At 42.0% G+C, this 72089-nt stretch overlaps 2 protein-coding genes across 5 annotated transcripts; both read left to right on the top strand.

Moving 5' to 3' along the window:
• The first annotated feature begins 17440 nt into the window (after positions 1–17440).
• Positions 17441–32520, top strand: topaz1 (testis and ovary specific TOPAZ 1). 4 transcript variants are annotated; one of them, XM_073462877.1, is made up of 21 exons: positions 17441–17819; positions 19173–19307; positions 19806–22008; positions 22101–22150; positions 22576–22676; positions 23108–23154; positions 23234–23301; positions 23489–23547; positions 24737–24823; positions 25104–25161; positions 25324–25475; positions 25619–25711; positions 26506–26612; positions 26783–26846; positions 26953–27124; positions 27202–27302; positions 27750–27915; positions 30253–30405; positions 30818–31021; positions 31142–31325; positions 31679–32520. In XM_073462877.1, the coding sequence occupies exons 1-21, from the start codon at positions 17537–17539 to the stop codon at positions 31875–31877; spliced, it is 4686 nt and encodes a 1561-aa protein (XP_073318978.1). In that variant the 5' UTR covers positions 17441–17536; the 3' UTR covers positions 31878–32520. The 4 variants fall into 4 exon arrangements, with proteins under 4 accessions (XP_073318978.1, XP_073318980.1, XP_073318979.1 ...); XM_073462879.1 differs by lacking the exon at positions 19173–19307 and having other exon boundaries at positions 17441–17815; XM_073462878.1 differs by lacking the exon at positions 19173–19307.
• Positions 32521–36247: 3727 nt separating this feature from the next.
• trim71 (tripartite motif containing 71, E3 ubiquitin protein ligase) lies at positions 36248–71087 on the top strand. Its single transcript, XM_073463464.1, has 7 exons — positions 36248–38106; positions 53583–53750; positions 58676–58810; positions 62641–62883; positions 63043–63540; positions 65004–65144; positions 65382–71087. Exons 1-7 carry the CDS (start codon positions 37369–37371, stop codon positions 65952–65954), a joined length of 2496 nt encoding a protein of 831 aa, XP_073319565.1. The 5' UTR covers positions 36248–37368; the 3' UTR covers positions 65955–71087.
• Positions 71088–72089: the final 1002 nt, after the last annotated feature.

Below are 72089 nucleotides of genomic sequence, written 5' to 3'. Positions count from 1 at the left end.
ATTTATAGTTGACACAAGGGCTTAAAGGGAGTCCTGCTGTTGAGGTTTTGATTTATATTTCAGTGACAGATTTCCGCTGCTGATAGCAACTTTAAACAGATGTGTTGTACGTGATCAGGTCATACCATGCTTTAAATATTTTCCCCACAATAATCATATTTATATGCTTTAGTGTACAGTTTAACTACCTAACTGGAGTTACATCCTGCCAACTTCTATTTCAACATGTCTCATTACTGAATATGAAATACTGTTTTAGAATAGAATAAAATATTTGCTTTATTTAACTCGCTGTGTATACTGTAGCAGGGAGCATGGTGGGTGAGCTGAATGTTTGCAGTGAGGACGGCTTTGTTAGATGTGTGTAACTGAAAAGACTGCTGAGTCTTTCTTCAGCTTCTTTTAAGAAAAGGCTCATATTTTTAAAAGTCTATCTTTCAACAACAAGCAGAGATCCTTTTCTAAAGCAATGCCAATGAAAGAGATGGGGGGCAAAATCAACATCTTATCATTCTGTACAAAAAGGCACTTTTACTTGTTCAAAACAAGCAGCTATCTTCCAAAATCCCAGTGTTTTTAGCGCAAAATCCCTGTTTCCGATGAAAGTGCAATGACACAAACAGGGAGCATCAGTATGGATAGGAGGAACTATTACAGTGACTATTGTACATGTGGCATTAAAGCCATCTGCAGTCCATGTTGACCAATCACAGTTCTTGCTGTCTTCATGTGTTATCTCTGTAGCATACATAGTATCCTGCCGTATAGCTACGGGGGCTACATGTTTCACAGCCATGCCATAACCACTTAACAACCAACTATAAATCTAGCTTCAGTGCTAACATCACATGAGCCTCCCAGATGTTTTGTTTTGAAAGCTAAAATGTCTCCTCTGGTTAGCTGAGGCGTCATCAGTCTCCCTATCTATCAGACTTCTTAACTTATCCCCACTTATTAAATTGGATTATTTGACGAAGCAAGAAGTCTGTTTGTCTCTTAGTTCTGCATCCATAAGTGATCCAGGAAGACATTCAAACTAGAGTGTCCGTATTTCTCTTTCACTCTCAGTCTGTCCAGTGTCTTCCAGTAAATGGAGGATAATTTTAGAGCGATAAAGAGCCCAGAGGATATCGAGGGGAGGGAACACACACACACACACACACACGCACACATACACAATAAGATGGTCCCTCATTCCCTGTTGCACCTGCTGACCCCACAGGATCCACTGAGATCGGCTACTGCTGAGTGTGCGGCTTCTACACACACTCAAACACACATACACACACACACACACACATACAGGAATGCGTACGCACTTTGACTAATAGGCCTAATGCTTCCTGAAGAGGGCCCAGCACTGCATTAGCTACGGATGTGGGATTGATTTAGAAACTGAAAGCCTTCTAGTCTACGTTTGTGTGTGTGTGTGTGTGTGTGTGAATATGTTGTGCACTCACTGGTGTTTCTTTTTCCTCCATCCCCCTCCTCTAACATTATCTGTTTACTCACAAATGATGCACACACACACACACACACACACACACACACACACACACACACACACACAGAAAGAGACACGAAGATAGTTAGACCAATTTTTGAGGATTGATATTCAATATATCTTTACATTCAGCCATTTTCATTCCAAAAAAGCACACCTGTACAGAGTCTCATCCCAGAACGTGACTCTTTACAGACTTGAAAAGCCTTTGAATGAACATTCAGACCGTCATCAAACTCTCTAACTAATTTTAGAGTTAGCAGCAGGGCTAATTAAGACAGTTTGACCCATAACACCAATTAAACAGCAGTGAAACTCTGGAAAACATTAGTCCTTCTAATGCCGGATTAATTCCTGACATCAGTATTAAAAAATTGAATTAAAAATATAATGGACTAATGGAATAAAGAGCATTTTGATTTGTCTGTGGTCCATCATTGCTGCAGTGGGCGACACCGCCTGATAGTGTTTAATATCTAACACATGAAACAGCCAAGCTATTTTTTGTGTTATTGGCCGTGACTATAAACCGTCTGGGGGGTAACATATCACCATTTTGCCACACTGACTCTTTGGCTACTGTGGTGGAGCACTGTGTTGCAACACCAGAGCAACGATTATTGGCATTATGGAACACAATCTTGACCCTTACTGTTGCTACACTGGCCCGTTGGCAACTACCATAGCTCACTTATTTGATATGTTGTAGTAACATCAGTTACAGATAGAAGCTGGATGCTGCTGTGCTGATGTGCAAATGTGGTAAAAGCAAACAAGTAAATATTTGCTTAGATGATGATACAGTAGGTTCGCCTATACCAACACTGAAAAACAGTGTAAATATAAAGCTTAATATTAGCATATAGATAATGTTCACAATTGGACATTGCTGTTACATTTTGCTAACTCAGGACTTAAAAATCTTTCTCATCCCAACAGCTGTCAGTGCTGTTTTAAAGGATACATTCAGATTTTTCAATGTCCATCTTACAATACTCAGATTCCTTATGTATGTACCCAAAAGTCGTACTTAATGGAGCACTATGTAGTTTTAGAGAAGAAATTCAACCTCAGAATTTTTATATTTACAATATTAATATTAATATTAATATTAAGGTATTGATACAAACTCAGAAATATATATATATATATATTCCATTACTGAATAAACAAGCTGTTCTCAGAGCAAAATATCAAAATTGTACTTAAGCATAATACTTGATTAAATGTACTGAGCTACATTCATCACTGTTCCTTCTCTCTATACTGGCAGAGAACTGATTTGAGCTGACTGTACAAAGTGTCGCCTGATCACATCACACTTAGAAGGCGGGTTGGAAAAACTTTCGTTATAGAGAGAGTCAGTGAAATATGAGTATAATGATGCCCACTCTTAGATTAAAATAATGAAGCCTAATGAAGACATTCATAGTGTTACAATTGTTTGTATATACAAGGTGACGGGAAGAGTTATGTCAAGCATAAAAAAGAGAGCTCCAGAACCTCAGCGTCTTTCTCTGAGGAATAGTACATTCCAAAGTTTAGCTGAAGCTCATTGGAGGCTTCACTAGGCTGAGTTAGTAAATCAAAATTATCTTCAACCATCTTTTTGTACATAAATTCCTCTTTTTGTGTTTGCTACCCTGACTAAACATCAATAATCCTACGTGGGGCTGCCATGATAAAGATACCCTCTCGGTTTACTAACCACTGACGCCTCATATTCATTTTGGCTAAACTATTACTGCAGATGTTGTCCTCCCCCACCCTTTATATTATAACCTCACTCATTAACGTATCGCTTCTCTGTCAATATGGACAGGGAGAAAAGATAAAAGCTTCCCCTAACTCTTTCAACTTGAAAGATCTGAACCTATGCTTTAACATGTCTTTTGCATGTCAGCCACCCCCCACATGTTACTGTCAAATGCCTGCTGGGAAACGTTGGCAAACCGAGATATAACCTTAGCATGAAGTCATGTGGAGCTAAACGGAGAAACAAAGAGGCCGCGGTGCGTGGGGGAGAACATTGGTAGAGAAGCAGGTGACTGGCAGAGGATGCTGGTAGAAAGAACGAGAACGAGGGCAGAAAAGGAACGGGTTAAAGCGTGTTGAGAGCAGAGGAGAGGGTGAGGTGGCCTGGGGGGAGGAGAAGAGAAAGAGCAGAGAAACAGAAAAGCAGACGTGGAGGAGGTGGGGAATTGATGAAGCAGAAAGCTGGGTTATTCCTGCTGTGAATCTATGTGTCTTTGCTGCGTATCTGTGTGTGTGCGTGTGTGTGAACGTGCACATGCCAGAGAGTGTGTGAGTGTGAGTATGAATGGTGGGCTATGGCAGTAAATGAAACTGTTTATCAGATCAATATGGCCATCATCTCCCAGATGACTGTGGCCTCTACTGAAGAGCAATCATAAATCACAACCAAATATGGAGGACACCGATCCATACCAGCTATGTGTGTCGCTTTGTGTGTGTGTGTGTGCACGCGCGCATGCACGGGCATGCTGTGCACAAGCATACGTGCACCTATGTGATGTGGTAACCTGTTTGTATCCTTAAATGTGGGTGTTTGTGTGAAATGTTCTTCTTCTCTCTCCCGATGCTCCGAGCTGAGATTTGAGACGGCGCAGTCGGAAAATGGAGACACAAGACAGACGGACCACACCTTACACTAGTCCATTAACAGTCCTTTCCACACTTTGTGCAAAATCACAGCGTCACAGTGTATAAAACAAGATGGTTAGAACTCACACACACACACATACGATCAGCCATGTTGTAAGTGTGACACATCCTCCGTCCTTCTCCATAGGGTTAACAACAGCGCTCTTGTTCTGTGTGACGGCCCCCAGTGCTCTCACTCTGAATAATGTAGCCTCCCGATATCAGTGACAAGAGTCTCGAAACCAAAATAGCATCTTGAGCTCCGATAAATATAGAAGGTAATTAAATCGGCAGCAGGAGAGAGACAGAGAAAAGCCAGGAAAAAGGGAAGGTCTGTTTTATGTGCGGGGATAAAACTGCAGCGAACTGCAGGGGATCGATTGGAAGGGAACGAAACGCTGTTCGTTGTGTGATCTTTTTTACTCACCCCTACACTGATACTATCAGTAATCAATTTTTTTGTTTTGAATAGTCTTCAGTGAATCTACTGGATGTAGAGGTTAATCTGTGTGTGTTTTAGGGCCTGCCAGAGTACAGTGAGTCAGCAGTATTTCACCGGTTAGTTCTCAGGAGACTCGGCCGTGTATGAGCGCTCGCTGCCATCTGCCTCTTGCCACTTTCTCGCCCTTTTTACTGCCTTTCTGTGTGTTACTGTGTTACTCCTCTCCTACGTCGTCTTATTCTACCTTTTGTCAAATGCTCAGTGAAACCGACAAATAGGAGATTGAACCTGCGCCTGACACCGTTGCAGGGGAGTCAGAAGAGTGGGGTGAAAGGTTGAAGGGGGGAGTTGGATCAGCTTGTCAGAGTAAACCGGCCCCCATCTTGACATGATATCCTCTGGGAAAGTGTGTGTGTGTGTGTGTGTGTCCGTTCAGTGTGACATGTTGTGACAGAAACTGACTGACAAGCCCCTTTGCAGCCCAACACCAGCCGCTGCAGAGACTAATGATGACAGCTCTCAGGCCATACACACTGCTCTCTTTTTCTTTTTCCGTCTCACAGACACACACACATGCACAGACACACACTCACCATGTCTTCCTATCTCTCGCTCTCTTTGTCTTGTGTCTCTCCCTCGACTACCTCTTCCTCCATCACACGCCCACACAGACAATGGCATCCTGTATATCGTCTCCCTGACACAAAGGCGCAAACACACACATTTACATGAACACTCAGGCAAACACACATTCGCTCACACATGCACACATTTATTCATGCGTACAGTCATACTGGTCTGCATGACAAATATTTCTCGAATACACATAGAAGGTACACATTTTTTCTCTTGCATTGTCTGTCTTCCTCTCAGACACACACTCTCTCTTTTTCTCACACACACACACACACAAACGCTGCACTACTCTCTCTGTCTTGGAATTTTACATTTTGATGAAGGAGGAAGCACGCCGTCCAATCAAAGCAGCAGGAGCAGGGAGAGACCATCTCAGCGCAGACAGCAGGGTGGTTCGGAGGCAGCTCGACGGAGCGTTATCAGGTCCATCCCTACCAGCTCTGCCCTCCGGCGTCCCCTCGTCTGCGGGCAGCTGGTGGTATGATCCGCCAGGCTGGATAAGAACCCCTCCTCTCTGTCTCCCCCTCTTCTGTCAGTGCTAGGGTGTAGCTACTGATCCTATACTACAGCAGAGAGAGTGAGAGTGAGGAGGGAGGAGGGACATCAGGTGTCACAGCTCTGCAACCCCAGTTGAGGCTGCATTACCACGACAACCAGCTCCAGGGGTGCTGCCAGGTGAGTCTGAGGACACGCACACACATTCTCACACACATACATTTTGACACACATCCTGTGCATGCGCCCATTTAAGTGATTCCACATTGTCTCCTCATAAGGATATGTCAAACTGAACAGATGAACATATACAGGTGTGCGGCCGCTGATGTGCTCCAGGATGTGGGTATTGTCACTTTTGCATCCTGTGATTTAACACTGTACTAATAGTGTAGCAGTGTAGTGTGTGAGCATGTGCGTGGTTGCTGTCAGTGTGTGTGTGTATGTGTGTGCGTGTGTACGTATGTAGCCATGCCAGAATGTACAGTATATGTGTGTGTGTGTACATACGCCATCCCTCCCAGTGTGGTGGTGGGAGACAAAGGGTCCCCTCTGTCTGGCGCTGTAGCACCGCTCACACTGCTGCTGATGGGTGGGAAAGTTCTCTCTGTCAGCAATCACGTCTGATCGGAAAAAGAAAAGAAGTCAAATAGGGTGCCCCCCCCACCCCACCCCACCCCCCCCCCTCCCCAACTCCCACCCACCCATCGCTGTCGAACACTCCTGACTCACGGTGATAGGAGGACACGGTCACAGCAGATGATCACCCGGTGGGTGGGGGTTGGGGTTGTGGTGGGGGTGGGGGTGTGTTCTGAGGACACGGAGGCTGAGAGGAGGGGGGGGGGGTTTGGTTGGCGGTCATGACACTACTGTAATGTGTGACAGACATACCATAGAGAATGAGCTTAACACACATGTGTCTGAGGAGGGGTCATCTGCCATGCACATGACTGCCGGTGTGCATGTGTGTGTGTGTGTGTGTGTGTGTGTGTGTGTGTGTGTGTGTGTGAGAGAGAGACTGTGTGTGTGCGCATGCGAGAGGAAAAGAATGGGAGCAGGAGCATAATGTGCCGAACTGCCGGCCATTGCTGACCGATAAACCCAGACAAAGGGTGGCAGATCATATGTGCAGTCTCATGTCATACTCTGAGTGAGCATGCATGTGGGTGGGTGGGGGGGGGAGGGTTCGTATGTTGAATGGTCACGTATATGCAGGGCACCTCCGCATGTGTGTCTGATCATCATGTCTGAGCTTGTCCGGTGAGGTGGCCTTCGTCCCCAGAAGATCACATGTGCGCATTGCGCTGCCGTGTTCTCCGTCTTCTCTCCCTTTCGGTGCCCGACGCCCTCATTCAACCTGTCCTGTTTGACAGCCGCTCGTCATCCCACTCCGACTCTCCACCGTCATGCAGCACCAGCGGAGCCACAATCAGCGTCCGTCTCGCAAGGCTGTAGACTGGTTGAACCCTGTCTGTATGACACTAGATTATCAATCCTTTCTTTGTGTCAGCTACAGTACTAGATGTGCTCTTATCCTTATGTGGCCTTTGTTAAATCCTGCCCATGTGATTGCAGATCTTCGTGAGGGGAGGGGGGGTGTAGTCGAGTGTAGTTTGGAGTACTGTATGTCGGCGTTTTAGGACTAGTCAGAGCTTTTTTGGTTTAACAGATGCTGTATTGGATAGGTGAACTCTTAAATGACATTATTCTGTATTCAAAGAAGACAATATCCTACATTCAGAAAGACCCATTTTCTTCGGACAAAAATATCTCTTATGTAAGAAGTGACGACTTCATCTTTTTCAGATCATTTTTGTGGCGCTTATTGGTTAGTACCGTGTGGGCAAGACAGAAAAGTTAGGCTAGAGAGGGTCTGCATGGGTGGAGAGCTGGGCTCGAACTCTCGACATGCAAGTGCACAGGTCATGCATTCACCTACAGTGACACTGAGCCATTCGGTGAGCGATAACCTGGAAAAGCAGAATTAAGTATCTGACAAAGACAGCATTCCTCGTTCTTTATATTAAGACAGAGTATGGTGTGTGACAGGTGTGGGCTGTCATTGTCCTCTATTGTCTGAGCGTTATATATGTTACAAGAGTGGAGTAATCTACATCTTTAGTCCGCGGCTTCTCCGAAAACCGAATTAACACTGACCAAATTGCATAGTGTGTGTGTAAAAATGGTGGCGACGAGAACAAGCTGTACATTTCTCTTTCAGTGCCCTTCTCTCTGCTCTCCCTCTGTCTCCCTCCTCTTCCATTTTATTCCATTTCTCACTCTTCCTATTTCCTCTCTCTTTTCTCTGAGCTGGCATGCACACACTCATCCCCCTCCTCCATATGTGAGCACTGACAATCAGTAGGGCGTGCCCCCCCACCACAACCACCACCACCGCCACTCCTCGCCACATACATTACAGCGAGCCGTGCAGCGTACATATATTCACGCCATGTGCAGTTCACACATGGCTGCACAATAACTGACATGCCGGCCCGTCATGTATGTCCTGGTTTACACTAAGGGGCCTCTGCGCTGACAAAAGACATCGGAGACACAGAATCAGGATTCTTTTTCTATAATTTGGATACTGTGAGGTGAGTGTAGCCCGTACGGTGACTGAACTGGTACTTTGTTACATATATGACGTCTGTACTGCTGAGAAATGATGGCGTAAGCAACAATTACCCTAATTGAACATTCCAGAGCAGCCCTGCAAAATGGCTGCCGAGCCAGCACGCTGTCTGTGATGGCCGACAAGCGTGTGTAGGTCTAAGGTGTGTGCGTGTATAGCTGCGCATGTGTCTGTGTGAATGCCTGTTTGTCTATACGTGTTTTTGTTCTGTGTGTTTGTGCTAACTCTGTGAGAGTAATCCTGCTTTTTGCTTTTTACTGACTGCTTTGTGTCAGGGGAAGTCTCTGCTCACTGGAGATCTCTGCTAATCCATAATTACCAAGCTCAATATACCTAGACTGTAGGAGCCATTATGTCAAACCTCCTCACTGTAACAGTTGATGATTGTGTTTCCTGGCACCTATAAAAAGAGCCTACGTTTAGCTTTGAAAATAAAGCTTGCCTCTTCGCTTTAGATAGCGATGGTGCTGGGAGATGCCGGAGTCCCTTCAGCGCCACGTCCACCATCTTCAGAATGTCGGCATTTTCACACACCAGCATGAAGGTGCTGAATGTGTTCCGCCAAACAGCTGACCTTGTTGTTTCTTTACAGCTCTCTGCCTCGCCAGCCCAGCACCCAGCCGGCCATCCAGCCCGCTATCCAGCTATCCGCCCAGCCAGGCCGGCCCAGCCCTGCCCAGCCCAGAACTGGCAACCTGCAGGAGTCATCAGGGTTAGTGCGCCTTTGGCACGCCTCTGTGCCAAAATCATCTGTAAGCATCAGGCAGGAACTTGTAAATTTATAGATCTGCACTTAAACCAAAGGCCAGACAATCAAATAATATACTTACACAAGAGAAAGAGGGGGCGATCCCGAGCCATCCATAAAACACTGCTGCTGTTCCTGATTTATAACAGTCAATAGGACAAGTCAAGAGACATGCAGTGGTTTTATTGTAGCACAAAGACCAATGTTTCATTGTAGTCTTAGAGGAGATATTGAGCGATGGCAATTTTGTTTGTTTGATTTATGCTGGTGTTTCTTTATACTTTGACACAAAAAGAGCAATGACTCCTCTTAAGTCAATTTTTTCCCACATCAATTCTCTTATTACACTCGTCCAATATGATATCTCGGAGAAGGAGCAGCTTTCAGAGGTGGGTACCTTCTTAAACACACACACACATGCAGCCACGCACACTTCTGTACTGAGATAAGCAGCATTCTCTCATTTACATACCCACTTTTTCTTCCTTTCATATTAGGCTACACACACACACACACACACACAGAGCACAGATTATAAGCATCACTGGATTATGTTAACGCTGTGCCGTTTTGCTAATAATTCAAATACTGCATGTGTTAGCATTTTCTGCAGTTCATCAGGGAAATGCTGTAAAAAAGACAAAGCTGAACTAAATGACTACCAGCGCTCAGGCCTTATCGCAACTGTGTGGGTGTGCGGCTTGTGTGCTCGTTTCAGAGAGAGAGAGAGAGAAAGAGTGTGTGTGTGAATGTGCCGAGTCTTGAATGTGACAGCCGAGGGTCGGGGCTTACACATTAAAATCTCTGCTGCTGTTTCTAATGCATTTGTCGAGCAATGCTGCGGTCACACCTTTCAGTCGTATGGAGGAGAAGCGGCGGAGAGGAGGGACGATGAATGCACTGCTGTATGTTCACACGCAAGACACCGTGAACGATTTGTCTGTAGATGTGTGTGAGAATGCGAGAAACCTCTGCTATTTACTATTGATTGGAGTGAATAATGCTTCTCTCAGCTACTCCTATATGGTTATAATGGAACCATTTGTTTAACGTCCGTAAATACAGTAGACTGGGGCTTAAAGCGCAGCTAAAGGGCAGACATTTTTTTGTAAAAAAAAAAACTGTAAAAGATAATGATATGAAGATAATAACTATCTTAAAAAATACAGAATTAAGGATTGAGAAAGGACAAAATGTGATCTTATTAGTGTTATTTTATATGATGACAATTATTCTGGGTTATCTCAAAGACCTTTGTTTTCTAAATGAGAGAAATATGCACGTTTAAAACTATTTTGTTAGTTATATCATCTGATAATTACTGTATGAGCTACTGGAAAGCTACAATAAGCAGTGCGACCAGAGGCCCATTTAATATTATTGCCTCCCATTTAAAAGAGCTTCTGGTACTCACTGCTATGCTAACAACGATTTTGAAATAAGACCATAAAAGAGATCAAGTTAGAAAGGCTGGGGTAAAGCCATAATCTTGTTGTGTTAACCTATTTAATTGGAAAGATATTGATGTTCACCTTTGAGTAAAGGCAACATGAGGACAGCAGTCTGTGTGTGTGTGTGTGTACCTGTGTTTGGCAAAAGGCCTTTTATACTCGAGTAAAGAGGAAATGGATGCTTGGCAAATGCTCAGCCAGCATCCTTATCGCTGCTGCTCTCAGAGCTGACCACCACAGCTCCTTTATAATGGACACAAAACACAGAGTCATTTCTATTATGCACTCACTAACACCTCTCAGCCTTCCAGTGTATTACAGCAGATAACATTAATGCACAAAATAATGTATCGTAATGCAGGAGACCGTTCATTTCTATTATTGCAGTCATTTATTGTCTGATTTAAAGATAGAGAGAGAGAGGAAAGATGACGTAGGGGGAAAAAAAAGGTAAAGCTTCCAGTGTAGTGTATAGAAAACTTAAGAAATATAGTGGTTGTGACAAGTGGAGGTCTGCTGGTTAATAGTGTGGGTCTAAAATGCAGAGATGGGGGGAGATGTTCTGCTCAGCAAAGCTTTCTGCCTCCCTGGCTTCCATCCCAAGTGCAGACAACAGACGTCGTCATTTTCCAACTCAATTTACAGACGCATTAGGAGATGCTGAGGCGCGCCCAACTCTCTCAAATGCAATCAGCCTGCCTGTGTGTTTTAAGAGGAAATTGAGGGTGCCATCTCTATCGACTTCGCTTTGACTTCTCCTCTCTTGTAGACCCATTTCCCTCACTCAAATGATTTGAAAAACGCAAACAGCTGCATATGGATTTGTCTCATGACCACCTTTTACTGATTTGTCTCCCTTTTAGGCTACGTGGACAAAGGCAAAGCGGATGTTTGTGAGGACTGTTTAAACTCATCTCAGACAGATTTAAATTGATTCTGATATGGTAAGTTCAACATATATCTGGCTACGTACTGTTGAGTTTGTCTTTAGACCTAAAAATCTTACCTTTCAAAATGAGTAGGTTCTCTTGATTCTTTTTTACCATTTTGGCTGCAAAATACAATGAAAATGTATGTCTTATATGAAATGACTGTCTCCAAGTCTGTGTGTGCAATTTATTAAAATGTTTTAATCAATTACATTTATTTCTTTATCTTGTACCATATTAAATGATGACATAATTGAAATGAATAAATTACATAATTTGACATGAATTAAAATACAGTGAAATAATGCAAATGCAACTATGAGTTTAATGCAGTCTTTATCCATATAATATACATTTAATAACTTGCATTTGATCATTCTTTTTCAGTCAGAAATAACCCAGCTTTGACAGGTTTTTGTTCCAAATTTTAGTGGTTAAATTGATCTTTAATTCCCTTCCAGGTAGCATTAAAAAGCTCTTTAAATTTGGCTTTGTAAAAACCTGCTGATACCCTGAAAGTCTGCCTCTCCCTCCCGCTCCCTGTAATTGATTTCACACCTTTGAGCCTCACAATAGTTTTCTGAGTGCACTTAGGGGAGAGATTCAGGACAAAGTCAGCTTGAGAGGTGCATCCATGTAGATGTCCTCGCTCACACACCGGCTGCCCACAATCCTACACTATAAATGTCCTGTTTGACCCTCAGCTAAACATACGACTAATTGAGAGCCTGGGTAAAAGCTGAGGAGAGAGGAGCAGGAGGCGAGACAAAGGATGGGGGCTGGGAATGGCAGAAATGAGAAGAGGAGGTGGTTAAAAAGCAGATAGGAGAAAAGAAGGAGTTATTAAGAAAAGAAAGAGATCTGCTATCGTACTCTCCTAGCTATATCGTTCAATTCCTTCGTTCTCTCCAAAATGTCACAGAGCATTCATTCTTTCTTTCACCCTTCATTTCTCTCTCCATCACCTCATTTCTTGTACCAGCTGTTCACTCATCTGTTTCACTTTTGATCTTGTTTCCCTCCAACATCGGATTTTTCCCATCGTATTCCTTACCTGCTTAACATTTTTTTTCTCCCTCCCTTCCTCATTTCCTTCAAACACTTGTCTTTTCTGAACCACCAAGCTACGACGGCAGCAGATTGATCTCACCCACAAATGCACAGCTCAAATATTGATTATTTCCTCACGCCGTCGACATGTAGACACACTGAGCAATATTCACATGTGCCGTTAAGTGGCTGCTCGGCACATCTCTTTTCCACAGAGCAGCGGCGCGGATCTATAGCGTTCAGGTGGAGGAGGTCTCTCGAAGCATGTGGACGATATCTTGAAACGAGGGGCTGGCTGCCATAGCAACCATATGATGAGGCAGGCAGGGCTATTTAAAGGAATTCAGCTGCTGCTCGTGTTCCCGTCAGCTTCACACCGGTCCAGTGAAAGACAAAGAAATAGATGTGAGTGCAGGAGAATATAGATCGTATAGTTCCACGCCTACAATCTAACGTCTGCTCTTAATGCTGGGTTACACAAAGGAATAAAAAGCAACAAATCTCTTAGTAACAGTCTAAATTAAGGGCTACTTATGTTGCACAAATAGACAATACATTTACATTTAATCTTTTATGCGCTGAACATTTGCTTTAGCTCCTCGTTTAGAATCTCTTGCCCATGAAATTCATGCGTCAGGTTTTTTGTCCACCACTCCTTAGTATTTATTCTTCAAGCACCTCTTTCTCCCCCAGTGCCAATTAAATAAATCAGATCTAATTGCTGCATTTCCACCTAACAACACAGCTAAACATGTGAATGTAACCGTGAAAACAAGCTGCACACATTTTAGACTCTTTCACATAAAATGGACGTACACGATGCACATCGGCAAAACATTTTCCTGTTAAAATAAATGCAAATATGAATTGTACATATAGCCAAACCTTGATTTCACAATGGTGTATTTTTTTTGTCACGCTGATGTGCATATGCTTGAATTATCTGCAGAAGGGGACACAGTAATGTAAGGTCTCACATTATTCATGATAAAACCATACTTTTTCTCTAGAGAGGTTTCTCTCAGTGGACAGCAACGCATGAGGAGACAAGTGTGAGAGGAACTGCTGTGCTCATACAATGCCTTGCATGCCAAACAGAGAGAGGGGGAGCAAACAAAGCAAAGCACGATTTCTTCAACACTTGATTTACGCACACGTCATTTTAGTTGGCTGTAAGAAGATTTGCACCTGAAGGAAAGTGACATTATTTCCCATCACCTGCCGAGAGGCTAGCTGTATTTTAACCTGCCCCATGTGTCTCTGTCAACATTTAACTCAACTTAATGATAGATAGGCAGTGCTTCCTGTCTATTCTGCAACTTAAACAGACATCTGAGCCTCTTTTACTTCACCTCCTCAGCTTTTCACCACACAACCACCAAAAGAAGACTATTTTGAGCACAGTGTTCAGGTTATAGAAGTTAGTTTTCCTCAGTCAACAAGGCATAGATCAAACATTTACCTGGTGTTTTTAAAAAGTTATTGTTTCTAAATTTCCTGTCTAATTAGACCTGGAGATATTTAGTCATTAGTGCTTGTCCGAGAGGCTTTTGGACTCAAAGCCTGAAGCAATTGATAAGGCTATAAATTGACAAGTTGTTTGACAGAAAATCAGTCATTAACTAATCTTTTAAAATAATCGATTAATCTTTTAAGATTTTTTTTATATTACATTAATTGATTTGTAGAGAAAAAAATCAAAAGAATAACGAATAATGACAATAATCGTTAGCTGCAGCCATACAGACTTCTACCTATTGGTCTGTCCCACAACAAGACGCTGAACTGTCATGAGCCCTAGAAATGAGCATCAGCTAAAAGCCTGAAGTCAAAAAACTAAATGATTGGTAGGAATCAACCTCAATGGTCTGAGCTTGAAGAGTTGAGGTGATTCTCCCTCTCCTATAAATAAATGCTCCCGATTTTTCTGTCCTTTTATCATGCGGATATTCTACAGCATTTTAATTTGAAGTGCACAATTATTGGTGAAACTGCCAGTGTTCTTTTATCACTTGGTTGAGCCCAGCGTGCTATTCCAGTGCCTGTGAGAGCAGTCAGGAAGATTTAAAGTGCTTCACAGAAGCAAAATTATGAGTGACCTCTCTCGTAACACTCCCTCTGCTCTTCACTCTGCTCTTTATCTCATTCTAATCCCAACTCATTTCATATGCTAAGTAAAAGCTTATATTCCTCTCCACTGTACGTACACACACATCCCTCATTGCTGTGGTGTGATTATAAAATTTGCATAGTGGATGTTATTGGAGCTGTGGAGTGCTGAAGCACTAGGGTTGAAGCAGGGGGTTGTGGGTGGTCTAATGCCTGTCAGGTGTAGAGAGGTGGGGCAGAGACTCCCAGAATCCCTCATGTCTGGATTTATGATGAGAACTCAACAAGAGGAACCCAGAGAAAGTTGCCTCATGTCTCAGTGTCTCTCTGTCCTCACCTCGAATGGTTTCCTCCGAACCTAATTTGCATGTTCTCTTTCCACAGCTGTCACAGATGTGGCAAAGATTAGGAAAGAGGGAGCGCCGACTCTGTACCCCGGGGGAGGACGCAATGAGACGGAACCACTTCTCTGCTTTCCATTGGAAAAACACTTCCACCATCAGAGCGCCGTCTGTTGGCACGGTGGGGCGGGACAGCTGGTGTTGTGAATCAGGCCGCCGCAGTCCAGGGACCGGCTACTTCCCAACACCAGGGTCTCACCCTCACCCCTCACATCATGCCTGATGAAATGCTGATGAATTTGTGTATTCCCTCTGCATCATGTCCTCTGAAATTATGAATCAGGAAAATGTATTACAGACATAAAATACATCTTCAAAACTATATCACAATATATATCACATACAGCGAGGATAATGAGATTTCCCCAAATAAATAAATAAAATATTTATCCAAAAATATGTGTGTGGCTTTATACTTTAAATAACTCAATAAACATTAAGGAATGACATGGAAAATAAAGTTCTCATTGGGTTTGAAAATTGTGTCATTTTTATTTATTGTATTTTGTACAAAATGACTGCATTTTTTCTTCCAAATAATAAAAAATATGAGAAATTTTAAGGACCAAATACTCACTATTGGCTTACAGATGGCAATTTGTTGTAGTCGGGTGACAATGGGATCCCACAGGGCGCCACTGTTGGGCCTTTATTTGTTAGATATTTTGGGTCTCCATTAAGACCATTCAAATGGTCCCACAAATACATTACCTACTGTTTGTTCATTTCAACTATTTACTTAGACGTTGTTATGCTATGTAGAAACCAAATTCCCATTACCGGACATGTTTCTTGGGTATTGGATTTAGGGCGAGAGCAGGAAACGGATATATCTGCCTGCCCCATGATGAGCGCTGTCAGCACTCTTACATTTCAGCGCAAACTGATCTCTTTTCAAATATGAGACAGAATGTGATTGCATAATCCTGTGTGGTAAAGTCGCCTGAAACACACCCAAGCACAAAGGGTGGCAGGAAACCTTTAATATGTGAGGAACATATAGGACAATATTGTTAAAAAGAAATCCAAGATGTTATTTCCCCTGTATAAATGCTTATTCTTTAATGTTCTTTATTTAATTTCTTACCCTCATGTAACTGACTCTCATGTCTAAAAATAATACAAGTCGGCTGTGATACCCATGACAGGAGAAGCTAGAGAGATCACATAAACTAACAGTTAAAGGTGATGCTCTGTCTCTGCAAGGATTGAACTTCATGTTGAATTTCCTTAGAATACAGTATATTATATAAATTATTGAGTGTTCCTTCTGTAGACCCTTGACTATAGGCTACAACTGCTCCACCAGAAAATTACCTGAATGCATAATCGCCTGTATATACCATCTTTTAGACCTCTACTTGAACAGCTGTGCATGAGTGTGTACACATGCCAATGCAGTGTGCTCACTGTGCCAATCATAGCGTATTGGACAATGATGTTTTCAGTGTTAAAGTTATCAAACTAAAACTGATCACTTGCAGTTATATCAGAATGGATATGCACTTGTCTATCAGTACTGAATCCTAATGCTTTTGGCCACTACATTTTCCCTTTCATTTCTCCCCATTTCCAGTTTGAGTAAGGCTTAGTTTTAGTGTTTGGATGTAGGATAATTACAGCAGTATTGCAATTTGTGTACATCTCTTAACAGTTGATTCCTACCCAGACCTGTGATAAACATCACTATTCATTTCAGGAATTAAATCACAAACAATGTTGCATCAGGCTGATGTAAAATACACTGTAATATAGATAAATATTTTTCAGTGAACTATGTAGGCCTGTAGTTGAAAATGTACAGGTCCCTACCTCTGTTTATCTATTTTATTTTCACCTTAGTTTTCTTTGTCCCTCTGTGGTTGTATGTGCCACTTCTTGACAAGCTTGACCAATCTGGGTTGATAGGTCAAAGGACATTTACATACTTTAAGGTGCACTATGTAGTTCTCAAAGATCTTCATTGTGAATGAACACATTTTCTTCATTTTCATGACTGAATAAACAAAGTGACCACACTCTATTACTTTGTTTATATGTGGCAGACCTTGCCACCTTTCTAGCTTCACACACAGTGCTCTGGCCTGGGACCGTATTTTCCCCTGAGAACAGCTTGTTTATTCAGTACTCGAAAAAAAAAAATTCTGAGTTTGTATTATTACCTCATTAATATTTGATTTATTAAAACTCAGTCTGAATTTCTTCTCCATAACGACATAGTGCCTCTTTAATGCAAGTGCAAAAATGAAAGGAATGTCCAGATAAGACACAATGCGCATGCGCAATGGCCAGCACACACCTTCGTTCCCATGTCAACGTGTAGAGAATAAATTAGAGCAGCAGGGAAAGATGGTCGGAGCCAGTGTTGGCGTCGTTACGGAGGTTTAATTGTAAAAAGTTCAACCCTCACTCGAAAGCGCTTTTAATAGCACTATTTAGTAACTTTTGATAGTCGTTGTTTTAACTGGCAGCATGTTCCCGTGTTCCAGCAGGGTGAAACTTAACCGAGTCGCGATAAAAGACGTAATTGGGCTGAAAACGGCCCCGCGGCGGAGACGAGTCCCGACGTCGCTGAATACCGCTACAGCTGACCCTCAAACCAAAGAGGAAAACCAGCTAGTTTCTGAACCAGTGTCAGTGAAAGACACAGTCTCTAGCAACAATGAACCCGTCCAAACTTTGTTAACAGAACAAATGGGCCCGGAAAAACTGACCGCTAACATCCCTGAGGAAGAGCCGGTGGAGAACTGCGTAGGTATGCAGAAGGCAAGGAGGAGAAATAACATTGTGTCATGCAAAGGTAATGAAAGCAGGGAGTTAAAACTAGAGGGTCCGCTCACTAGAGGCAAGTATCACCAGAGCAAACCAAACACCAGGAGCAAGAGCAGGCTGGACTACCTCAGAAAGCTCAGCTACCTCAGGCTCAGGTGTACTTTGTGCGCCTGCACTGATTCAGACCACGTTCAGACGTTGCTTAAACAGGCAGAGGTGCACCGCCGGGTGACACCGAGGGCCAAAATGTCCCAGATTAAGTTGAGTAGCGTGGTCACTAAGATCCCTAAGAGCGAAGAACCATTGGATCTAAAGTCAAATGTAGGTAAAGCATCTGGTAGAGGTAAATTCAAACAAGGGCCTATTAAACGTAAAAGTCGTGTGACCCACGTTGCTAAAAGCGGCAGGGTCAGGGCCAGAGCGGGTCAGAGCAAAGTGAAGGCCAGGTCCGCTGGGTGGGATCCTCAGTCCGCCGCTGCAAACGCAGGACAAGTGCCAACCGGCCAACCCACCACACTGTCAAGTAAGGTGCACTTTAGCTGTGTTGTTTGCTCAAGCTTGGTTAGTTAATCGGTCATCAGAAAAAGCGTTAAGTTACTGGCACTGGACTCCAGCTAACAGTTTGTAACTGAGCATTTTTTGGTAGGTAAAAACTTGCTAACTTTATGCTAACGTGCTGTTTTTTTGCTAAGCTAACAACGTGGCCACATGTTTTGTTTACTGACCTCAGTACGTGAAAGGTTTTCAGTCAGTGGCTAACTAACGTTTTAAGGGGGTTCGTTAAAATCAGTGCCACAAGTACCACTGAAATTTGCGAGGCCAGAATTTTTTTTTCCTAAACTGAATTATTAAAGATGCTAACTGGCAGCTAACACCAGTGAGGTAAACCGATCCAGGTGGACTGCCATGTTCTGAAGAGACCCCTGCACACTGCTAGCTTTGACCCTCAGGGATCTTTATTTAGATTGCTTTTGGGAAGCCACCTGGAGGACTTTTGATTTGTTGTGATTCAGACTGAGCTTGATTTATCATTTGGATTAATTTGACAATGGGATAGGACGTTTTACCCAAAAAAAGGGGGGTTAAGTTTAAACAGCTCCATTGGGGTTCTGTAATCTTCTCTGCTTACCAGTTCTCAATCAAATCTATCACATTGTGACAAAGTAGATTAAAACGTAGTGTAGTGATGTTGGGTATGCACTGCCCCTTTTGGGACAGTTTCATCCAGACAGTGGGGTTGACTCTGGTGGGAATCCATGCAGTCAACCCAACCCCCGACTTGAAATTGTTGCATTCACTTTTGCACTATTTGACAAGTTTTTGTTTCCACTTTCAGACGTTGATAGAAACACTCACCCAAGCCCCACTGGACTTGCTGGTTCAGAAGGGTCTTTGAGAAGAGCTTTCAAAGTCTTCGGCTGTGATCTCTGTGGTGACTGTAAATATGTTGCCGTTCAGCGGAAGAGGTTGGGTAAGCAAGAGCAAAAAAGCAGTAGCCCAGTGCCAGAGCAGCCTATGATTGAGGTGAATCTCAAAGAAGGAAACAAAGTTGCTGAGTCTTCTCAGAAGATTATCATATGGATAGGCCAGTACCCGAAGGTGACGCTTTGTGACATAGCCCAAAAATGTGATGCCTTGTGCCATGACTGTGGCTTTGTGTTACCGGATGTTCTCAAGACCAAAGTTGTGCATTGCTTCAAGGACATGAGAGCTGGATTTCGGTTTGGGCCCGGTTGTTTAGGGCATAACAAACATGAAAACGAGGAAGGTGCTCTGGCAAGAAAAAAAGAGTTTTGTGCCAGGGTTCAGTCTGAGAAGAGCGCCTGTCCGTCTCAGAGTCTGGCTGAACACCAGAGACGCCTGAAAGAACGTACAGATGCACAGACGTTATCCAGTCATACCACATGTCGTTTCCTCAAGAGCAGGACAAGTGAAGGTTCTGCAACCTGTTCTGCTTCTTTCTTACTAGGTAAACGTGCAAAAAAGGGAGAGTGCAGGTCTGGCATGTGGGACAGAGATGATGGGGAGGATCCTGGGCCAGGATCTCACCTCATGGGAGCTGAGATTCGCACAGACAAAAGAATAAAGCTTGGGGAGAGTGTACAAGATGGGATTTTTTCATCCACCCCGGATTTAAAAAGCATTGGTTGCAAAAACCCAGCAAAAACTGACTCCAGAGACAAAGAGAAAACTTGCTTTTGGACATCTGATGACAGTCAGTTGTGTTCAGAGCATGCAGTTGGGGGCAGCAGCACTTTTGGCTCAGCTGTGGAAGAAAACTGTGTCCACAAGAAACCTTGTGGTGAGAAAGAATCTGATGCAGCACAGATGTCATCAGAGCTGTTCTGTGAGAGGAACGAGGTGGGTAGGGATGAACAAGAGTCTCTCACCTGCCAGAGAGTGAGAGTTTATTTCAGAAAAAAACATTTTTTGTGTGCACGCACATACATGTCCTGGCCCTTCGCTAACAGTGGCCGGACCCTTAAAACAAATGCTGGTACCGCAGCATGTGAAGCACAGCTTGTAGATCCATCCGATGACAGTGACTCTCAAATAGACCAGAAACTGCCAGGTTTACCCAGCAGCCGGACCAATGAAACACCCCCAAATGAACCTACAGACTCCTCTTCAGACACCACTCATCAGGCTTCTCATCAAACTGACGAGAATCTAGAAGAGGATGGAGAAAGCATTTTAGCAGAGAGAAATCGAAAAAGACATGGTAATATGTCTTCATACTGTTCAGACAACACAAACATAGAGTTTGCGCCTCACCTAATGGAGCCTGAAGAATCACTAGCCGGTCTTCCCTCAGATACAGCTACCCTATCCAGGCCAAGTCAGCATGGAAAAGAGCCTGGCATGGAAGCAGCCTCAGCCTCATCTTTGCCAGTTAATGGACCTCAAACTGACAGCTCCACCTCTACCCCGTCCCCCTCAGCACTCGGCCTGAGTGACTGGGAAACTGCTACCAGTTTGTCTTCCATGTCATCTGCATTCACGCAGGGTGGTTTGAGCAGCCCCTCAGCCACACCATCCTCTCTCCCGCCTTCATCGTTCCTTCTGAGCAAAGTCAAAAGTGTTGGCTTGTCTCGTTCTTCTTTAACCAAAGCAGTGGAAAAGACATTGTTCTACTGTGAAGAAACCAGAATGACATGCAGTTCCTCATCCTCTCCTTCTCCGCACAACTCTGACTTTTTTCATTCATGTGAATCCTCCCTCCTCCTGCCTCAAGATGAGCAAGAGAGCAATGAAGAAATTCTCAGAGGCAGGTGCCCACCAAAGCTGGAGCCATATTACAAAACAAGCCCCATTAACCATCATCTTCTGCAAGAGAGCTCGTTGCACAGTGTTCTCACAGGAAAGTGTGTAGAAACCGAGTTTATGTTTCCAACAATGCTCTCTCCTGTCACTTCACCACAAGGGCACTCATGGACAAGCTTCCTGCCCCAAAGCCCAGGCTGTCCGGATGAAGAGGAGGAGGAAATAAAAAAAGGCACCTGCAAATGCAAAATGTCACCTGGATGTCACATGCCACAAATTGTTAACACCAATAATGAAAACGCCAAGGATTTTCTCGAACATGATACTGAAGAATTGGAAGGATCCTCAACGAATTTCAAACCTCAGACTCCTCTAAGCGAACCCCAGTCTTCTCCTAGCACCAATGAAGAAGATGATTGTAATGGAGAGGAAAGCCAGGATCAGACTGACTGCGAAGATGATGTGGAACAGGGTAACAAACAATCTGACCAACTTCCCTCGGACCCTCAACTAAGGGCAACCGTTGCCTCAGGTATTCTGACAGAACCTTGCTCTGCTCCCAGCAGTGATGAAGAGGATTGTGTAACCTTCAGTCATGATGAAGAGCTATGTTCTGCTCGAGACAAGGATTCAAGTCCATCTGAAATAGCCTGCAATGAAAGGGATCAAATCAAAACAGAAGCAGCTGGTGATACTCAGCAGTGCATTTTGGATGAGTTCACAGCTTACGAGCATGATATCCTGCTTGTCGATGTGATTCAGGAAGACCCAGAGCTGTTTGAAAACCTCACCCAGGAAAGTGTACTGAAACTGGGCCCTGCCAGGGTTACTCAGGCCCCTAGAAACAGACCTGTTGCAGTGGTGAAAAAGCTGCTGCCAAGGACGGACGGAGCACAGTTTGAACAAAGGTAAGGTCTCATGTTTGATAGCATCTCCTGACAGTCACAGATGAATTGTGTTGTTCATTACAAATGAAATTACTGTGTTATTTGTGTTTCAGATTGACCCCAGTTAGTATTGATTTTCACTGCGACAGCCCTGATATCACAGGTATGGACAGTGCACCAGTCAGAATCCATTATATGATATATATTTCAGATTGTATCACATGCTCATTGCTAACTGGTAATGGCATTGATGCATAGGCACTAGCTGAGGCTACAGATCCTCATACTGGGTATTTTCTAGCCTACTAGTCACTTGTAAGACACAAATTAAAATTAACCAGAACAGAACACACTAGTCATAAACATCTCTATCAAATAAATCATGTTTGTGCAGATTTTCTATGCTAAATTCTCTTTGCAGACTGAGCTAATGTCAATGCAACAATTTCCCAACTGATGCGTAACTCTTAACTCCTTACATAAAAAATCTAATCTGTCCTTTTTGGAAAAATTAAGTTTATTAAATGTGTAGTATTTTATTCAAAAACCATCCTGTGATTTAAATTTTTGTTTGTTTGTATTTTTCAGAGGAGAACAACACCAGGCCCTGGAGACCCAAGTGTAGCAACTCACCTTCCAAAACCCAAAGCAGCACATGGTCTGCCACAGAAAAGCAAACCGAAAAAACGGTAATGTAGTGCGTCTAACGCTGTGTCATATAGTGGACAAGGACAACACTTCCTGGGACTGTCTGCAAAAGCACCAGTATAACTTCCAAGCAGTTGTGGAGAAACAAAACATTTACAATGACTCCCCCAACTAGAATGAAAAGAGACAAGGAGCAGAATGCAATATTACAAAAAAATCTGTGTTGGGTACCTTTTTGAAATAATAGTTTCAGCTAAATCCACCTAGGATTTTGCAGGAATTAATAAACCTGTTCATAATTTCACGTAACGACATGCACACTACTAGCAGAGCATTGTGTCTGCTGCATTAAGATAAGATGTCATGGATGAATTATGGAAGATGTGATGGCACATAATTGTTACCCAACAGTCTTAGTTACTACAAACAGTTACTACTTACTATGTTAAATGTGTTTGGTGTTTTTGAACAGGGTCAGCCTGATGCCAACAACAATCATGAAAGCAAAGGCCAGGAAAGGTAGCTGTTTGTCACACATTGAAACATGTCTTTGATATATATATATTTTGATAATCACTGTGTTTATGTCCTGTAATAGGAGCCATCCCATCCAGACTGTGAACTCCCTGCACAATCACATCCCTCCACTTATGAGTGTCAAAAATGGTGAGTGGAATTAAAACAGCATAGACGGTGACACATTTTTAAATTGGTGTCACTTTTTGCATCTTGTTTGCAGGATAACTTTTAATTCTGTTGACGACATAACTGTTCAGTCTGGTGTGTCTTACCTAGAGTAAAATCTTGAATTTCTGTATATGACTGTTCTTTTGCTCCTTTGCCCTCTACACAGGGCCATGGATCACAAACCCAGTAAACATGGCTGACTTTAGGCGCCAGAAATCTGTAAATGTAAGTAGGAAAATAAACAACAGTCACTGTCTTAACACTAAAAATACCACTTTTTTTGAGCATGTTTATTGACTTTAGAATACATTGTATTTTCTAAAGAATCTGGCAAAAATGAATCAGTGCTAGACAAGTTTCTCTAGGTTGTAAGATATGACCGATATACCGAAGACTGTAGAATGTTTAAATACGAACAAATGTGAATATAAAAACGAGATAGCTGTGGGATCTCTGTAACTCAATGCCTGGGGTAATGGATAATTGTAAAAAGCAAAAATTTCTTTTCAATTTCTTGTGCTTCATTTGTAGTGGTGTGTCAGTTCTAAAAAGAATAGCATAGTATGATTATTTCTGAAAAGCTGCACCACATGTGATTTCTAAAGAACATAAAAAGATGAAGTGTAACTAAATCATGTTGTGTTCAAGTCCTTTAAAATATCTAAAATTCTAGTTTTTAAATATGAAGGCCTTAAAAGTCATTACATTTGAATTTGTAAGGTCTTAATAGCCAATAATTTTATCTAATTTAATTTACTTCTGCACTGGACCACATATAGTTCATTCTTCATAAGGTCATACTTTTTATACTTGAATTAAAAAAAGATGTGTCCAAAATCAGTCTTAAATTTGGTTAAAAATAATCTTTCAGAGGTCTTAAAAAAATTGAATATGTGTCTGATAGCTGTAAACAACCCTGGAATGAATATACTTAGTGCCAGGTTATCTGCTCTGTGCTTTCTGATGTGAAATTAGAAACATTTTTGTCATGTGAGCCCTTTTAAGAATTATTCCAATGTAAAGGGGAAAAAAGCACCTTAACTGTATGACCAGATATGATGCAGGAGAGACATCAGAAATAAGGTTCAAAGTGTGCTGGTGCACACGGGTTTAGGCAACGAACATTATAATTTTAAAACTTAAATGCACTTTGAATTCATGTATAGGATTCATATTTTGGAAAACCGAATTGAGTTTTAATTTAGTTAAATTAAAAGATAAATTTTTCAGACATCATAGTATTGATGAATATTTGGCTACAGGCAGAAAAGTAATGCCTAGAGATGTATTTCACAGCCGCTCAGCTTGTTAATGATATTTAATAAAATTTTGTCATTGATTCTCCTGCTGCAGACATGATGTTTTTAATTTAAAAGAAGTAATGTAGTGACTCTCTCCTCCTGTCAACCCTCAGTACTGCAGGCAGTACTTCAGTGAGTCGCTGTCCTGTGGGTTCAAGATGTGTCACTTCCAGCATGTGCCTGTGGAGGGGGACGAGAAGGTACGCTCCGAATGAAATTAATATTTTTTTAACTTGTCTGCAGCAATTCAAACCATTAATAAACTGCAGGGATGGACAGATCTATACCGGACCTTTCTTTCATCAACAAAAGTAGATATATTTTTATAATTCACTTGTAGATCTGATGTTCAAAGCCATTGGCTGGAAAGTGGAGTAATGCTAAAGCTTTCTGAGGCAACATCACCCTCTGCTGTGCTGTAGCTGTAAGTCCACACTACAGAATTGTAAAGTCACTTTACCTTTTTTCCTTCTCTTTCAGTTCTGCGTTGAAACTGTTTCACGCTTCATCAAAAATCCAATGTGCCTTCAAAAAGCAGGCAAGGTTTTAGATTGTCCAATAATTTAACCCCAAATGGACACAGTTTCTACAGTGTTCATGGGTGAATTAAACAGAATGTTACTCCAAAGCAAATGTTTGTTTAAATGTCCTCATTTAAGTTTTATTTTACCTTAACTTCAACATCTGTCCTCCCTACCAGGAGCTGTGTTTACGGGCTACTACCACAACAACCCACCAGGAGTGTATTTCTCCATGCCGGTGCTTCTGAATCTCCTCTGGGCTCTGCTCAAAGCGAGCCTGGTGTCTGATGTCTTCTCAGTCCTCAGCGTCAGCTTGGCCCACAAGATAGTGGTCAGTGAAGTTTTCACCCATCTTTGAACAATTGTTATGCTGCAGTACAGCTTGTAGTCCAGTAGAGGGCAGGGCATGCTCTATTTTAATTATTATTACGGCCACAAGAATAAATGTTGAACTCTGTCTTCCTGTCTTGTTAGCCTGGCCATGAGTTCCTGTTGGCTCTCTTCAACTTAGTGAGAGAAAAAGGTCTAATGGGTTTTGTACCTGAACTCATACAGCTCACATCCAAGGTATGTTGAAAATTAAATCCAGACATTGATCTTTAAATATATGCCTTTTTCCATGGATGCACATCCAAAATTAACACCCACCAAGTGCCAAATGCCGGTAGATTTGTTTCGCACTGGCAGATAAATGTTTGAACCAAAGCAGACATGTAATTAAAATCCATCCTGAGAGTCTGTACCGTGTTTTGGTGTCGTTAACGGACGGGCTGCTTCTGCTCCTCTGTCTGTGTCTGAGAATCCCACATACAGCACCATGATTTCATGGGGCATTCAGCTGCGCCTCATAAACTCTGAAATCTACTTTGCTTTGTACATCAAAGCATGTGGGTGCTGACAGGGACTTGATGGTGCATTCAAGTCTCTATTTGAATGGCCACAAAGGTTGTTTAGGAATGTTTTCTTGGTTGAAATACTTGTTCTTTCATTACAGCATTTTCGTAATTAGAGGCTAAAATCATAACACTATTCCATTCATAGGCAGAATTTAACCACAAACGTCCCAAACATTTTATTCAATTCTTAATGTAAACATTCCTATTTTTAGTAATGCACCAGGTTAGAGGGTTCCTTCTACAATTTACAGCATGACTTCTCTTTTAATTCAAAGCAACATTAGCTCTGTAACTTAAACATTCTCAGCTGAATCGATATTGAATTTAATCAAATCAACACCTTCAATCAGTGGCAAAACCCAACTCTAACATTGATTCCCACACACTTTGAGTTAAAAAATGATATATTTCTTCATGTTTCTTATGCTTCATGTGGAAGAATTAATTGTACATATTTGCTGACAGATGGCCAGTGCTGGCCTCGTGCTGAGCTTGGACTGCCTTGACTGTGTAAAAAACACTCCTGAGGTCCAGCAGACAGTCTCTCCAAACTCGCTGTCTGGCAATCACAAGTAAGTGATACTTCTTTAGCCCCAACATATCGAACACGAACTCAGTCACAACACTCTTATACAAGTAGTTATTTGTCATCCAGCCTTATTTATAACTATTTGTGAAATGTTGTGTGCCTTATTTATTTTTAATATAAGTTGTCCAATCTCTATTTTTTTCATTATGAAAGGTTATCCACCAGTGCACCCTTTCCAGAGTACCTGAATTTGGCCCATGCCATTGTGGAAATAGAGGTTGGTTCTTCTCTTCAGTCGATTACTTCTGCCAACTTCTCCAAAAAATGTATGTTTCTGAATTCAGTCTGTCAATGTATTCATGCCTGCTTTTCTGTTTGTACAGCTTTGTACAAAGCAAGAGGACTGGAGGCGGATGGGGGAGGTCTTCAAGTCCAACTGTCCATCCAGCCACCGTCCCAACCACATGGAGCAAATCAGTGGTCGTATCGCTATAGCACTGCTGTCCGAGAGCAAAGACAAGCTGTCACTGCCGTTTGCTACCTTCGCTGAGACAGGTAGAAACCTGTTATGTAATTTGTAATGATTAATTTCCCATGTTGACTTCTGAAAATTTGATTATTCTTGTTTTTAGTGTGTCAGAATGAAGGTGAAGACAGCCTGGTCAAGAACTTTTTAGGCAGAATCGGAGTCTCTCTCATGTTAAGATACTACAAAACACATCAGTGGGCTAAGGTAAATAAACTCATGTTTACATCTGATCTCTGTCATGGCCCTCTTGAGCCATCTTGAGTGAGGACAGTCCTGGAAATGATGCATTCCTATAGCACATCATTGATGTTGCCCTTTCCTGGGCTGTCTTGACTTAAGCGAGCATAAGTATCCAGGTATAATCGGTGTTATTGAATGAAAAAAGCCTGTTAACTTACATTTTAACAAATTGATTTCCATATTGTTTAAAAAACAAACATTGAAATTAATCAAATCAGCTCTATGTTCTTCTTTTTTGTTACACACACATGTATAGTTTTTTTTTTTTTTTGTAATACTGAAACACAAAAATGCTGCCGATATACGACGTTATGACACAACATCACATTTTTCAAAAGATGATCAATCTGAGATGCTGCAATGTTAGCAAATGGATGTTACCTTGTATGTGTGTTTGGTGCGTGCGTGTAGGGTCGGAGGGTAGTGGAGGTGCTGTCCACTTCCAAAGTCAACTACGCCACCATGAAGGGTTTATTTGGGAACGAGGATGGAGCGTCATGCTGCTACCTGGTCACTGTGGCCACAGAGCTCTTCCTCCTCAGTGGCAGCGTTGAGGGAGCTCTAAACACTCTCCGAGGTAACAGTTCTGACCCTCGAGTGCAGAGGTAGCTGTGATTGGCTTAGCTGACCTCATGCACAGTTTGACAACTCACGGATGTGACGTATAGCCTGCCTTTTTGCCACAGATTAAAATATACTTGGTATCAAAGTATCAGTGGTTTGAATATAGAGGTATAGTAAGGTGAAGTATCTGATATGAATCACCTATTAAACAAAATTAATATTTATATTGTTGTTGGATAAATTAGACTGGGATGAAAACATCTTGAGTGTGTTTGGAAGCAGATAGTGTGTTTTGATCGGATCATTTTGATGGTACACTGTCAGCATGGAGTATTGTATTATTACCAATCTGAAAATGTCTAAAATGTCTGATTCCCACAAATCTAAAATGGTTGTCATGTAAAAAAAAATATTAATTCACAATCATAATCATGGTTTTATGGTCTACATAAAAATGTTAGCAATATATGACCCATAGCGCCCATGTTAACTAATCGGGCTGTTCAGACAGAGTGTGTTGTGCTCTGGTGCGTTGCTCCGTGGTCAGCTCACATTCTGCAGTGATAGTTTCATTATCTGTTCAATTTTCTCTGCATGCCACTAGCAAATGTGGCAAGAAAACACACTGATCGTTTCTTGAACATTGTGTCACTGCTGTTTGTAGTTGTGTTATGTATTTAATCCTTAGACATGAGAAGCAGACACTTGCACACAGTCATACAGGCTGCAGGCATCAAAAAAACCCTCCCTGCTGATGATTGTACAAGTCCATTGTCCCTTTAATTTCATTGTTGCCAAAGACGCACCGTTCTGCGTGTCAGGAACACATAAAAGGCAATACTTTATGAATTAGAGCTGAAACGATTACTCGAGTAACTCGAATAATTCGATTACAAAAAATGATCGAAGCAAATTCTCTGCCTCGAGGCTTCGTTTAATTCCTATCACCCGCGTTATGTGGCCTGCTTAGCTCAGGGATCATTTTTCCACACGGACTGTTATTGCGGACACACATCACTACGTTCATAATTGAGTGGGCACGATGGCGGAGAGCCAAGAAACCGTCCGTAAAAGACAGAAGGTCCAAAGTTTGGGATCATTTTACACTTAAAAAAGAAGATAACAAAGTGCAATGTGTCTACTGCAATGCAGAACTGGCGTACCACAACAGCACGTCAACAATGATTCAACATCTGAACCGAAAGCATCTGGTTGTTAACACCAGCTCACCAAGCGTCGCCGACACAAGCTAACGTAGACATTGATGTTAGCTAATTCAACGTAGCCTACCATCGCTAGTTAGAGCGTATAGTATTTGTAGAGGCTGTAGCCTGATGTCGCTATGACTAGATATCATGTTAAGATGTGGAAACTAATTCGTGTTAAATTGCAAGAGAGTAATAGCCTACACCAAATAACTCCTTTCCACACACACACACACACACACACACACATTCGGCTTGTCTGTCTCACTCTCCCTCACGCACGCGTGCACACACAAGCAAACACACACACCCTTACTCCCGGTGTTAGGAATAGTTGGAATAAATACCTGTATGTTTTTTTCAGGAATAAAAGCCAATTGCTTGGTCTATTTAACAGGCCTGTCATTTTCGTTATGCATTATTTGGTATTGTTGTTTAATAATGCAAAATTATTTTTTATTAGATTACTCGATTAATCTATGGGATAATCGGTAGAATACTCGATTCTAAAAATATTCGATAGCTGCAGCCCTATTATGAATTCATGAGGTTATTATAAAGATCAGCTCTATGAAGCAGAATTTACCAGCATGGAGAAATGTGCTTCTGAGCAGCCAGACCACCTAACCTGCACTCTTAATGTCACTTTCAATAATTTGCACTTTCAATATGTTTCTGTTTTTAATATTTATTATTGTTATTGTGGTAATTTTTTTTTAATATACTTTCATTTTTTAATTCTATGCTGAGCCTCTGAAACGAAATTTCGTTCTATGTTCACTTGTTGCTCACTGAATGACAATAAAGTCTGTCTAGTTAAGGGGAATACATAAAAAGTAAAACTGTTGTCGGTCAACAGTTACTTTGCAGTCTGTATTTATTTACATTTTACACAACCTCCCAATTTTTTTTTAAATCAGGGTAGTAAATTCTATGCATTATTAAGTGTGAGCTGACAGATGGTACTCTACATGCCCTGTTGTAGAAAAGAAAGCGAAAAAGACTACATCCATTCAATATTTTATGGGATACTTGAAATATATACCAAGATGTACCATCTGTATTTGGTCCTCGTTGTCTTGTACATCAGCTTTCACATCAGCCTTGGCATATTTTGTGTTTTGTCTCTCCATCTGTTAATTCAGAAAACAAATGGTTTCTGAGTTCGAGCTTGTGGCCGTGTGAGCCCGCTGACCTGGAGAGTAGGGCTCGTGTGTTGATGCGTCTGGCTGAGAAAACATCTCACAGAGACACGCTGGACATTCTCTGTAACCTCCCTGGACTCAAGGAGCCGAATGGTGAGAGAATTAAAAATAATTTTTGCCTCTAATGTTAAAAATCACTGTTTTTCTCTCTTGAAATTAAACATGCCATGTTTATACCTATGTATGCGGAGGTTGTTTGGCACGTCTATCAGTCAGTGCGACCCCGAATAAACTAACTTTGTTTGAAAAGTGCTGAGACGTGTAGCTTGTTTGTAAATGACAGAAGTCAATCCTGTGAGCTCACAACACTTTCCCAAACATTTTACAAAACTACAAAACCAATGATATTTATGTAAAATCCTTTGAAATTTTAATATGCTGGCTCACCTTAAAGTTTAATAGGTAAGTAGGTCTAGTTGCTTATCTGTAAAGCCTTAAAAAGATTCCACTTGCAGCCTTCAGTATGTTTTTGCATTTAATTGTTTGTGTGTTTTGTTTTCCTCAGACCTGATCAATATCTCCAGGTACTGCCCTCTGTTTAACTCTCACCTGCAAGTGTGTGTGGACAGACAGAAACTACCTGTAGCATCGGACACGGTGGACTTCATGCTCTCTAAAAACCTGGCAGTTGACCAAGCTATGCTGCAGATACTTCTACACAAACTGGCCAAGCAAAACCTCTGGCTTCGGGCACGGGAAGTCTTCAGACGTGAGTATCATAGTCTACTTCAGTTATATTAACATTGACCAGAAAGACTAGACAAATGAATGAGTTTGGCTGTTGTTGTTGGATTATTATTTTAATTTGAATTTAACTCCTATTCATCAGACTCTCTCAGCGTGGGGTACTACCTGGGTGTGTCGGCTCCCCCTGGTTTCATGGCACTGATCGTCCCCTGTGAACTGGGGGAGGTGGAGCTGGCTCTCACCTTTGAGATGTTAATCACTGTCAATGCGACAGTTCTCCATCTTTCAGAGACGACCCCTTGCTGCCTCAGCATCACTCTCAAAAGGTAATGTGTGTGATTACGTGTGTGAGAACTAGAGCTGCAATGATTAATCAATCAAAAGAAAATAAGTTGCTAAGTATTTTAAAATACTGATTTTACAAGCCGAAATGTCAAACATTTGCTGGTTGGGTTCAATTTAGGTTTTGGACTGTGGTTTGGACAAAAGAAGTGAATTGAAGATGGCGCTTTGGGGAATTGTTATGAGCATTTTCACCATTTTTTTTACCCTTCATAGATTTAATGGTTAATAGATTTATTAATCAATAATGAAAATATTCATTAATTGCAGCCCGAGCAACAACCATGGTCACGTTATATGATGTGTATTTACATTGTGTTGCTGCTTCCTCCTCCAGGACTCAAAGTTGTGAGAGTGAGTACCTCTCAGCCGGAAGCCGCCTCCTCTCTGCAGCTTGTATCCTTCAGCCTAAACTACTTATTCACTACAAAGCAGTAAACTCCTCACAGGAGCAAGTGTTCACCCTCGACATTTCCTCTGCTCGGTGCTGGCTTCGACACAATCATTTGTGGGCCAAAGAGGTGTGGGCACACTGAACCCAAACTGCAGTCCCTCAAATACTTTTTTTTCCCTTGAAACTGCTTATGATCCAGACTCTGAAAACATCCAATGAAATCAGGAAAAAAACAAACACGTTCATTTCTGTTGGCTGTATGTCTGTGACACTGATGGTCATAATTCAATTTTTTGACTAAGAAGCAGAAAATCACAACCAAAGACTGACGCCAGAACTTTCATTTTTTGCAAAGCTGACAACTTATTTTTGTTCAAATTTGTTTTAAAATATGTTGAAGGATTTTTATGTTAATTCCTTGTTGTTTGCTGAGGAGTTCTTTTAGCTGTTTTGTCTTTGCTTAATGTCACTCAGTGTTTGTGTGATTAACTGTTTGAAAAAAAAAGTCTAACAAAGTGCAGCATCATTTTGTCAGGTTAGTAAATTTGGTTTAAAACAAATATGTAAATAACATCTGAGTGTATATAGGTAAATATTTATGAAGGTGTTTAGTCTCTGACAGTATTATGTTACCAAATTGTATTACTGATTCTCAAAACCTCAATTGTTGCTGGTCTAACAGCTGTGATTAACATTTTTTTTGTATGAAGTTTTTATATAAAAAAAGCTGTTCTGCTCCAAAAAGTTTGAGTCTGTAGTGTTTCTTCACAAATGGAAAATAAATCCTGAAGCGAAAGTTTTCTGGAATTGATTTTTGGTTAAAATACATTGCCATTGTTTTGTGATATTTGTGTCTGTCTTCATTCATCGAATCTGCACGGTGGTGTGTTTAACCACTCAGTGGTGATGAGGGTAGCGGTGTGAAAACGTAGTCTCACTGCTAACCCCCTGCAGTAGAGAGCCCAGTTTCCTAGTAGTCCACAAGGTTATCAAATACTGGAACGGGTGAACCTTTTTGGCACTATGTCCTCATCATGCGTAACTGTGACGTGGCTGACGATGAAGTATGATAACACGTTTGCTCTTCAAGCAGCGAAACACTAGAGTCACAGTTGGTTAGACTAATGATGGTGCTCTAATTAAAGACAAATAGCTTTTTGTTTTCATGTCCAGCTGACACATAATTAGCCTCTGCAGCCTTCATTACTAATGATGGTAGCTGCATTTCCATGAAGCCTACACTATTTTTGATAATGTTTACAGTTCCCATGACACAGCCTATGAGGATAGTGGTTATGCAGAAGTGCTGTTGATCCACTTGCATGGTGGTATGTTTCAAAGGCTACATTAGTCAGACATCTTCTGTGCTTTAGAAGCAGTGACAAAATGTGTTTGGAGTAACTTTAATCAAACACAAGACTTGCATCCATTTTCACAGATTTAAAAAGAAATTTTGATTGTTTTTCTCATTTTTTTTGCAGTCAGATACTGGGTTCAAAGAGCTGCAGGTGGCTCCCTCTCTTAGTGCTTAAAGGTGTTACAGAGCGACTGAACCACCAGGGGGAAGTACTGATCTGTGGTCAGATGAGTAGTAATTTAAAGCATGATCAATGAGATGCCACAAAAAAATGGTGATTATTTTTCAGAAAAGTAGAAACTTAGTTAACACTCACCCAGCACCTACAGTTTGATTTCTTTGGCAACAATTACACGTCTATGATAACCAGAGTGGAGGGAGACATTACACAGTTGACCACAGGAAACACACACACACTAAAAATGCAGCTTTTCTATCTGACATCTTGCCCTTTACCATGTGATGTCCCACTCAGTGCTGCAGCAAATTAGAGACTAATGGCAGCAAAAACAGGCCCTGTAGGCCAACTCCAATAAGCACACTTTCAGTCAGCATTTAAAAGCAGTATATAAATATTTGATAAAAGGTTAATATGTAATAATAATAATGTAATGTAATGTAATAATGTATTTGTTGATAATTATAACAATTGAAAGAAAGCGGGACTGGGGTATACGTGGAGGACAAATTACCCTTACAAAAACAGTACTGACATAAACTACAGTTATACTGTGTGGACTCTTCAGCATATGGGAAGCTGTTTATTTTGTGTAAGTTTATGTTGCTGCTGTTTTTTATTCAAATTCCACATGGAGTGCCACAGTTTAAAGACGTTATCCGAAATGTAATCAAGTAATCGTTGACAATGTAACTATAATCTATTTAAACAGTTTTTAAAATGTATTCTGGGCTGATTCTAGTCACTTATTATCGTAATCTGATTACATAGTCTCTATTACATGTAATCCCCAACTACCCAACCCCAGACACCCTTAAGTGCAGGCTGCTGTATGCACAGATATTGAGTGATAATGTTGTTAAACAGTTATAACAGCTGTTATTGTAATGATATAAAATCATCATCTTCACTGGCAAAGAAATGACTGTTTTCATATACTGTACAAGAGTGAACACTGCAGGCGGACACATTCTACTGTGATTCTAACTAGGAGGGCTTAAAGTCAGATGATGTGCTGGAAATAATGGAAAAAAACCAGAGCCAAAACACTGCCGCTGAAGGGTGTGTCATCCAGGGATAGAGATAATCCTCACACAGAACTGTTTGTGTGTGTGTGCCGTCTTAAACAAGTTAAGACCACCACGTTGCCTCAAGTCTCACTGTAACCTTGACTGCCCTCCAGACCTGAGCATGTGTCATCTCAGGGCTGATGCTGCCTCGAATGAAAGAGCAAATTCTTCTTCTATCTCAAAGAAAAGAGAACTTAATGTGCTGATTCTGCAGCCAGAGTCAAAAGGACTCATGAGTTGCCTGCGGTGGCTTCATGAAGGGCCTGTGTGAAACATACTGCTTTGTGGAGTATTCCTTCAGGAGGAATGCGTCCTCACTTTGGTGTATCAACATAACCTCTGGCATGTTGTCAAAAGCGTCATCCCTTTATCTGCCCTCGCTTACTTTGATCACCTCATGGGGTTGCTGTAAATCAACTCGCCATCTCCCCCTTTTTGTCCCAGTCACTGTTGTTCTTTCCTTTAACCCCCGAGATAAATGGAGTAACATTTATGACCTGTGTCAAATTAAGGTAGTTAAGTGTCTCATATGATCTCACTTAGATAACAGCCAAAGCCCACAGTTTTGACTGGTCTGCTCCTTGTGCTGCTTTATGCTTGTGGAACCTGATTTTTTGTCGTTGACCTACAGTAGTCCCTCTCTTCATCACAGATCATTAACATCTTTCTATCCACTGTCAGTGCAGAGCAGAGCAAAGACAATGAGCAGTCAAATCGATGGTCAAATTACAGTGAAAAATAACAACTTTCTTTATTTTTTATAATCAAACAAATTGTTTTAGTCTGACATAGACATAGGCTTAGACTGTCTAAATTTCCAACAGCTGATGGTGCCAGTTTTTGGTATTAGGCCCATAATGGGATATGTTGTCAAAAAGAGTTCAGGAAATCAGATGTATAAAACAAGAGCAATCTGTTAAACATGTTTTTTAAATATATCTTATCTTATTTTTTGTTATCTTTCCTATAGAGTCTTAGGCCTATAGTGTTCCGCTTTTTTAATTACGCAACATCTTTATGAATTTTATTAGGCTATTAAATTGCTGTAGTTATAGGCTCTACTTATCAAATATTAATATTTAGATGCACTTACCTGAGAACATGTTGCAAGGAATTGTTTGTAAGGCTACACAATGGTTTAAGCACCCTCTTTTTTAAAATAGAAAATAAAATGACAGATTGGCTGATGGACCATTGACTGTGTGGTTCCCACTTCTTCACTCAAAGAAAGAAAAATGTCACTAGGTCCAACAATAAAGTGCTAATTTCAATATTAACTGTAAGATACAGATGTTTGATATGAGAGGTCAATGTTTAGTAATTATGCTGTCAGCTTCAGTGCAGATTACAAATGTAGATGTCCCGGACACTGTAACCACTACACTATAAAATGCAACTGTATTGTCTACCATGGTGGGAATCTGTCTATGTACATCCATCACAACTTCCAAGTAAAGTAAATATTCTGAAGCTTTATGGTTCCTGGAGTTGTTCAGTAGCCATCAGCCATTTCCACCAGTCTAGCAGCTTCAGGGCTGGGGTTCACTAAGCTCTTTATACATTATGAACATCAATCATAATTAGCTTTATGTGCTGAATATCCTGCGGGAACAGTAGATTTAATCAGATAAAGGCCTCTGGGTTTCATCCCATTTAATTTCCTTTACCTTTTCCCATTATGACGTTAAAACCATCAGACCCATTTTTTACTGTTTGCTCACCGTGTCACTCACAACTGACTGACGCCCGTGAGCACTGCGCGCGCACCACCACGCTCCCATCAAGTCTCGGGCACGAGCGTTTGGCGCACACCCCTCTCTCCTCCGTCGGGCGGAAGTGGGTCCATTTTTCTCTCAGTCGGATAAGAGCGGCTCGAGGAGCTGCAGCCCGAGCGACACGCGCCCACCGAGAGCGCACACCCTGTGTTTATGTCAGAGTAGATTCACCCGAGAGTAAACAACGGCAACAACGACGAAGCAAGGGACGGCATTAAGGTCCGGGCGGTCGCTGGACCGAGTTATTCGCGGTTGCAGGGCTCCGTTTTCCACGCTGCCGGAGGAGAAACCCTCCGCATTCCTCCACGCAGAGAGCCACAGAGGGCGACCAGCCGACCGACTCGACGGGGAGGGAGAGCTGGAAGCGGCCTCTCCACACGGCGGACCGCTGAATTCACCCACACAGGCTAGTGACAGACGTCCTGTCTGGTGTTTGGGCTCTATCGGAGACTCTCTGTGTTTGTTTTCGATGCCCTAACGACCCGAGGCACGCTGCGAGATCGTTGCTTTGATGAATAATTTAGGGTCTCGCTCTCCGAGGCTCGTGCTGCGAACACCAACCGACCGCTGGCTGCGCCCGACGCCGTCTGCACGGGCCCCGATGGTGGACTAGAGAGAAACGCCACAACAACAACAACTCGGGCCTAAATTTAGAGAGCAGAAAATAAAGCAGAAGTAATCATTCTTTAATGCTCGACTGGGTGTTGTTTTGTAGCGCGGAGCCCGGGAGTCATGTTGCCGAGTAAGTGGGGGAGGAGAGACGGAGCCCCCAGTATTTCGACGCCGACCCAGTGTCACTCCAGCTTCGGGTTCATTTAATGAGCCTCAGCGAAGAACCGTCGGCCCATCCTTCTGCACAGAGGCGCCGAAATCGTCCATCGACATCTTGGTCTTATTTTAAAGATCGACCCCGCAGCTTCCATCAGAAAACGCCTTACACAACTGATATGATATGATCTTAACAGCATAAGTATTTCTCTTTTTGTCACCTCAGAAACAATCTTTGAAGAACTGTTCTGATCTGGCTACCTCGTTGTTTTGCATCAGGTCAGAGTTGTATAATACAGAGACAAATCTGTAAGTCGATGAGCACCGTTTTCACTGTTGAACTGACTGTAATACCTCATGAATCTACCTCAACTACAACTTTATTTTCTACAAACCACAACGGGCCGATGTGTCCCCAAATGAATGCCTCAACCTCATTACTGTGCATGTTGTAAAACGCAGCCTGTGTTTCGGTAACACTGCAGATGGCTTCGTTTCCAGACTCGGACCTGCAGACTTGTCCGCTCTGCAAGGAGCTGTGCGGCTCCTCTGCTCCTATTTCCTCCAGCTCTTCTACCTCCTCATCTTCATCACATACCTCATCCTCCTCCAGCCAGACCACGAGGAGGCTCCACGTCCTGCCCTGCCTCCATGCCTTCTGCAGGCAGTGCCTGGAGGGCCAGCGCAGTCCCGGGGACCCGCTAAAGCTGCGGTGCCCCACCTGCGATCAGAAGGTGTCCATCTCTGAGGCCGGGGTGGACTCCCTGCCTTCCTCCAACTTCCTCTTCAGCAACCTGCTGGATGTGGTGGTGAGTTCTGAGGAGCAGATCCAGAACAAGAACGGCCACCACCATCCCCGGGGAGTCTTAGGTGGAGGCTCCAGCGGCTTCCATCACCCTCATGGAGGCCTGCTGCACTCTCACCACCTGGGAGAGCCTCAGTGCAGCTCCTGCGATGAGGAGAACCCAGCCACCTCCCACTGCCTTGACTGCCAGGAGTATCTGTGTGACAACTGTGTGCGGGCACACCAGCGGGTGCGGCTGACCAAGGACCACTTCATCGAGTGCCTGGGAGACAGCCTCCACCTGGGCCGAGTCAACGCCAACAGCAACTCGGGCCAGTCAGGGGTGTCAGTGTCCATCGCACAGTCCCTGCAGAACAACTTCGCCCTGCTGTCCCTCTTCCAGGATCGCATGAGTTTCTGCCAACACCATGACAATGAGGTGAGCAGAGCCTCAGTCTAAGAAATTAATGGGATATATATGCATGACAAATTATTGGTTGTCTTTGCAGCTCAGCCTACCCTACTGGTCCTGTGGGGTTGATAGTCTATTAAAATTCTATTTATTGTACACACACACACACAAACACATTCACACACTCCTGCAGTGTAATAGCCTTATGTGTGTAGTATAGACCCATACTGGGGGCCATATGGCCTTAGGTTCAAAGGGAGCTGAGTGGCTCTTCACCTAGTTCCCTGGAGACAAACGGGCACGTGTGCTGAGCAGGATTTATACACACACACACACACATATGCACCAAGACCCTGCGTGCACACACACATATAAGCATAGACACATGCAGAGTCTGGTTAATCTGTACCACACCATCCATTCAGGGCAGAGAGAGGCCCCTTTAGTAACTGCACACATGTTTCTATGACTGTTAGAAGTCCTGTCCATGGACATATTATGGAGATCCAGCTTTTCTCTGATAATGGGAAAGACAAGTTGGAACTCTGGGCCCAAAGTTCTTTTTTTTCCTCTTGGACTATGTGATCGGGGCGGAGTAAACTACAAAGGCCTGTAAAACAGGAAACCAGCTTTTTCTTGGTTTAGTCATATGGTCAGGAAGAATGACAAATAGCAGTAGCAGGCGGTCTTGGAATGTCAGTTTTGTACCACTCCTGGTTTCTGTTGAGGAGTTAGAGAAGCCTCCTGCTGCTGGAGAGCACACTTCTTAGTCAAAAAAGCATGAATTAGAAAAAGTAGATAAGAAAAAGGTCTGGCCAAATGAGTGTGATCAGTAGGTCAGCAAATGTTGAATGCAGTAATTGCACTGTATATCCATAATTCAATTTAGCACATTATGTAGTACTATTGAAAATGTTTGATGTGTAACCATAACAAATTAACAGATGTGGGTTGAATATTAATATTTTAAGTTAACAGCATGTGTACTACCTGTTCAACCATGAAATGATGGAGAAGACGTACAGGATGCCATTCAGTGGTAAATGCAAAACATTCTGGATGCTCACTGAGACATAAAGACCCCTTCGCCCAGTTGTGCGACGTGGGAAAGTTGAATAGGATTCCACTTAGTGACAACTAATTGTATTTGTTTTATTTTTGTTGTATAGTTGTTGTTTTACTCCACAAAATTGTTGGGGGAAAAAAATAGAGCTGATCATTCTAAAATCAACACCTTCCCAATTCTCTGATATGCACGTAAACAAGTTGCCAGTTTGGGAGCAATGCATGGAAACGCATTGCTAAGGAAATTAACTACATCGTCTTAAGCCAGTAGAGCAGAAATACGAGAAAAAAGCAGTATGTGAATTAAAGACTACCTGTGTAGGTTTCTTGTAAACAAACAAAAGTTATGTTTACTTTAAATGTCTCAACAAACTGCACAGTGTGTAGATTTGACCAACAAACATGTGTTTCCGTCCCCATGAAACCGTTGCTTAAGAGATATTTTTTGGAAGGTTTGAAGTTCTGCAGTGCTAATCCCAGTGCTTGCTTGCTTGCTTGCAATCTTCTTTCTTTCTGTCTTTGCAGGCGCATTGCTACACTTCTTGGCACATTACTTCCACCTATCGGTGAAATAGTGTGAAAAAGGGTGGTAGGAAATCTGTATTTCATTAGCCACATGCTCTCCTGTGGATCCATGTGCGTATTTACGATTCCATCTAAATGGGGGCACACCCCACAATGCTACTGCTAGTACTAGCACTGCTAAAGATGCTGACAAGCTGGAGGCCTGTCAGAGGCAAGAGAGAGGCTGCTTATTTAAATTTGTATATTTGAAAAAGGTTTTTAGTTCCAGGTTCTATTGATTGTTGATTTTATGATACGGCGTGAACTAGAGGCATTGGGCGAGGTTGAAAAGGGAACACCAGGGAGCCAGCTTTCATGTAACAAAACAACTAGATCTTGTGTTAAAATGTCCTTTAAGTAGCCAGCAATCACCAGTGAACTCACTTTTTTTGTTGTGTTGTTATAAACCTAAATCTTTATTCAATGCTGTTATCAGACAGATGTTTGTTTATTGGTAGAGTCGGGTACACAGTCTTTGTTAAAATGTGCTGAACTTGGATAAAAAATGCAGCATTATCAATAAATGAGAAATTCTGTCTGCAAAACATTAATTAAGCGCATAGTCACAAAGGCCCAGGTCAGATTTCCAATTAATTTTTTTCCCCCATGGCCCCCCACCTTCCACACAACCCCCCTGTCCATTGCCAGTAAATGGGTGGATTGAGTTTTCCAGTAACAGCTTCATTTCCCAGTAATGCCTCACTCACTCACTGTGCTTCAGCCCTGGGGGAGGGAATGACACAGGAGAAGGCAAGTCTTTCTTTACCTGTGAGCACTGAGTAAGCAGAGCCATTGTCCGTCACCCAGTTCCAGATCCTTCATATGTTCAATGGTTCCTCATACACCCAGTCTGGCCCTCTCTGGGATTTTCAGATTTGATATCCTGTTCTGTTAATCCCCAGTTTGCCTATCCAATACACATTTACTTCATGCCAAAGGTTGCCATTTCCTAGTTTGTGTAGGAGTCTTTTTTAGCCAGTAGACTACACCAGAATAGCCTGTCAGATGGTTGAATAGCTTTCGGGAACCCCCTTCCCTCACACCTTCCCAGGATTGGAGCAGGAGCTGCGTCCGACTATTTCTGTAACTTTCCCAAACTGAGCATCCAACATTCGCAGTCCTTTCACACTGTGATGGGCCAGATATGTGGAAATGAGATTCCAGATTTGATTCCAGCTTCTCAAATATGAAACATTTGTAGTTTCTTTACTCCTCTATGACAGTGAACTGAATATCTTTGGGTTGTGGGAAAAACAAGACATTTGCGGATGTAATCTTGGCCTTTGGGAAACAGTGATCCACATATTTTCACCATTTTCTGACATTTTATAGACCAAACAACTAATCAGCGAATCAAGAAAATAACCAACAGATTAAATAACAATGAAAGCAGCTCTAGTATTGTGGTCACAGTTAGAAAAGACCTTGTCACTATTTTGAATGCTGTTGTCCAGCAAATCTCCAACTAGTTTTATGGGTTGCGGGAGCTGGTTACTGATGAGGACAACAGAGACCTTTGTTGTAAGAAGATGTTTGTTGCATGAGGGAAGGGACGTCATCAAAATGATTTTCTTTCACAGTGTTGATGAAGTGAAATTTGTCATTTCTAATTGAGATCTGCTGTCCTGACACACTAGTTAATCAGATTTGCAGTAGTGCGGCAATTGGCCTGTTTGTTCAGATTGTTTTAATATATATGACTGACTATATTTCCTGTCACCCAAGCCCAGAACATACACTGCATGTCTGCAGCCAGCTGGCCGTCAGCTGTAGCCTTTGCTGCGTCATCAAATGCAATTTTTAAAAGAAGACACAAGGCATCACATCCAAGTTTCTTCTTTGAGGTTTGCATGGTGTGTCAGGGCCCTCATACCAATATAAGATGGCTGTATAGTCTGAGTTATGGAGCAGAGTTTTTTCCGGGAGCTGGGGTCTGTCCCCTCTGCAGCGTTACGTAAGCCTGCTGAGGAATTTCTTCTCTCCCTGGAGATTGGTGCCATTGATGGTTAGCTCGGTGCTGAAACAACTAAACAACAGAAAACTGTGTTTCTAGGTTATTGTTGGTTATTCCAGGTTATTGTGTCACGTGTATATTAAAAATGGGTAATGGATTAAATTTGAGTTTGGCTAATATACAGTGTTTATGTTGATAAAACTAATCACAATGTTTGTTTACAAAAACTTCAAGAGAAAAGCTCTGCGTTATGTTTTTTTTCATGACGTTATTTAAAAGTGTATACATCTTATTCATCTAAAATGCATGTTTGTGCTTTCATATGGTAACAACACCTCTACTAATGTGTAGAGCCCGACCGATAGATTTTTGTGGCGGAAATTAGAGAGTAAAATAATTTTTTTGCAGTGATTCCTCAAATGTGGTTATCAAACACTTGCGGCAGAGATATGTAATGGAGGCCTGATGTTTTACAGTTTAATAATAAACTTTATTGTCTAAGATGACATATGTGCACTGAAACTATGTACTATGTACTATGTACTGATAATATAGGTCAGCCAATATATCGTGGGGCCACAGACTAAAAGAAAAGACAGTTTACCCCAAAGTAGCAGTACTGACTGACAGTGAGATGTCTCTGTTGGGTAGATATGAAATGTACTGACAAATAGCAGATAGGTAGGCCCACTGTGTTTATCTATTTATCTTTGAACGTTAAAGTTGCAGCTAAAAAAGGCCACAGAAATACTTACCTTAATGACCACAATGCAAATCAACTGCCAGTTTCCGGCCCAGAAATAACTCTGTTAATAGCTGTGGTCTGCTGGCCACAACTAATTAAATTTGCCAACAGTTATCACTTGAACTGGTGACAGTAGCTGGCTAAAAGTAGGAAGCCTCTATACAAGTACATATACTGTGCTTTATTCAGTTTTTGGAAAGCAATCTCATCTTGAAACACCAAAAAATCTGGACATTGGGGGAAAAAAGGGGTGTGATACTGTGACAGGGAGGGGCATGAAAAGTTCTCTCTTCACGTTGAACTTCATCAACTGTAATGTAGAGAGAGGTTATGTTGTTTTTCCTTATGGAGGCTGTGAAGTGCATATCACGTTTATTTGCTTTGGCCTCGAGTGTTCTCCCAATTGTCTGCACACAGAGTTAACCCAGTAATTATGCATGCACTTCAACTGAAGATCATTTGATAATGGAGAGTATCAGAAATTGTAGAACTGGAACTGAAATAATGGATACAGAAGGATTGATGGCCAAACAAAGGGGTTTCAGTTGGAAGATAAGACTCCTTGGGTAGCAAAGGAAGTCAGCTACCCACTGATAAGAATATACTATAGGGTCTGTGCACACATGACTGAATATGTTGGCCTACTTAAACAGCATGAATGTCAGTTGTTACTCATCAGATGCACTGGCAGTCAGAGAGGGTCCCACGTTGTGTGTGTGTGTGAGGTGGAAATGGAAAATTGGATTACATCAAAGGACTGCCCTCTGCTCGCTGTGATGTCACCCTCGACATAGAAATACATACGCAGCTCCATCTGAGAGACACCTAATGATATGATAATCCCACAAAATGTCACTCTGCTTTAGATTAAATTGTCGTCACCATGACGACAAGCCTGGCTGTGCACGCGCATGGTGTCTCAGCGACACACACATAGTCTTTATGTAATAGGGGCGGGGGGTTGCTGAAGCAGGCTGAGAGTGGACAGAAAGTGGTTGCTGGGCAATGAGCACCTACAATGCATCGTGTTTATAAGGATGAGGTGAAGTTGAACTAATCAGTTTGACGGCCTAGCAATGCTCTTGTATCTCCTCTGGGGCCATTTTTGTAAAGCTTTAAAGTGAGGAAGACAGTGGGATGTTCAGTTGCAGTGGGAGGTCTTGAGATTTTATCGTAGTTTGTCACACATTTCCACAATTTCACTTTTCTTTGTTAAACTTTACTGCTCCATTATGCAGCTCCACAGAGGAAGACTATCACTTGAAACATATGCTGGGTTGGCTTTGTGATCACCAGTTGTACTCCCCCCTCTTTGGAGCTTGCTTGCAGAGAATGTTTGTAAGGAAACCTAACCCAGCACTGACGCTGATACAAGGCCAGAGGAATTCCTGTAACTTGAGTTTATACCTCCTGGGTTCTCTTTTCCCCTTCTCCCTCTCCCTCTCTCTCTCACACACACTGGGTATTTCCTCTGCCGACTCCTGCCTTTCTCATCAGCGCTCTCTTTCTGCTCTGTGTCAGAGACAATGGACATTATGGATGCAGAAAGTCTCCTCAACATGATTTAGCAGCTGTTGCTGTTGAGGGCCAAGTGATTACATTTCATCACTCCTGGAAGTATCCGTGTGAGTGTGTGGCAGCAGCGTTTTCCTTTCTAAGAGCATCTCCCATCTGTAGGTAGTTATCCTCTGAAGAGGATTTTAGTGTGTGCGAGTGTGTGTGTTTCCACACAGCCAGCAGAGTTGGATTATATGAAGTTGGACTTCCAGCGTTTTAATGTGCAACATGTGCCCAGTAATTAGAGAGCATTCCCTGTTTCCTGTGTGTTGTGAATGTGTTTCATGTTGGCTAAAGGGGAGTGTGTATGTGTGTGTGTCCTAGCTTTGATGTCCATTTGAGGACTTTGGGCCATATAAATTTAATGGATAGAAAGGAAGGCATTTATCACATTCTCTTTGACAACGGGATTTAAAACCCATTCAAAAGCTGGAAGCTGCCACTTCCTACTCAGTGGTTGGGCACAAATGGGGTTTTAATTGGCCATTATTTGACCTCACTCAACGGGATTGCGCTGTTAACACATTTAATGTTAAAGCACTCAACTCTATATGGGGGACACTGCACAGCTCCCAGCCATGATTTGTCCCCCTCTTCACTGTTTTTTTTTTTTTTTTAATATAAGGCCACAACTATGCTAGTTTGTTAGCCATTGAGATTAGAAGTTGGCATACTGGCTGTAGTTTGAAGAACCTTCAGACCAATAGACCAATGTACCATGGACCATATCAGAATGGTGCGTTGTGATCATATTGCGTATTGCGTTATGATCATATCAGAAAGTTTTGTTTCCTAACCATTTTCTACTGCACATATTTCATAGGGTCCTAGACGGCCATCTTTGTCTATTGGAAGTAATGTTGAATAGACTCCTAAAGCTAGGTATATTTGTGTAATACAATACAGTAAGGCCATGCTCTTATAGACAACAGTGCTAGGTGAAAACGAAACAAAAAGAATCACAGTATAACCAGCAAAAAAGTTGAACAAGGGGCAGTTTTTTTTTCATTGGGCAAGGTGCTGCGTCTGCCAATCAATATGTGCACAGGAAATGCGCATTCCTAGTACATAACTTCGTAACCTGAATGTCATATATCTGCTTTTTACCTCACTGGGATGCAGGATGAAAGGACTGCAGCATTGAGAACTTTCCAGAGTTGTAAAATCATCCCTAACAGTTAAAAAAAAAAAAAAAAACACTCTGTTGTGTTTTGATATCTGAAACCTTCAGACTCGTGGATCTAAGTAAGTAAGTGAGTAACTTGTCTCAGCAGGGACTTGAACACATAAAACAAAATACAAGCAGAAGTAAACAGAAAATACACAAAGGCAAGTCGAAAACAAATGGGTCTTGATCTTTTGTTTAAAGGGAGAGAGTTCAAGAGTTTATGAGCCACAACCTCCAAAGCACCGTCTCCTTTCGTTGGAAGCGGATCTGAAGACGTTAGAGACCTGCTGACATATTCGTACACAAACTGACTCCTTGGATTGTATTTCATTGTCTCACCCTCACCAACTTTATTTTTAGATTAAGTCAACAATACATTATTTTTGCCTGGCGATATGACAGCAGATTGATTAAAAATTGTTTAATAAATGTTTTCACTTCAGGAATTTCCCTTTTTGGAATATGCGACCTGGTTGTCTGTATATAATGGGTAATGCTGCATGTGTTGTGACAGGCATTTGCTCATGCTAATGTTTCGGCTGACTTGTATAACCAGGCCATTTCCTGTAAAGACCATTCTCCTTAGGCTGCCACGTTGGTATGCCAGCCATGTACGTGTGTATGTGTGCAGCAAACAGGCAGTGAATGTAAACGAGGGCTTTGGAACAGAGCGTTGTACAAAACGGTGAATGTTTGTTCTTAGCCTTGCACATTAATGTACTATTTAAGACTGTTCCGGGCATATGGTTATTTTTTGACATGTATGAGCAGGCAATATAACTATGAGAGCTTGATGTGAGTGGTAGAAGTGGGAAAAGAGCAGTCTTGTTGTCATGGATTGAGGGTCATTAAGCATGTGGGTCGTTTATTATGCTCTCTAATGCCACGGTAACCAAGAATAGCTGGTGTGTGACTGTATACAGACATGCACATTTGTTACATCTCAGCTGCTCCACATTTCATTCACACAGCGTCTCCTTTCGTCCCTTGTTTGCTTGAAGCTGCGACTCCCTCTCATGTTTCTCTCTTTCTCTTCTTTGCCTTCTCATTGTTGTTGAACTCCTTTTTCTTTTGATTTTTATCTTTCCCCACCTTTCTCACCCTTTCAGTCTCTTTTCTCCCTCTCCCCCATTTTTTTTTTTTTTTACTGCTCGACTACTAAGCACACGACAGTCAGTCACATGCTCGCTGGGTAAGGAGGCCAGCTGACTGTGGTTTGTTTTCCTTCTCCGCTATGGGGCCGTCCAATCAGATCGCCGGCTTACGGCCACCGCCCCCATGATGTATCTGGCAGAGTTTCAAAACATCGGCAGGCATGTCCGTGTGCGTGTTGTGTCGGTGGCAACAAGCCAACAGGGGTTGCCACGAGAGGGCGGGGCAGCGGTGGAGGAGGAGGAAGGAAATTAGCAATGAGGAGTGGAGAGACAGAGTGATGGGGGAACAGAGAGGGAAGGGAAAAACAAGATACTGAGGTTGTTTTGGAGGTTGAAGATGGGAGTAGGTGTCTGTGTGTTCCATTAAAGGAGCTTTGTCTGGCAGATGGTATTCCTGGGATTGCTGGGAGTGCTGGGATTGGGTGCTCCACAGATAATCCAGCCTGAACATACCAGACTGGTTTAGGTCTGGTGCTGGGTCAGTAGCTGTCGTGTTATTAAGCATGGTTAATAAAAATGCTACAGAGGGTAACAACAGACATTTTTCTGTGTAGCGCGATGTTTCACTCATGATCACTCAGTTTGGTCTTGTGCCCCAGTTTAAAGAACACATTATTGATCTGCCTGGCATCCTGGTTGTTTACTATTATGTCAATGAGGACAAAACACCACTAGTAGGAACAGTATGCTACCAGCATAACAACATAGCAGCTTCGCCTTCGGCAAACTGATCAGTGGGGGTTCCCTACACACGGACCATGGAATGAAACCCCCACACCATGGCACAAACCTTGTGTGTTCGTCAACAAATTTCTGAAATGCTTGGCTGGTAACCTGACATGACTTTGAGGCCCTGTTCTACACAGGTAATTCTTAAAGCATAGTCTGTGCATGTGTTTTGACTTTTCATACACAAGTAAACAGCATTTTAGGTCACTGAAAACAGACCTTTTGGAAAACTGTTTCCAGGAGATATTTAAAAACTGTATTTTCAGTTTTTATGTCCGGACGGGCAGAAAATGAAGTTTTTGGAAACAATGTCGCTGACACCCACATTCGCTTCCTGATTGGGTCTTATCAGTGTATGAAGCATCATTGGGAAATGTTAATGTGACGTATGTTATGTCATATGAATGCATTTGAGGTTGTACACTGATGGACTGGCTGTTAGATTGTCTATATTTAGAAAGGCACAAGTCGACACAAGTGGAAAAAGAGACACAAAATGATGGCTGATAATGTTTAAATAAAAACAGCATTATTCAGGGGGATTCTGTGATGAGCAATCATGTTACCCTGCTTCATTCATAGTTTTTTCTGTATCTAAGCAACCAACCACAGAGTAAACAATCTGCTTCCTGTTTACACCGGCACATGCATGCCAACTGTACATGAATGGCCGTGTGATATAGTGTTGGGCCAATGAACGATGCCACACACAGTTTTCTTAGCTTAGCTTCCTTGGCTAGTCGGCCAACGTTGTTTTATGCATATGAGGCTGAACAAAGCTAAGTGACAGACATGTGGTGCGGAGACGAGGACACTTTTAAACTTGGCACAGGGATGCATGTCGGTGGTAACGGGAGATAGATTCCTCTGCATGGTGAGACAGTTGGAGATTCATGTCAGAGCCACGGTGGGAAACAGCGGTGGCTACAGTGGTAAGCTAATACGCAACTGCTGCCTTAAGACGAGGGGACGCACTGCCTCAAATTTGTAAACAGCGATGTCATCATCCATCATGATGTTTCATTGTAGACATCGTCATACGCCAGTTTGGCAGACATCACCCAACCCTAGTGTGATGTGTTTTCAGGTGTGTTGGTATGGACGGAGATTAGATCGTCTAGACAGAGATTGTTTATGTTTTAGGCCTGATTAGTCTGATATACAACTTCCTTAAAGAAAACAATTTTTTTTTTTTTTAAATTACTGCTGTCATTATGTTTTTAAGTATTTATTCAAAATGAATCATGTATAAAAGAGAACTATGTGAAATACATTGTATACCGAATACTTCATTTTGTGAGCATAGTTATCTTCAAAATGCAACCCCCACTTATTTTGTCCTGGATTGGCCCGACTGCTCCAGTTGGCAACTCAGAAACCAGTAGTTGTACAGGAGAAGCTCCCAGGTGAAATTATTAGTGATTGAGTGCAAAGCAGGATGTTGTTTAAAGGTGTATTCAAATGATTCCTTCAAGCAATTTTTCTAAAAATGTGCACTTTTTGTGCAATTTTCTTGACAGATCACATCCTGCTAACCTGAGCCCCTGTACACTGCTTCTGGAAAAATAAAATCCCAGAGGAAATACAGAGTCTGATCTCATCTCTTAAAATAAGATCACATCTTTCCTACTTACCTCAGAATGGGTCACTCACAGTGTTCTCTTTCTACAGTGGCATATTTATTTAATTTCAGTTCCTTGTGCATTTAACTGTAATTAATGTGAAAATCATTATCAGTTACTTTACTGATGTTTGATTATGAAGATAAACACACTTATTATCTACTGCATGACTTCAGCCTTGTAGTGCCTTCAGTTATATTCTGAAACTGCATGTAAAATAAATTTTTCTTTCATGTGACAGTTGAGTTATAGAGTAAGATGGAAACTGTTGACAATTGGACATGACCATTGCAGATATCTGAGCATCTCGCTGTCAGCTTTGGTGAACGTGCCCTCACAGTTCCCAGAGCAGCCCTGGTTTTGCTGGCACCATAGTGTGACATTACATGGCCCTCGTCCCCTCCCCCAACTCGGCCGTGCAGGCAGGCTGTGAGTGCTTCACCAAGCGATTCTACTGGCTAGTGGAGCTCGTGCCCTCTCCCCCAGTTCCCAGTACCTGCAAGGGGAGGGAGGGAGGAAAGGGGGCGGATCCTACTGCAGCCTGCCCACAGTGTGAGCACAAGGCCAGGCTCATAGCCACAATACATTTGTTCTGACGTTATATCCCTTAAGATTTGTTTGTTTCCCTGCAGTGTGCTTTTGTCAGGCCAGAATATGGTGCGATCATACAAATTCTAGATACAACTAGCATCTTAAAAGGTGAACTTGCATTATAAAACTATAAGAAATCACTAAAACACATTGTTATGTTCCTGTCCTTTTTGGGGCTTGTGTGTTTCTTCTGTTTTACATAATTTACTAGCAATTCTGCTGTGGGAATAGCAGAGGTAAATTGCTAAAATTATTGAAATTACAGGTCCATGCCGAGACTTTTCAGTGCTTGGCTTGATGGTACATGAGCAGTATAATCCAGACTATTTTATGGATGTAACAGTTGTATTGTAGTCTTTAAAATGTCAGAAAATGGTGTAAAGGCTACCAAAAGTTCCCAGTGAGCATGATAGCATCTTTATAATATCAAATTCCTTTGGATCAGCACTCCAAAATTCAAGATATTCAATTTACAATGATCTAAAACAGATAATGGCAAATCCTCAAATGTACCATCAGGATAGTTGTTGATCGTTTCACCTTCATTTGAATGTTTTTCATGGAAATAAGGTGGTGGCAAAAACAAAACGCTTACAATAATAGTCCCTGATTTCTTTTTGAGGTTTCTCTTTATGACAAGACATTTTTTTAAATACAAACGCCCCAACATATGTGGGTGTGTCTAAGTGTAAACTCATAATGGAGGAGCGTAATGGGCAGAGAGGGTGCACGAGAAACATCCGGTGCACTAATGAAATACAATAACTCACTTCCCCCACTATGACCGAGCCCTCCTGCTCAGAGCTTTTATAGCTGGTGATGGCATGTTTGTTCCAGCCCCTTCTCCAATAGCACCTCACTACTAGCATTTCACCTTGAGTGGCTGTATATGCTATTTGTTGTGCACTTTGCTGCACACAAGTCAACTTGTGCTTCTGTATATTTTGTTAGAGCTTGCTGTGTTGATGCTTGACAAATAAATTGTGGAGGTGAGTCACCTCTGCCTGAAGGCCTTCCCTCTAGGGTGCTCTCTGTGGAATTTACAACTTTGTTAGTGTGACACCACGCCTATTTCACATCTTTTAAGGTTGTTTTTCCACATTTGGTGTCACGTGCACGCTGGATATTTCTGGTGTGCTCTTGCATGTGTGAGTGTATCCGGCGTGTCCAGCGTATGGCATGGCTGTGAAATGCCTTGCCTGTTGGAGGACCACATGTGTAATGGAGCAGCTGCCTTCCTGACTTTGTTTTGGGCGGGATGCACTTTTGTCTCTCATAGATTGAACAATAAATACATATTTGTGGCAAATGACTTGCAGCTTGTTGAATGATTGGTTTGAGAGAGAGGCAGAAAAAGATGGAGGCAAGCAGCGAGGGAACAGGATCCTTCCATGAAGACCTGTGGGAAGAGCCAGTATCCTGCGTGAGTCAATAATATTGACTGGCGATCCAAGAGGCCAGTGTGTTATGTAATCTACAACCTTGTGTGTACGAGTGTGTTTCACCTCGAGGAGTGTTGCGCTGTGGATGATAAGAAAGCCGCAGATAGCATTTAAGGTATCTGAAGGTTCTTGCAGGTATTTGTCATGGGATCTATTTATGTGAAGTAGGACTCCAGTGTTTTCAATAACAGGCTTCTGTTCTCCTGTTGTTTTTCAATTTGCCCTGTTTGGTGACTGCAAACATGAAATAACAGTCCTAAAATATTAATGATTCATAAATGGTCAGTTGTTTTATGTTTTGTATGTCTTATGTGTGGTTTTGATGTCATTTTATTGTTTTGGGTAGATGATGATGATAATTTGGCTTGTAGTTAGGGTCTCAGGAATAGTAGACGTTTCCAAGGCAACAACATAGATCCTAATAAATGGTAGGTGGACGCTTGCAGCTGAGGACTCTGAGTAAATTGGCTAATTATATTTGACACAACCTACCACACTGTTCTGTGGACTGGTTATTGTGAAGTAGTTATAGTAATTGAATTAGCAGGCCCACTTTGTTAGTGGTGATTCGTTGATAGTACTGTGGGGCTAGAGACAAGCGCGTCATTGGTTTAAGACACACCTTCAAGCAGGTAGCCAAATTGTGGTGGAAATGCAAAATCCTGGCTGCATCAGGCTGCTGCACTGAGTCAAACCAGGTAGAGCCAGGCTGGCAGATGTGATGGAAAATGTCATTTTGTGTTTTTGGGCCTCATTTTGTATCTAATCTCATCTAATTTCTGAAGAAGAAAGTGTAAATGTTTTACATTAGATATTACAGTAATTACAGTATTATCAGGATGAGTGATAAGGTGTGAGATACAGTCCAAATCATTCTAAAAAGAGTGCCAGGTGGTTTATAGATGAAATGATGTTTTCTTCCCTGGATAAATCAGTTTGTAGTTCATTGAGATTGTTTTTTAAACGGGAGCCTACCTTGTTTAGTTTCACGAGCAACGTGAGCGTTGGTATGGTCAGGTGGGGAAGTTTCATTTAATGGAAGAAACCATTTGGTTTCAGTCATGTTTCTCATCAAACAATTTTATCCATCTGTGCTGAATAATCAGTGCAGCTTTGGTAGACTTCAACCAAACATTTATGAAAACAACTTTGAGGGTGATGTTGGGGCTGCAGTTCTTAATAATAGACTCGTCTGTAGAGCTTCCAGATGATGTATTAATTTGAACAAGAAAACCTTATGTTATTTAAAAATGTTTGTGGCCTGTGCATGTGACTGTCTGGGGATACCATTGTGATTACCATAGATTTTCTTGTTTTTTAAGACTTTAACTGTCCTCTCCTGAACAATAGGTGCTAGAACTATAAACGCCACAAATAGCAAGTATGCAAGTCAGCTTTTTCACATCAGGAACAGCCTACCTATAGCTGTAAAAATGTATAGTTCATTAAACCACTCATCATGTAATTGTCAATAATGGAACAGCTCCATCTGATGATCTGAGTGCTGCTAATCTCAGTCCTGTAGATACTACCGCCCAATCGCTCACCAGAATCCATCCTGTCCTTGCACCGTCCATCTGCCTGTCCCTCAACCCCCCAACTGCCTCAGCCTTGTGTCCATCATCGTCTTCTCCACCTTCCTCCTCCACTCCAGCCCTGCTGCATTCCTTGCTTTTGTGTGACCCGTCCCCTTGGAATTTGGGAGATGTCGATGGGGGTGGGAGGTGACGTGACAGGAGAGAAGAGGAGTGCATTGAGTGACAGAACGGTGCAGGGACTGTAGTGGAGGACAGGGCTCAGCAGAAAGAGAGCAGGCAAGAAAATGACAAGAAGAAGAAGAAGAAAAGGTTTCAAGAGGAGCTAAAAGAGGAGGCAAAGAGGAGGAGGAAGTCAGATAAAGGGGGAGGGTGTGTGCGTGTGTGTGTGTGTGTGTCTCATTAGATTATACTGCTCCCTGAGGGAACTGCCATTATTGATGGATTGATTGCAGGCCCCTCCCCATCCACTCAGGTCTCCTGCTATTGGAGGCCATTGATCTAGTGTCTCTTTGGGATATGATGGCCAGTGCATATTTAATTAGCCCTTCATTACAACCAATCAGCATTCAGACAAGGGGTTTAAAGCGAGGCTTAGGTTTTAGCAACAAAGGTTAAATGATCATTTTCCTTCACATCCCAAGGGAGAGGGATTTTTTTTTTTTTTGGTAAACCACGATCAGTTCTGCTTTTACGTAATCCATCATTATCATCATTGTACATAAAAAAATAACAACTTTTAAGCCTAAGACTGCTGAACTTGGTTACGGTAATAAATGGTTTGAAAAATGTGAAATGGGAGTAACATCCCTTTATGGCCCTCCTCCTCAGATGTTAAAAGATTCTACTGAATGAGTATTGATCTAGTTTTGGTGGCCTTTAGTCCTTCTGTGCATCTTCTGCCTCTGTGTTTTGGAAGATAGAAGCTCTCTGGGGTGTCGAGGCCCATATGAGCCTTCTTGGTAATGCATACATAGATGACTTTTGTTTATCATTCGTGGTCTTTTCTCATTAATTAGCTCTGTGTGAGAGAAAAAGAGGAGAAAAGGGTGACACATAACTTTGTGATTAATGTGCTCATCCTGCATTCTCATTTCAATGTCAGGCTTTGGCGTCTGATATCAGTAAAACACACCAGTAATCATAGAGCTTAAAGAAATGGGCATCATGTAGTTTAATTATACTTACACAAAGGATTGTCAAGAGATAATGAGAGGAATTTAAACAGTTGGTCAGTTGTAGATGTATCCAACATCTTAAATGAGTAAAGATGAGTTTGGCGATTTCTGAGTACAGCTTGGCTTGGCTACAGCCATGACTGTGGTTTTCTTTGTACACATAACTAATTTGTCCATCGATATCTCTCTCTATTCTCAGGTATTCCTGTTCTTCTGTGAAAGCTGCTCGGTGCCTATCTGCAGGGAGTGCAGCGTGGGCCGTCACATTGGCCACACCTTCGTTTATCTACAAGATGCCGTACAGGACTGCAGGGCCATCACCATTCAGCTGTTGGCAGATGCACAGCAGGGGCGACAGGCCGTGCAGGTGAGACAGGAACCCAGACAGACATTCACAGGGAGTGAAAAGGAAAAATATCCCTGAGTTATTTGGTTTTTTTGGTTAGTTTTACCCCTGAAATCTTGAATCAAGGCAGCACTATTGAGTTAAAAATAACTCCTGCACAAAGTCAAACTTATTCCTGCTTTTTGTTTTAAATTGAGAGAATCCAGCAGATAATCAATTTAAGAGAACATGGCCAGATGTTCTCATAATTACATTTAAAGACAAAGGTCCCGTATCACTCAAATAGGTCAAACTGATTTAAGTCTTAACTAAACAAAGCCACGAGCTCTTGCACATTTCTCCAAGGTCTGACAAAAAGACTATCCTTATGAAGGTCAAACCACACAAATCCACACTCATCCATCTCCTAGAGAGACGGAGGAGAAGCTGAGGAGAGCAGATGTGTCTCTCTAACACAGAGAGGCCGACTATTAGAGATGATCAGCTTGAATCTGTTTGAGAGTGACCAGTCCTGGGCTGCTGGGAAGCCTGGGGTTAGAGGTGTCCAGCTGGCCCTGAAAGGGGGTGGGTTGCACGGGGTGAGGTCTGCCGGGGGCAGGGCTGAAGGTCAGAGGGGAGGAGGAGTGGTGAGTAGGATGGGGGAGGGTATATGAGGTATTTAAAGGATTTCAGAGAAAGGAAAACTCCCCTTCTCTTTTAAAGAAGTGGAACACTTTGCCCTACCTATTCAGTCACCCTCTCACTACCCCCGCCTCTTACTCTCACTCCCACACAAACACACACACACACCGCCTCTGTTCATTTACGTAATTATAGATTGGGTGGCAGACCCCCCTTAGATTACAACGCATACAGTGAAACATGCAAAGTTAAATGGTGAGAGGTTTTACTAACAGTCTGAACAGTGTTGTTGGGCCTTTTTTGTCCAGGTTTCAAAGGCACCACGAGTTGCATTTGCTGTCATTGAACTGACAGGATAAGTCTTCAGTTGTGCTGAAACAATTAATTTATTAATACATTGACACAAAACACCTAATTCCCACGGTTGCGTATTATTTGGATTTTATTGATTCTAATTTTGCAGAAATTAGACAGTTCCACTTCTTGATTCTCAGTTTCAATTCCAGTTTTGTTCTGAAAGAGGGAAAAAGTCAAATGTTTCAATATAAAAAATCCATATTCTTTTATTGTTTTAATAAAATAGGTCAATTCAAATTATTTTTAACTAAAGCCTGATGCCGGAAGCTATGCACTGCTAAACAAAGGTTCCATTAATCTACACAAACTGCTTCTCAGATGCAGATGCACTGTAAGTGGACTCTTCACTCCATTCATCTATGACTGAAAACCTGAACAGGACTACAGCTAGCTTACTGTTCCACAGTTACAGCCATCATTTACATCACAAACTTGACAAGACCACATTAAATGATTAGCCACTGTCGCTTTTAGCAAACAGCAGCTGTTATTAGTCTTAATTATAGCTAGACTCACCTACTAATGTTAAACTAATCATACATACTGAATACTGAATGACACCGTTATGCTAGGACACTGTGGTCACATTAGCCAACATGCTTGTATCTAAACAAACACGCTGTTGCATGACATGTCCTGGCAGATATGCAGCCTATGTTTGCAGTAATAAAGGGTTAATGTGTTTGAGATCCAAAAGCAGAGCTTACTTTTTTTTTTACCCAATTCTTGAGTCTGTTCTAATTTGAAAACAAATTTTGGTTCCCAGATGCCAACAATTTTGATAGGCCATTACTTTAATTATTCATTTTATTAAAGAACTAGATCAAGAGTCAACAGCCACACTAGTGGCTCTGTGAGGCTATGATTTGAGCTCTATATGAATGTAAGCATGCTAACATGCTCATGACGAAAATACTAACATGCTGATGTGTAACAGGAAATGTTTACCATGTTCACCATCTTAGTTTAGCGTGTTAGCATGTTTCTAACATTAGTGCTAAACAAAGTACACATCCTTAGTCTTGCACATATTCGATATTGGACAAATTCAAATCTATGCCTGAGTTAAGAGATTGCAACAGATACTACATTCATACTGAGGTGGACATGACTGGACATGTCACCAAATTTCATGGCAATCCGTCTAATTGTTGTCTAAACATTTCACTTAAAACACAAATGTCAACCTCATGGTGGTGCTAGAGAAGAAGTCAGGGCATCACCAGGTCAAGTCACCAAGTCGTACACTGTCTGGGAACCACGTACGTCTGCACAAAAATGAATGATAATTAATCTGAAATTTGAAAGCTGTTGTTAATGTTTCAGTTCAGACTCTAGTTTGGCTAAAAATGCTCTATACACTGGTTTCAGCTTCTGTACTGTTTGGATTTCCTGTTTCTCTTAAAAATTACGTTATTGTAAAGTCGATATCTTTTGAGTTTTATCCTGTCGTTTGGCTAAAACAAGCAATTTGAAGATGTCGCCCTGAGCAGGGAAATTGTGACTGACTTTTTATCGACTGTCATCTCCTATGCAGGAAAGGAAAAGATTGATGCGTTTATCAAAAATCAAAAAAATAATTAATCTATAAAAGATAGTCCAGCCTTCCTGTTAAAAGGGGTAACGGGTAACCAACATTAGTGCTGTCCAGTGTGCCTGGAAGGTGGGGCAGTGTTCTAACCTTGGTAAAGACTCCTGAAACATGAAACACTAGCTGTTCCACTCAGGTCATGTGACACGTTGGTATTCACTATCTCCTCAGTAGAGCTTGACCTTTGAGTGACTGCTTCACACTAAATGCATGCATACTTATGTCACTCTGGGTGTTCTACAAATTCCAAGATATCACAACACGGATCTGCTCAGTTAAATGCCACTCCGGACCACGTGTAGTTTAAAACTTAAACCCTCACTTGTTCATGACTACAGAGAGTCAAACCAACAACTTCAATAATTTATTTGGTGAAAAGAACCAGGATCTGTGCAGCTGAGTCATAAGCAACACCGCCTACCATCTGGCAATATGTTGTGGTGTTTGCTGTGTCCATTTTGTCCCAGGTCACCATGGGAGTAAATGCTGACGCCAGATAATATGTAAACACACACACACACACCACACGCTCCTGTCCCCTGAGGTAGGAAATTTCCGCCCACTCCACACCTATTATCTTCGCTGACCTCTGACCCTGGACTTGTGACCTCCTGGTTGGCCAGAGCTCTTTCACGCTGCGGTTTGATTGGTCAGTTTGACGCTCTTTGTGCTCCAAGCTGTGCTCTTCTGGGAATGTTGATGGAAAGATGGGAAAAGAGAGAAGATGGAGACGTGGAGAGGGAGATTATGAGACCAAGTATGAAAAATAGAAAATGAAGAATGAAATGGAGAAACTAATTTGATTCCCTTTCCCTCACTCCAGCTCAAAACAGAAAGAAAAAGGAAATAAAAAATAGTGAAGGACAATTAGCATTTTATAGGAACACAGGGACAACTGGAGAAAGGCGGTGGCTTTATAGTTCACCCTGCCTCCTTCCTCACTCTCTTCCTCCCCCGATTCTTCCAGGATTCCTCCCTGCTGTTCTCTCTCTGGGGGCCTGATTTAGTTGACCCTGTAGCTGCCCAACTCAAATGGCCAGGCGAAAGAGAAAAGGACCCTGCTGCCAGGCTTTGTTCTTGCAGAGTATAGTGGGGGGTAGGACGTTATGTGTCTTGAGACAAGGGTTGCAGATCACGACCTGTAGAGGTTTAGGTGACCTTTGATCCCTGCGGCCAATATCACAAAGAGAGCCTTATCCAACCTCCCCTTCGTCCCTGTGAGGTCCGGTTCACCCTGTGACCTCCCAGAAAACGCCAGAGGAAAAGACAGATAAATACGGGGTGGGAGACGAAGAGGAAAATGTGCATTTAGCTCAAACTGGGGGTTGTAAAAGCTCAAAGGTTGAGGTTGACACTGTGCAGTTGCATTTTAGAGCCAGTTATAATCAAGGTAATGAAGAAACTTATTTTATTGTGCTGAAGCCCTGATGATGTAATTCCATGCAGTGTCATGAGAGGCACACAGTAAAAAGAGAAGCCTGTTTGAAATGTCTACATTTTGGTACCAAAACAATAGTTTTTAATACTTTAAAACCCTTTATCACAAGGCAAAATATGCCAAATTCCTTGGTGGTAAATAACAACAAAAAAGCAATTCAAGCAAAATAAAATAAAAATAAAATATCTGATTCTAGCATCTTAAATGTGAATACTTTCTGGTTTCTTGACTCCTGTCAGTAAACTGAATCTCTTTGGGTTGTGGACAAAACATTTGAGACATTTAAGGATGTCATGTCCCTGATAGTTATTTTTTGCCATTCTCTAACATTTTATAGACCAAATAGCTGATTGATTAATCAAGAAAATAATTGACAGATAAATTGTCACTGAAAATAATAATTAGTTGCAGCCATAAACTTACGCTAATTTTCAGTACTTTTTCATACTCAGTTCTTTAGGCACTCCTCAGAAGGTTATTACTGCATTTTGAGTGAAAAAACTGTTTCAAATGTCGTGCTTTAAGTTTTCATGATGCCGACCTTGAATACCAGGAGTGAACAGTGGTTCTGTCCAGCAGGAAGTTGCGTCATGTTGTGCAGTGTGAAGTGACTTCCTATTCCTGACCCCATGTTTCCTTTTCCTCTCAAGAGAAGCCACCAAACGTGAGAAAGGAATAGATCACAGAACAGATTGCAGGTGTTGGTCCATTCATTTGTCAGGAAGATGGCACATACTGTGTCCTCTCTTTTAATGCTTCCTGATCCTCTGCATCCTGTTTCTGGGGGTCATCTGTATCCCATCTGAGTAATAAAACAGAGCAGGTGGTGGTGTGTTTGAGACAGTCCTGTCTGGTACTTGCGTCAGCTGACTATCAAATAAGCTGACAGGGTGTTACGCCACATAAGTACAATGACATCATTGTGTTTTGCTTCCTCAGCTAAGCATGGAGAAGGTGCAGGCCATGGCAGAACAGGTGGAGATCAAAGCCAAGGTGGTGCAGACTGAAGTGAAGGCCCTGGTCCTCAGACACAAGAAAGCGCTGGACGAGAGGGAGTGTGAACTACTGTGGAAGGTGAGCTGAAGCTTTCATGTTCATTAGCTTACTAATGAAATATCCTGCTTGTACCATATTGTGGTTGTGGCATGCTCATTGTTATGATTAATCCAATGACTGAGTGTTTGTTAAATGCATAACTGCCTGTGACAGTCGCATCAAACGAGCAAACAATAATAATATAAATAAAATGGCAACAATAAAATATAAGAATATGGGCTTTGATACAAGTCCCTAAACTAAGGATTTTGTGTTGTTATTTTGAGGCATTACAGTACTGTTTGTTCTAATAAACTAGCAACAGCACTATACCCATAACTTTATATTCTTAGATTATCTCATGGTACACAGAGTGACGCCGTATTTGCAGGGAGAAAAAGGATGTATGAGTTCAGCAGAGCATATACTGTCTCATCAAGATTTATTAATTATACTTATTAGATAAAACCAAAGAGCCAGCTGTGAAGCTGGCAGTTTGGACCTCAGCCTACGCTTGATGAACCCTCTGTCAAAGCCTCGCAGGTTTAAGGTTACCCAGAGAACAAGTGGGGTTTTGGGTGAAAGAAAGACCCTCTTCCCAGAGGCCCCTCACCCCTGGCTCAGCCATGCTTCAAAATAACTAACCCATGGGTAATAAATAACCACATAAAAGGAGACTGTACTGAATGCATGCTCTGTGTCTCCATGTACCAGTCTGGTCTCTAACAGCACATACACTCACACATACAAGCACAAAATCTTGCATTGTATCAATTACGATTGAAACTAGATAGTTTCATGTGTATTTGTGTACATCTGCAAATTTGTAGCTTTTTGCCTGAAAGAACATAAACCATATATTAGCCAAACACCCACTAGTCTACTAAACTCTTATTACTCCTCTTCTTCTCAGAGCAGTCTCAGTGACATCATAAAAACTGAGCTGTGTCTTACTCCCTCAGATCTTAAAGCTCTTGGTGTGTGTGTATGTGTGTGGGTGCAGGTCAAAGTGTCACAGAGAAGGTTTTCACTTACCCATGTTCTGCCTTTAATCCTTTTTACACTACAGGACTCACTCTTTATCCCTGGAGTCCTTATAGGCAACTATAGCACGCCTACACACGCTGACTCTTTGTCTTTCCCTGTTTTTATGCTTTCGGGTTATCAGTCCGCCTGTCTGTACAAACATATGTACATACATCTGTCCCAGTCTTGCGAACGCATACTCAGGAACACCTCAACACCTTTCATTACATTTAGTACAACGTCTGCTTGGACTTGAGGACGAACAGAACTGGTGGAGAAGCTCTCCACCAGTCCTCTGATAGAGATTGAGTCAAACTACAGCTTGACTGGTTAGCAGAGGCTTACAACCCCAGGGCAGTAACTGTAGTTTCTCTCTTGAGAACAAACAACTATCTGACTGTCACATGTCATGAATATCGATGATTTGCATCTTGTATGAAGTATGTACTTAAGTGTTTCGTCATGAAAGAGTTTTGCAATGCCTGTTTGTCTGCAAGAGAACTGAGGAGTGGTGTTGAGACTTTTAGGAATATCAGTGAAGGCAGATGAAAGCTGCATGTGAAGTAGGGTGGTGCTGGTGGATCGTCCATTTGTTGCTTCTAGAGAGGCAAGGTCACGCCCCGGTGTGCCTCATAGGACCTTATTTCTTAAATAAATCATCATGAATGGTGAGAGAAGTGCATTTTTTGTAAGGTAACGTAGAACGACTTATCTATATCAGTATGATTTACATGCCACCTTTTGCACCAGCTCAGCTCCTCTGCTCTCCTCAGCTCAGGTCCCTACACTTGCAAGTTGAGCTGAACAAGCCCTGAATCATACAAGATATTGGAAACCGCACAAGCGTTTCCTGTACTTTGAGCCTGTGCTGATGGCCACCTGTGCTGACAGTGGTGCTGGGAAAAATGTAACTGAAACTAGGAAGGTGCTCCACAGTGACTCAGCGCTGTGTCACTGAAGAAGAGAGATTCATGGCTGTGAGATAATCGCAAAAAATAGCTAGATGTGACTCACCGGTGAAACGTGACTTGAAAGCTACTGGAGTGAGTCTGGGTGTGTCTTCTATATGTTATTGGACGAGTATGTTGTGCTTGTGCTTATAAATGAAGTAAAACTAGATGTCTGTCTATCAGAGGCCTGACTGCAATCTGTGTCCTCAGTGACCATAAAGTGTAACTCTAGTCTCACAGATGCAAATTGTGGTTCCATTTATGCCAACGATTAACAAAGGACCCCTCTCTTGTGGAGTCTTTGTTTCTTTCGGTCCTTCCTTAGTATCAAAAGTCCTTCTAACCATAGAGGCAGTCAGGCTATTGTGTTGTACTCTTTTTGTTAGGTGGCGGTAAGTAAGAGCCCAATCCCTGCATCTCAGGTTCTAGCACCCTCTTTAATGCTTTATTCTCACTCACTGTACTGTAACTTCATCTGGCTTCTCACCGTAACAGAAATCTGTTGTGGGTAAGTGGCGGTCAGACTTTTTTATGATAAGTTAACACTTAAGTACTCTTTCTTTATTTTAATTTTTTTTCCCTCCAAGTTTTTTTAGCCCCTAACCTGGCTATCTGTTTGAATAGTCTACTTTGTATCCAGTGTTAGTCATTGTTATGTTATTGTCTTCTCTTGTATTGTCCAGGCAAGAAGAAAGAAACTAATAGCAGTAGCTTGCAGCTGGTTAGGGTTGAATTTCTGCTGAAAGAAAATACTCTGGATTTGAATGCAAATGTCACCACTGTGTTTTCCAGTTTAAAAACAAACTCCCCAATAAAGATGATATCCATATTGTCTTTATGACATGCATGGTCATGCTCATAAATGTATGTGATTTGAGCAAATAGAAGTTTATGATTTCAGTACAGAACAATTACATCTTGTCACTCGGCTACAGTTTGATTTCACCACTGTAATCAGTGATGCATTAATACTCCTCAACTTCAGATACATTTAAAAATCTCAGTGAATGTATTCTACCTCTGCTACTTCTTGTCTCTTCACTTAACCTACATTGAATCAGACTTGTTAATTTGACACACTGATGCACAATCAAAATTGATGTGCAGGCAAGTATCTGCATGTCACCCATGTTCTTCTTCTCCTTCCTGAATGTCTGACAGACTTGGCATGGTCAGCACATTGCTGCCATCCTGTGGGCAGACTTGCGCTACTGAAAGACTGAAAAGTGTTTAACTCCTCGTTCAATTTTACTTTTAAAATGTAAGGAAATTAGTGGTTGCAAATGAGGGTAACTCTAAAATCAGGGCAATCATCAATGCTAAGGCCTTGATTTTTGTAACCTTATATTGTTTTGTTATTGAATTGGATTTCTCTGTGTTAAATATTCATGATCATGTAGTTGTGTTGCCACAGGAACGGGAAAAAACAAAACAAAAAACAAAAATGTGTAGATGTCTGTGTTTTGGCTGCAAACATTAAACATCATATTTTAAAACGTAAGACATAATGATTCTATGGACCAACAAAGTGCCTCTGTCATGTGTTATTCAAGACAATCACATTTAGTGATAGTAGACATTAGGGTTGCAATGAAATTTCCACTGTAAGATAGCTATCTGAAAAATGTCAGGGTTTAATGCTATCACTGTATATTGTATTACACAGTTATTATTATTGTTATTATTATGACTATTGTTATTATTATCAGTTACAATGACCTTTTAAAAGGGACAGACATAAAACTTGATATAAACTTGAAAAACTACAATTAAGTGGCATCGATAAGCAAATGTACACGGTATGATAATCGTCAATTTTCACACCATGGTATAAAACTGTATATTTTTGCAACCCTAGTAAACATTCTGTGCTCTGGTTCTGTCTCCTTTCAGGTGGAGAAAATCCGTCAGGTGAAGGCCAAGTCTCTGTACCTGCAGGTGGAGAAGCTGCACCAGAGTCTGACCAAGTTGGACAGCACCATCGCTGCTGTCAGCCAGGTGCTGGACGAGGGCCGCCACCTCGACGTGCTGCTGGCCAGGGAGCGAATGCTCACCCAGATCCATGAACTCAAGGCTCTGAGGGGCCTGCTGCAACCGCAAGAGGACGACCGCTTCATGTTCACTCCTCCAGACCAGGTAGGCACTGACACCCTGCAGATCATGACTCCTTAAGAAGGGGTCACGGAGTTTAAGATTATAAATGTATAGCTACTTTGTAATGTAATGATGTAATAATAGTAGTTGCAGAAGAAGTGCTTCGAAGAAAATTAAGTGTATCCCGCTTGGTCCTCACAGGCTCTGTACGTAGCCATCCAGTCCATGGGCCTCATCAGCAGCGGAGCTTTTGCCCCAGTCACCAAAGCTCATGGTGAGGGTCTAAAAAGTGCGCTTCGTGGCAAGCCCGCCTCCTTCACTGTGATTGGATACGACCACGATGGTGAGCCACGTCTCTCCGGTGGGGACACGGTGTCCGCCATCGTCATGTCAGGTACAGATGGCAACCTGTCTGCAGCAGAGGTAACAGACCACCAGAATGGCTCATACACCGTCAGCTACCTGCCCAAATGTGAGGGGGAGCACCTGGTGTCGGTGTTGGTGTGTAACCAGCACATCCAGGGCAGCCCCTACAAGGTGATCGTGAAGTCAGGGCGGAGCTATGGCTCCCTGGGCTCCCAAGTGTCATCCTTCGGGTGCGAGGGGGAGGGAGATGGACAGCTGTGTCGTCCATGGGGCATCAGCGTGGACAAGGAGGGATACGTGGTGGTGGCCGATCGCAGCAACAACCGCATACAGGTAGACCTTCTATTTCTCTCTTCCTCCTCCAAGTGTCAAACATGATGTTTGTTTACAGCAGGAAATAATAAAAGATTAAACCATTAAAAGCAAATATAAAGAAAGTTATTTCATTTTCAAGCGCTCTCAGTTAGAGGTCGACCGATTAATTGGTTTGGCAGACTTTAAGTAATGTCACATTTTTCAATGTAGACTAAGAGATTAACGTTACATATTTTACACATATTTTTTTCTACAAGTAATTCTTCACTCCATGAAATACCTTCCACGTATTACTCTGGCGATAGGCTTAGAAAATATGGGCAAACATTAAATCTTTGCGGTCCCATCGTAATGTTAAACGTTGGAACAGCTGATTTTACCAAAGGCTGACAAGTGTGGCATTCAAGTCTTATTTAGTCTCGTAACGGGACGCGCAAAAGAAGTAATCCTGGGCAGTTCATCATCCACTGTAAGTAGAACACATTCCAACGATGTAATCCACTAAAGCACACGTTTCCAGATCTTGTGTCTTGATATCAAACAGACAGCTACTGCTAGCTTTTCAACTCAAATTAAAGACTGTGTCCTGCACATATCTAAAGTTACTCTATTTTACTAACGTTACAAAGCCCGAGGTTCACTGTAACTTATCACTTAGAGGGTGGGAGGGACTAGGGGGGAGAGAGAGACGGAGAGAGAGGGCTTTAAAGTTCAGTTCAGCAGTTCTAATAAAGTTAATACCAAAGATTGTTCAATTTCGCCAGTGTTACATTTATAAAAAGAAATAAAAACATTTAAAATATGAATGTAGATGAATATGTTGTACCTGTCCAGCTTTCAGCAGCAAACCGGCTTTCTCCTTCTCCCAACTATTGTTATTATATCTGCCTTTAAAAATCGACGACCTCTACACTCAGTGACTCTGACCCCCTTTTCTTTCTGTATTCTACCGTCAATTTCAGCCCTTCTTACTTAAATTGCATTGAAAGTGGTTCATTCATCATCTACTCAGCAGTTAATGTGAACTCCACACTGTTGATGCTTTTGTGCTAAAATGTTTATGTAGCAGAGAGTCTGATTTGCAAACTTTGTGAGTTGAAAAGTGCCCGAAGCGTATTTCCTCCTCCTTCCCTCCTCCTGCACACACACTCCCTCAGTTGTATACACCACAGTCAGTCAGTGAAATGTTTGTACTAAGGAATCGATGAAAATAAATAAATAATACCTAGGAATTGCACTGCATTTAATAGAACGAATGGCATAAAATTACAATGTCGGTAGGGCCATAACTATTGACTATCTGTGGGCTTGAGTGGTTCTCACACATGTCTCTTGCTTTGCTTTGTGAAGACATTAGCAAAAATAGAACCGAGTTTGCCTTTAGCAAGCAGTTTAATGTGAGAGCTCTGCAGCAGAGTTGGTACAATGTTGTAACATTAAAGTGGAAACGATGAGCAATGTTTTGTTCCTTCCCTCTCCAGATATTCAAGCCTTGCGGTGCCTTCCACCATAAGTTTGGCTCTCTGGGTTCCCGGCCTGGTCAGTTTGATCGTCCAGCTGGGGTTGCATGTGACAGTCAGAGACGAATCATTGTGGCTGATAAGGACAATCACCGTGTGCAGGTAAGAACACCCATTTAGACATGAATCCACACATTTCTACTTACAAATTTTTACATAATCGCTTGAAGTTCAAATAACAGGAAGGCTGCATTAGATATAATGTAAATGTAAGTTAGAAAAAACATGTTTACCTATGAAAACTCGCTTAGACATATGTAAACACATGGCTCCCCATGCTTATTCTCTGTGCTGCAGATGTAAACATGTTGACCCTAAGACATTTGCTCTGTCTGACAGGTGTTTACTTTTGAGGGCCAGTTCCTGCTGAAGTTTGGGGAAAAAGGTACCAAGAATGGGCAGTTCAACTATCCCTGGGATGTGGCTGTCAACTCTGAGGGTAAGATCCTGGTCTCAGACACCAGGAACCACCGCGTGCAGCTCTTCGCCCCTGACGGCTCCTTTCTCAACAAGTATGGCTTTGAGGGGGCCCTGTGGAAACACTTTGACTCTCCCAGAGGAGTGGCCTTTAACCACGAAGACCACCTGGTGGTGACCGACTTCAACAACCATCGGCTCCTGGTCATCCGGCCAGACTGCCAGTCTGCTCGCTTTCTGGGCTCCGAGGGCACCGGGAACGGGCAGTTTCTGCGGCCCCAGGGCGTCGCCGTGGACCAGGAGAATCGCATCATCGTGGCGGACTCCCGCAACCACAGAGTCCAGGTGTTTGAGCCCAACGGAAACTTCTTATGCAAATTTGGCACACAGGGGAGTGGCTTCGGACAGATGGATCGCCCCTCTGGCGTGGCTGTGACGCCTGACGGAGTCATTGTGGTTGTTGACTTTGGAAATAATCGCATCCTCAAGTTCTAAGAAAAAAAAAGTTTATTTTTTGCATTCTCTCCCTCCGTTTGCCCTTTTGCAGTTTTTTCAATGAAGGAAATGGAGGAGAGAGAATGAATCAACAGACACAACAGGAGGAGAGCTCAGAGAGGACTGAGAGCATGTTGAAGTGAAGGGAAATTAAAACTGTAAATTTGTATTATTTTTTTTTATTATTATTATTATTGATATTCTCCCAATCAGATATCTGTGGTATGTATGACAAAGGGGACCTCTACAAATTGATAATCAGTAGAAAAAGAGCCATATTTCCCTTCCTCAGTCTCAGCTGCTCTGAATTCTCTCTGTAAACTCTCCTTAAGTATCCATCTCAGGGAATTTCTCACTTTTCTTGAAATCTTGTACCCTCTGCTCCAAACCTACCTCATTTAGCTCTTTATGAATGTACTCATAGTCACTGAGCAGAGGTTTTAGTCCGTGAAGTTTTACAAAGAAGAAAAGTCTACCTCTATACCTTGTTATTTAAGAGAGACAAAAAAGAATAGACTGTTCAGTTGATATTTGCACAGGATTAATGGAATTCTTGCTGTGCATTTTTGAAATATGAGTTAAAGTGAACCTCCTGAATGTTGTTGCTGAGACAATACTCAGACCGCTGTAGAGGCTGCATGATTTATTCTCATTAGAGGGTGTCGCTCGGAGAGGAAGCTAGCTTACAGTAGTGTCCTTTTCATGTTTTTAGGCTACTTAGTTTTTTGCTTATGCATTGGCGCTTGTCTCTGTGTGGCTTTGTGGAGTTTGTAGTGTAGCCTAAGAAGAGTGCGCGAAGCGATGCCAAACTTGATAGAATCAAAATTAGCCCAGGTCACAATAGGACCGAGGAAAATGATCTGTACTTTTCAGGATCTCCCTCTAGCTTTACTAGCTAATTCTGATTTGATGAATTTATTCAAAAGTAAACATAAATTTGAGGACATTATCTCTGAAATGGTCCCTGAAATGATCCCCAAACTAAGCCCTGTAATAAAATAAGTGTTTGATCAGCCATACCCCCCTGCCCCCAATCATGTCCCATAAAACTGGATGAAGTAATGTTTCTGATAAAATAAGACGACCTGTGTCGTTACTATCCAGTCAGATGCATGAACAACTAAGATGCAAAGATTAGTATGCAAGGAGACCGACATCTCCTTCAAAAGGGAGGACCCACCAAAGGATTTTGGAGATGTATTTTCCAAGATCTGGATTTATTAGTGATTTTACCGTAGAGACTTAATCATGTAACTGAATGACACCTTTTTGGTGAGGCATGCTGTGTGACAAAAGCCTCGCAGGTATACTCCTAATTTGGCTGTCCAGAGGACATTAATGGCATCAAATGAAAGGCCGCATATTTTACAATCCTTTGGATTTAGATTGTGGTTGAAAGCCACTTCCTTTGGCTCCTGGGGCCTAGGATTTAGTCCAGTCCATTTAGAGGGCGTGATCACAAAGCCCTGCCCTATTTATTGATCCTTGGAGTTGAGGAGATCTCTCCAAATCGAGTGCTAGTAGACCGATTCCTCTAAAGATGGAGGTCTATAGACCGACTGCTGGAGTCAACCAAAGTTAGAATTTCTGCACAATGGCCAACTTAAGATTTGGCAATTAAAGAAACGAAAAATCCCCTTTAAAAACCTTTTCTTGATTAATCATTGTTGCTGGGAAGTCTACAGTTGATTAAACTCATGGAGTTGAGTTCATAGCACTGTCCATGTTAGGCTTAGAAGATAAAGTGTGCTTGGGTCACAGTTTATTGTGCATGAGTACTTCCACATCCTGCTAACACCAAGGCCCTTGTTGTGTGAGGCAGGTTTTAAAAGAAGATCCTTTTCGTCTTTCTGCAGAGATGTTCATGTAGAGAACAGATGATACCTACACCAAAGAGAACCCCCTTTCCCCTTCGCATGTATCACCTCAGCCCATCAAACAATGCCCCAGATTTATTATTAGTAGACAGCCCATTGGCTCAAAGTAGCATCTCAGATTAGCCTTTGTATCCCAATGTAATTACCATAGAAACTAACTCATACTAATTCTTTGGGGGATTTTGAATCTCCTTGATCTTTGTTCAATCTGTGTCCCACAGGAAGCACTAGACAATTAAGGTTCTGTTAGCCACTTCCTTAGCCTAGCAAAGAATCTTGGGACCTGTGAAAAGATTCTCCGACTGACTCTCACCTCTGAGGAGAGGGCCCGTCTGCACATGATCAGGATATACATCATCATATCTCAGACATCCTGTACCTCAACGGTCGTTTTACCTCCTTTTTTCGTATACCTCATCTCCTGAATACCTCAAATTTGTCACTCATTGCTACTGTGCATTTAAACATTCAAATACCTCAACTTGTTACTCGATCTGAATACCTCATTTTTACTCTTTTATTTAAGCATACTGTGTCAGATATTTATGCATTACAAATATACCTCATTCTTTGAGTCGTCTTGTGTTACAGTACAGTACATGTCCCATAGCTCTAGGACCAAAGATCATGGTACTGTTTTGAGTTGAAATTTGTATTATGGTCATCGCTCCATCTTCCAACCCTCTACTATCAATTCTGTAGTCTATGCCTTTTTATCACCAAGAAACCAAATATGTCAGATGAAAGCATTGTGCCAAAATGATCTGTGAGCGTTCTGTGCCAAACAGGGTTGGCATTTGGACCACGCTGTTTTACATGACAAATGTCACTGGACCATTATATCATTGATACAAATGTTAAATCAGAGCACCTGAGAATAAACCCTCGCTCTCTGGTTGGATGCACTTAAGAGGGCTGGGCCCCATTTATCTTTACCTCATGATGATGATGATGATGAACATGCAGATTCCACTTGTACTTTGTTACTGTGCGCAAAGGGGTGAGGGAAAGAGGATGTGGCCTCTTTTTAAAGAGTTAAGAAGAACTTCAGAAAACCGCCTTTGAACGCACAACAATGACCTCACAAGAAGATTTCAGCACAATTTACCAAGATTCCAGTGTGGATTTTTAGGATGCTTGAGGTTGGCTGTGGAGGACCTTGAGATACGTCTACACTCAACCATTCTGATAGTGGTTTAAACAAACACATCAGAGGATTACGCCTAACATGTGACAACAGGCTGGTTTATTATTGAAGTGGAGCTGTTAGCCAGTTTGATTCCACACACCCTGCTGCTTTAAACCCAACACCTAGCTTCACCAATAAGATTGTTTTTGTTTTTTGTTTTTTTTGCTTTTCAGTATTAGTCTTTCTTTTTTCTTTTTTTTTTATTAAGATTGCAGAATTCTATCTTTAAGATCCTTAGGTCTTCACTCTTAAAGAGGAAAAATGTGTTTTAAACCTTTTATTTGTTTTTCATTTTGTTGCATGCTTTAAAAAGTCCTTGTATTATAAAGACGTCTCTCAGATAGGTGTTGCATAACGCAGACGGGGTGGGTAGCTGACTATTGGTTTTTACCAAAATATATACCCAAAGATGTGTATGTTTGTGTTAGGATTGCGTTGGATGGAATTAACCTTTGACCTTTGCGATTGTATTTCCTGTTCTCAAGAGGCTCGGCAGAGCACAACCTGTTCAGCCAGCCATACCTCGATTCCTGAGAAACAACAGAGGCAGAGTTTTATGATAAATGCTCCCTCTGATATGCAGAATACGGGTTGACATATTAACATATTGTCCTTTCACACTCAAGCCCTGTAACTGCTGAGCGTATATTTACCGTACCAACAATGATGAATCCATAAGGCGGCCATTTTGTGTGTGACCTAATGGGAACTCCCTCACTGTCATGTGAGGAGCAGCTATGTTTCTTCAGCACAAACTAGCAATCGGCTCCTCTCCTTGACTACATAAGAATCCAGGAAGTGCAGTGATGGCTGCTGAGCACATGATTGGTTGACTGCACTCCTGCTCGGCTTTTTTTTTTTCTTGTTTTTTTTTTTATTGGGCCCCTGTGGTTTATGTCCACCATTTTATTTCTGGCCTCTCACAGCTTTAAGAGAGAAAAAGCAAAGCTGCACCAGGTGACGTGTGCAAGGTCGTAGACCTCCTTTTAATGATTGTATACTCGAACGAAAAAAAAGAAAGAAAAAAAAGGTTGGAAAATTTAGAAAGGAAAAAAAATAAAACTCAGGTAGTTCTCAGCAGCAGGTGTCTCATTGAAACGTGTCCCGTAGTGATGATGTAGTGACTTTTCCCCCCCTGTTATGACTTCTCAGTACTAGTCTGATTCTTTTGTGTGTCCATTTCAATATTATAAAACAAATTATTTCTAAATCTGAAACAATAAGGCTTTTGATTAGTTTCCCCTGATTAATCTTTTTTTGTTTGTAATGCCAATTTTTGTTTTTTTTTCACAAAAGAAAGTACAAACACTTCTCACCACTCGATGCTCATTAGCCCTTTTAGAATGTATTTTGTGAAGAAAAGGGTTACATGGGATCTTGTTGAGGCTCACTCGCTACAACCAGCTGCTGGTGGCACAACAGGACAATAGAGACCACAGAAAATATTCAAACATCTGATGCTAAATGTTCCACACCAGCAATACTCAGAGTATTTGGTGGAATCATGTGGTTGTAGTGGAACATGAGGCACCTTGTTCACTTTTAAACCAGCTTTAACATCAGATGGGGGGTGTGAGTCAGCTCATTTTGTCCAAACTCTCCATTACATTCTGTCCTCCCAGCAGCTGGTTGTGCGCGAAGCGGGTATTGTGTTTGTGCGCTGCATCCGTGTTGTCTAAGCAGAAATCCACTGAATGTATCCTCCTAACAGTCCACGAGGCGGGGCGAGCCAGTGTGGCCAGCTGAGTTTAGATGGGTGCTGCTGGCGCTTCCTCAGCCACGTCACAGTGTGTGTGTGTGTTTATCAGTCATACCTTGTGTCTGTCTGTCTGTGTGTGTTTGTTTGCCGGCACACCTTCCCTCCCTCTTAACACACACTCACACATCGTGCTGAGTTAAAGTGCAGATGTCAGGTCTTCAGTCTAAATAAGGCACAGGAGACTATAATATATTGGCCACCTGCTGCTCTCTCTGTACTCTGTGGACTTTAAACATTTCCTATGCAGTTTTTTGTTTGCTTTTTTTTGGTTTACACTTAAATAAAGTTGTATTTCTTTGACTTCAAAACGTATGACTCTCTCTTTGTTGTTAAACTGCAGAAATGCTCAAATCCGTTTATTATAATGACTGCTTCACTCAGATGACTTCAGACTGGACATCACTCACTGAGGGTTTTTAAACTGCAAGTGATATACATGTACACACACATGATGTAAGCATGAAATCACACACATTTGAAGCTTAAGTAGTCATATCTGTGTATTTATTCCACGTCTTTACAGAACATAAGTGGCACTCCTTTCCTTGTGTAGAGGGGACATGAGGCGACGTGCCCTTTTCTGTTTTTCCTTCTGTTGGTTCACATAATAAACGACTCCATCTGCTCATGACACGAGAACAAACACACCCTGCGTTACTTCAGAGTGAGCCTGAAATTGGTTTGGACAGTAACTGGTTTCACTGGACGAAAGAAGAGAAAAAGTAAACAATTGTAAATAATACAACTACAACTAATGGTGGCTGAACTCTGCTTAGCCGCTTAGTTTCAGGCTGTTGGTATTGCTGCCTCTGTGTCACACTTGACTAGAACAGAGCCATTGTTAATGGTATAGATAACACGTGCTTTTCCTACAACAAGACAAAATGGTTCAGCTCTTTAACATCATGTCAGTGTGGAATTTATAATTATTGTGTATTCAGTGAACCGCTGAGTTTCACCGAAAACTGCAACCCCACGAGTTTTATGTCTTGTGTGCATTAAAGCAGTAGCATTAGTGTGTGATGTCGAGAGAGGGCCATAGTGTCAATCTGCAGTCTACAGTGTCTGAGTGTAAAATGGTGCTTAAAAGACAGATTTTACATGAAGACACATGAAGATGTGAGGTGGAGCTGCAGGCGATTGTGGCTCACTGTCTGTGCTGGATGAATGTTTGTCAGTTTCAAAGTGACGTATTTAAAGGACAAGGCCTTCTCTGTGTGACCGATTCTCTGTTGTAGCTGCTGGAAATATCTCAGTTACACTGGAGTTTGCATTGTCTGTAACTGGGCAGTGATTCATGTTAAGGCCAA

This window comes from Pagrus major, chromosome 3, assembly GCF_040436345.1.
Source record: "Pagrus major chromosome 3, Pma_NU_1.0".
In the NCBI taxonomy this organism is placed as follows: domain Eukaryota; kingdom Metazoa; phylum Chordata; class Actinopteri; order Spariformes; family Sparidae; genus Pagrus; species Pagrus major.
The sequence above is the reverse complement of the archived record's forward strand: the minus strand, read 5'-3'. Positions and strand labels throughout refer to the sequence as shown.

Excerpts from the sequence above, each read along its gene's own strand:
- topaz1 (XM_073462876.1), top strand. The coding sequence starts at position 17,537 with ATGTTCCCGTGTTCCAGCAGGGTGAAACTTAACCGAGTCGCGATAAAA. Across the intron at positions 24,824-25,103 it reads CTGTGGAGGGGGACGAGAAG|TTCTGCGTTGAAACTGTTTC; the intron begins GTACGCTCCGAA and ends CTTCTCTTTCAG. Across the intron at positions 31,022-31,141 it reads GGCACGGGAAGTCTTCAGAC|ACTCTCTCAGCGTGGGGTAC; the intron begins GTGAGTATCATA and ends CCTATTCATCAG.
- trim71 (XM_073463464.1), top strand. The coding sequence starts at position 37,369 with ATGGCTTCGTTTCCAGACTCGGACCTGCAGACTTGTCCGCTCTGCAAG. Across the intron at positions 58,811-62,640 it reads AGTGTGAACTACTGTGGAAG|GTGGAGAAAATCCGTCAGGT; the intron begins GTGAGCTGAAGC and ends GTCTCCTTTCAG. Across the intron at positions 62,884-63,042 it reads TGTTCACTCCTCCAGACCAG|GCTCTGTACGTAGCCATCCA; the intron begins GTAGGCACTGAC and ends TGGTCCTCACAG.